General features: G+C 45.3%; 2 protein-coding genes across 3 annotated transcripts; one reads left to right on the plus strand and one right to left on the minus strand.

The window, feature by feature from the left end:
* Positions 1-2381: 2381 nt before the first annotated feature.
* LOC111140817 (sideroflexin 1) lies at positions 2382-41999 on the minus strand. 2 transcript variants are annotated; one of them, XM_022493008.1, is made up of 11 exons: positions 36731-37319; positions 30702-30876; positions 24520-24690; positions 23715-23813; positions 22297-22372; positions 21635-21720; positions 20390-20517; positions 18449-18498; positions 11377-11426; positions 10935-10982; positions 2382-7464 (listed from the first exon to the last, which is right to left on the minus strand). In XM_022493008.1, the coding sequence occupies exons 2-11, from the start codon at positions 30863-30865 to the stop codon at positions 7368-7370; spliced, it is 969 nt and encodes a 322-aa protein (XP_022348716.1). In that variant the 5' UTR covers positions 30866-30876; positions 36731-37319; the 3' UTR covers positions 2382-7367. The 2 variants fall into 2 exon arrangements, with proteins under 2 accessions (XP_022348716.1, XP_022348717.1); XM_022493009.1 differs by lacking the exon at positions 36731-37319 and adding an exon at positions 41882-41999 and having other exon boundaries at positions 7033-7464.
* Positions 42000-65242: 23243 nt separating this feature from the next.
* Positions 65243-67718, plus strand: LOC111141234 (dopamine receptor D1). The gene is made up of 2 exons (XM_022493657.1): positions 65243-65320; positions 65422-67718. Exon 2 carries the CDS (start codon positions 65926-65928, stop codon positions 67264-67266), a length of 1341 nt encoding a protein of 446 aa, XP_022349365.1. The 5' UTR covers positions 65243-65320; positions 65422-65925; the 3' UTR covers positions 67267-67718.
* Positions 67719-71444: the final 3726 nt, after the last annotated feature.

A 71444-nucleotide genomic window follows, 5' to 3' on the forward strand; every position in this document is an offset into this window, starting at 1 on the left:
TGCCCCAAACCCTCTCTCCCCTACTCTCCACTCTCGGACTTAGAGGGGCCATCCATATTTTTCTGTCCTCTGCCTCCTCTTCCTCCCACCACTTTTTGTTGTCAGGCTCTACCTAGCAGCTTGTGACACTTTTGTTTTTTTTCCTCCACTGTCCAGATTTTGCTCTCGTAAAGCCGAAAATTCCCCGGGGGGATGTGGGACCCGGTTCCAGCTTCTCTTTCTCCTTTTCGGGGCATCATCACTGGACTTTCTGATGGGATTCATTCTTCTGGTGAGGAGCCCTGGCTAGAAGAGGACGTGGTCCGCTGGGCTCCTGTGTTTCTTGCACCTGTCCAAGCCCGCATCTGCCCTGGAAAGTTCACCTGACAGCCTCTAGCTCTGCAGGGAGGGGGTGGGGGGGTGGCACCCCCATCCTGCCCCTGCATTTTGAACCGGCGTTATTATTCAGTCTGTGCCAGGAGGTGGCGGCCTTTAGCATTTCAATAGAGTGGATGGTTTTATCTCTATTTTTAGCTTTTTATTATGTTAAAAAAAAAAACAAAACTCTTCCCTGTGTTACCCTCTTTCCTGGAGATTTCAGATGATTAAAATACATTCTCATTATAAACGGGAATAAGAGGGCAGAACGGGTTCTTGATTGCAATCACACATGATGAAATGATTTCCTGCCCCTGGAAGCTAGCAGGGATGACTGCTCCGGACTACTAATGTTTGCAAAGCTGACACCGTGAGCAATCTACAAACGGCCTGCTGGCCTGGCTTTTCCATTTGGACGCTACTGCAGAAATAGCAGTCAAATAAAAAGACAATGGAAGTAAAGTCGTGACTTAGGCTCCTCCGCTTACCCCTTTTAAGCTTCACAAGACCCCAAGATGAGCATTACTGTCTCCATTTTACAGAGGAGAAAACTGAGGCTCAGAGAGAGGAACTGGCTTTTCACAGATCCTGAAAATAGTAAGTGGCAGAGCTAGGATTTGACTGCCCTTCTTCCTTGCACAAAACTCTTGCTTCTTCTCTGAGCACCGAAAGGCTCTCGCTACCTGCACCCCCCACCCTCTCCGGGAGCTGGCGACATCTTCCTGAAAGGTCCTTCCCTTGCACACTCAATACTTAGCCACACTTTCTCTGGTCTCCAGATCTCTCCATGGACTGTTTTTCTAAGCAGAAGCCCTGGCGATCTTCGGGCCCCCTCTCTCCTCCCTTTCAGTCATTCGTACGCATCTTGCTGATATGCCACTCCTAAAGCCCTCCCTGATTCCCAGCTCCCCTCTCCGAGCCGGGTTCGGGGTTCATCTCCCTGGTGTCGCTGTCCTGGATCACAGCACTCAGGAGCCTGAGGGTGCGCACTGCTTCGGCCTCCCTTGTTCCGTGTCCCGCTCCACCCCCGCCCGCCTGGATCAGGGGCTTCCCTGGCTAAATCCTTTACTGCAGGTCGCATGCCAAACTCGGCCTTCGCTTCGTCTTTCCCTAGCTTCCTCCACCCTCTGCCTGAGGGTGGCCTCGGAAATTCAGAGATCCACTCCGGTTGTGGTCGGTTGCCTCGGGACACCTGTGGTCAGCCGGGGGGTGGGGGGTGGCACGGGGCTCAGCCGCGCTACCTTGAGGGCAATGCTGCACCCTAGCGGCATCCCTCCAGAGCTGCAGCTCCCTGCCCAACGCGAGCTGGGAAACCAGGGAGCCTGCTTGGAGCTGGAGAGGATCCCAGGAGGTGTCAAGCCATGGCATTACTCTTCAGCCTGAACTTGACGTTTATCTGATGATAAGATGAATACAGATGCATTCCAGAAAATCTGAAACACAGGAAACCGTAAAGAAAATACAGATTACCTGTAAACCCAGAGACAACGGTTAACCATTTTGGTCTATACCCTTCTGTCTTTTATACATATCTGTGCATTTATTAGACAATTGGGATTGTCATACACAGAAGCTTTAAAAATACTTTTATTATGTCCTGAATTCTGAAGCAGAAGAAAGTCTGAAAAATCAGTAAAACCTAAAAGAATTCAAAAATCACTTATAATCCCATCACTCAGAAAATAGTAAGTCTTTCTTCTCGACTTAGTTTGTTTCTATTTGTGACAATCAGCTCTTACTAATCCATTTATCTATCCATCCTGGAAGAATCCAAATCAGAAACATTTTTAAAAGTTCCCAAGGGAAAATGTGTTCTTGTATTTTCGATTACCTCACAGTCGAGCATCTTTTTTTTTTTTTTTTTTTTTTGCCTAGCAATTTCTCTGGAAACACCCTCCAACCTCCCTCTTCCTCCAACTTCTGCCTGACACATTGCATCCATATGGCTCCCATGCGAGTAGCCAGGCCTTCCATGAACCCGACTGTGTTTATCTGTGGGATTAATTCTTAGCAGTGGAATTGCTTAAAAGAGGGCATGTGCCTTTGTAAGTTTTGATAGATACTGCCAAACTGTCTTGCAGAGAAATCCTAGCAACTCACACACCCACCCCGCAGTCATGAGAGTGCCTGTTTCCCAGCAAGATCACCACCAGAGTGTTGCCAAACTTTCAGCCCCAGGGATCACACATTTGAATTTTAGTTACAATGTGCTGGGTGAGTGCGCACCGTGCCAGGCACCAGCCTGGCTGCTGCCTACTTATTAATATTCCCCAAATCCTCGCAAGTACCCAGTGAGGGAAGGAGGGTTATTTCCATTCTGCAGATGGGGAAATTGAGATTGCTGCCTCAGTGCATGGAGCTGAGCGAAATTCAGCTGCAGCGAGCATCCAAGCATCCAAGCATCCACCTAGTGGCCCAACCTTGGATGGATCAGAATCACTCAGAGAGGGCTTGCTAAATGTTGGCCGGTCCCCTTCCCCCGCCACCAACTTCAGAGCTTCGGATTCAGTACTTATGGGAAGGGCCTGAGAACATGCATTTCTAATTTTCATGCTGCTGCTGGTCCAGGGACCACATTTTGAGAACCACGTCTCCCCACTCTTACTTTAATTTGGGGCTCTACCTGGAAATGATCTTGCTGACCTATAGGTTCCACACACCTTGTGTATGTGTGGGTGTGTATGTGGGAATGTGCGTCGTCTCCCGTAGTCCTTTGAATGAACCAAGTTAGGTTTGTGGCAAGTGATTCCACGTCTTCAAGTCTGTTTCCTGACTTTTGAATGGAGAGAAAACCCTTGGGGGAATTATAAGGAGTGACATATGGAAGAAGAAGAAGGAGGAAGAAGGAGGAGGAAGGAAGGAGGAAGAAAGGAGGACGAGGAGAAGAAGGCCACTTGGGATCCATGCAACGCAGTGGGAAACAGTTGAGTCTGACAGACCAGGACGGAGATGGTGGTGAGGCCGCTGTGCAGCACGAGACAAGTCAGTGCACCTCCCTGAGCCTCAAATTCCTTCTCTCACAGATGGGGATACAGCAGGTTTCTTGAGGATTAAACGTGTGTCATCCCAAGTGCCCTTTCTGCTCCAGAGGCTTTAGGGGCAGGGGCGCCCCCGGGGAGGGAGGGGCACCCCCGTAACGATGGTTGCAGCTTGCTTGCTGCCATTTCCCTTCTCACTTCCCAGGGACAGTGTTTGTTTCGGGCTCTGTTCCCAGAAAAGCTCACCTTCCCTGTTCTTTCCACATCCTGGTGATGACCTCCTCTTCGTGACACAAAATGGATTCTTTTCTGCAAGGAAACAAGAGGACGCTTTTTCAGACTCCCGGAAAGGGTCTAGTGTGAACCCCGTCTCACGCGGACCCACGGCTGGCACCAACTGCTCTAGGTGCTGGAGATAGGTCAGTGGACAAAACAGACGTCCCTGCCCTCGTAAGCTTATTGATACTGTGTCCCTAAGTGTGTCAACATTGAGCCTTGATACTTTCTTAGAATCCTGTGAGGGGCAAAATATGCAAATTCCTAGAAAATTGTTAAGTGGATCTTGAGATGAGCCCAATGACGCTCAGATCTCTGGGAACACCTGAGATGTGGCTACAGCCAGAACTTCTCACACTGTGACGGCAACAGGGCTCCTGGGGCTCCTGTGGGTTCTGATTCAGTAGAGGTCTGGGGGTGGGGCCCCAGAACTCACATTCTAACAGACTTGGCTGTTCCAGTCTATGGACCACACTTGGAGTATCTATGTTTGAAGGGACACCGTATAGTCATCACTACCAAACATAAGCTTATTCTCCAGCTTTCCGTGAAATTCTGCATACATGAAGGAAAAATTAATTTTATTCGAGTATTCTAGTCGCTTACATTTTTGGAGAGGGCCGAAGGTCTGGGGGTCAGATGTCGGCTCCAGCTGTAGTTTTCAAGCACCCGGGAGTGGTCTTGAGCTTGCACTTCACCACTGGAAGCCCCAGTTTGCTCATTTGCGAGCAGAGACTTTTCCTACCTTTGTTGCGTCTGGGCAAAACCTTAGTTGTTGGACCTTTTAACGGGATGGATTCAAGTGTCTCCATTTCACCATTTTAACCTGGTATACTTCTAGTGAGGTTGTGGGTTAACTCTGGGGAAGTTGCTGGGGTTCTGAAATCTTACCAAGAACACCGATAAGCTGGTATGCTGAATGGACAAGCAGTGTCTCTAGAACAAATAAATTCGCTCCAGGCAAGCATTCGTTGAGTTCACTATGTGCCAGGCAACATGCTAACTGCTGTAAAGGGGCGCTCTTGTTCATTCACGACTCTCTCAGGTGCATTCAGTGATTTTCTCCAAAACCAGAGCAAATGAACAAAACTGAAGGTCACGGAGAATGTCAGTCACCCAACCACATGTATTTTAAGAGTGGGTACAACCAAGATTACACCAGCTCTGACCTCTAGACCCAAGCTCTTGTATATAGCTAACTCACTAAGTGATGAGCAGAGTTACGGTAGCAAAACAGATGCAGAGACTGGAACAAGGTTAAAACGCTCAATCCTTTATTAACCTGGTCATAAAGCATGCATTCCCCAGTTGGACTCATTGAGATTTTTCTTTGTGAACTATATCCTAGGCTGTTTCCACATTAGAATCTGACAAACAACCCGAGAGCGAATTTACCTCCCCACTGGGTGCAGTGGTGTTCGTTATCCAGACCTACAGCAGAATCACACGTCCCCCCTGTGCTCATAATAACAAACATTCCTCGAATTACTCTGTGTGGGCTGGGAGGGAGCTTGTGCTCGGTGTTCTGGTGTTCCCGAAGGTGGAAGGCTGGGAGCCAAAGACAGGAAAGTATTTCCTGCTGAACGCATAATACAAAATCTCATTCGTCAGGAGTTACTGCCGGTACCCAGATGTTAAGTCTGAACGAAAGGGACCATCAGCTGCACCATAAAACTGTATTACCCTTTACATACAAATAAAAGAGAGAATTTATTTTCGTTCTGAGTTTATTTAACATTTCATCCAGTTGAACTGAAATAATACATTGATTCCAACACTGGCGAGACGCTGTGTTAATACTGAAATAAAAACTAGCAGTCAGTAAATACGCACGATCGTAATTCCTCATGACGTTGATAGAAATACGGGTATCTATTTACCTTTATAAGCTCATTGCACTTCATGTAGGATTTTTCTCCAGAAAAGGTATGTCTAAGAGATCAGCAAAATTGCCAATCTTGGTTCATTTGTTCCTTTTTATAAACCACGATTAAACAATACAGTTCATATTTCTATATAAAAGCATCAAGAGTTGGAAGCTTCGGTTAATAATGTTTAAAAAGACACGTCTCTGTGTTCATGATCCCTTCCTGGTGTGTATACAGTTTCAGTTACAGTTCATCAACCTTCGAGCTGGCTGCTGATGAATTTCTCAGGGAAGGTTAAGATACTGAGATGGAGCCAACAGTTAAGGGGGTTGGGGAGTAAGAATTCTGAGATTAACCAGGGCAGGTTGTTTGGGGGAGGGAGGGTTTCGGTTTCTCCTTAAAAAGCACCTTTTCAGCACCTCATGAAGATCTGCCTTGAATTTCAGGCTCTTCCTACTTTTTAAAGAGAAGCATCTATGGCAGCAAAACACATCCAAGGCCAGCATGGCATGGGAAAGCTAGTTTGCCTCAAATGGTTTCAGACAGAAAATCTAAATGAGAAAATTCTGGTGGCACAAAGGAAGGTTCAGAGTGGCCCCAAGCTTCAGATCCTTTAATCATTTCAGAGAAAAGAGAAACACAGACACAAGGCACACCATTTTTTCTTTATGAGGAAATTCAGTCTGGTCACATTGTCTGGAAAAATCTGTCAAAACTAGTTTCTACATTTTTCCCTCCCACTTACAAGTCTCTGAATTACAATCGAACTGAGTGGCCTCACTCCACACAGCCACCACCCAGCACAGGCCTTGAACATCTTCAGACTTGAAACATAATGTTACATTAAACATATGTGAAGCTACTACAGATGATGTAAACAGTGGTCCATGGACTCCTTGTTGTCAAACAGGGTGGAATGTAACACACAATATTCAAGTACAATTCATTTGTCACTGATTCACACACACATTATTTCCGTATCTTTCTGAGAGCCGAAGGGGTCCAAGAGAAGAAAAGATATGTAGCTAGATGGACCTGTGCTCTCACTGCTAAAAAGATCAAATAAAAGCAGATCCAACCCAGTCATACAGTATTGAACATACTTCCAAAATTAGACATTTGTGCATTTCAGTTATTTGATTTGACGTAAATAATTGAATATAAAGTCAACAAGTGCAAAGTAAGATTAACTTCACAGGTATGTAAAACAGAATAAATTTCAGAGTCAACCAAAGAAATCTACCAGCGATATGAACGCACATAGCCGCTGACAGCTGGGATGGCTCATCACATTTGTCTGTTACTGTGACTTTCGGGAAGTAGATGGAAGAGCTTTTACCCTATAAATCCAAAAGGCTCCACATCTACTTTGGGTTACGCACTGCCCAAAGTGGAAGCAAACGTCCTTAATATTTATGAGTCACTTTTTATAGCTTAGGCTCAGAGCTTTTGTGTTTTCTCCAATCACTGCTGAGTGATTTGAAACAAGAATGGGGTAAAAAATTCAGTATTTCAAACAGATTTCCTTTCCACTCACTGACAGTCAATACATATTTATTGAGCGTAATGCTGAACATCTACTCTATGCCTAGCAGTGCTTTTTAAAACTCTGGGTGAAGGCTGGTATATCGTCTTTGGAAAACAATTACTATAAAAGCTAGAGGAAGGGTATTTCTGTAAATTACATCGTGATTCAAATGTAAGGGAGCCAACAGGTTGTTGGGCGCCTGGCCCGTACCAGGTGCTGTGCTGAAAGTAGCAGCTTGACTCTAAAAGGCTAATGTGGGTCTTTAAAAGGTTTCTGTAACTGGGAGAACCCAGGTCGAACAGGCTTTTCCTCACCAGGTTTGCAGTAGGCGGTATAAGCTGTAGAGTTTCTTCCGCTACTTTACAACCCCTTATTAAAGTATACACGTCGTAATTCAGGATAGGTCTCTTGGATCTTGGCTTGCAAATCAGGCTCCAAGCTTGTCACAGACATGGAACTGGGTAAGGGAGAAATGACAGGATTATTACAGGGGCAGAGCAGGGAATGAGACTCTCGACACGGTGGAGAAGGGACCTCCCCCACCATGCTGCTCCCCGAATCACGACTGGCATTGTAAAACAGTCCTGTTTGAAAAATGCTTCCTGTGCCTTGACCATGAATGCCTGGTTCCTTCTGGAAAATTAATTGTTGCTAATAATCAAAGAAATGCAGCTTAAGAGCCCAGCAATTATTAAAAGCTTAAAAACTGTTCATGGCTGGGAGGAAGGCAAGCACGGAAGGACACTCTCAGTTCCCGCTGGCACTGGGAGGCAGTGCGTGGTGATGCCGCTTCCCCAAGGAAACAAAATAATGTTCACCATTAGTAGAAAAGTCAAATGTACTTAGTGGAATTTTTAACACTAAAAATTCACTTGCACGAATATTCTTTTCTTCGTTGTATAATAATACATGCTTATTGCAAACCTTTTAGAAAATACTAAGCTGTACAAGAAAAAAATCACTCATTGTCACACACCACTGAGCGATGACCTCTGTTAGTCTTTGCTACGCATTTAAAAGTACTGAATGCATTATATGTGTATATGTCTTAAAGCTTGTTTTTTTGGGGTTATAAATGCATACTTATTATATAAAAGTATGAAGAAAAATTGTCCAGAGTGCTTATTACCAGAAAACCTGGTAATATTTTGATATGTAATTAATCTTTTTTTTTTTGATACGTAATTTGTTTTTAAAAAGATTTGGTCTATAATATAGTTGAGATATGGAAAAATATGAAGTTAAAAAGACAGAATATAGATGTATAAACAAATGTAAAAAAATAAGAGAAATACTGTGAACACAGAGGGGAAAAGTACCATCATGGTTATGTTCTACACAGTGGACGTGGGACAGTCTTAAAATGACGCTGCTGATGATCTGTCCATTGGACCAGATATTATGCATTTTAATCCTTATAAAAACCCTGAAAGTCCGATATTATCCTAGTTTTACAGATAAGGAAACTGGAATGACACCTGAGATTCAAAGCCAGGTCTTTCTTGAACCAAAGCCGTGCTCCCAACCAGCACGCTATACGGCCTCTTGGTTGTTTTTCCATCGATCTAGAAGTACTCGTAATTACTATTACTATATTATAAAGGCAAACCCTGATTTTGGAATTAAAGTTATTCAAACCCTCCTGGGTGGTGGGGAGACTCGCGCTTTAATATCTGTAGTTTTCTTCATTCGTATCATCTGTTCATTTCGTCATGACTGACATCACAAGATGATTTTGCTACTATTTGTTACCATTTTGTTACTATTTTCAAGGAACAAACTTTTGACGTCCTGGATCCTCCTATTTCTTATCTCCTTCCTTTTTCTTTCCCTGCGGTATATTCTTTCTGTTCCTTTTTGACCTTAAGTTGGACATTTAGTGCTGGATTTTCAGCCATTCTTCCTTTCTAATAAATACATTTAAAACTATGATTTCCTCTCAAAGCAACACTTTCTCGCTGCTTCCCACAAGTGCTGGTAAGGATTATTTCTCACGTGTGCAGGAGAATGGAGGACTGCAGCATATTTAAAGATTTTATTTATTTATTTGACAGACAGAGATCACAAGTAGGCAGAGAGGCAGGCAGAGAGAGAGAGGAGGAAGCAGGCTCCCTGCTGAGCAGAGAGCCCGATGCGGGGCTTGATCCCAGGACCCTGAGGTCATGACCCGAGCCGAAGGCAGAGGCTCTAACCCACTGAGCCACCCAGGTGCCTCTGCAGCATATTTATACAATGGACTATTTCACTGCCGTAAACTGTGAATGAACTTCGCTACACGCAGGAATGTGGATGGATCTTAGCTACATGGTATTAAATAAAAAAGAACGAGCAGCAGAGGACTCTATGTAGCATGACACCCTTCCCTAAAAAGTTCCCAAAGAGGCAAAACAAAACATTAGGAAAATATATATAATAAAATTTTTTAAATGCAACAGTCTGATAAATACGAAATGCAGCATAATGGTTCACTCTGCAGGAGGGAAGAGTATGGGCTGGGAAGAACCTACAAAAACACGTAATTTCTTGGTCATATTTGTATTCATGAGTGGGCAACGGACTCGTGGATATTCATGATATCATCAAGCAAAACAGGGTCACGTTTGGACCAACGAGGATAGTGCGTAACGAACGAAGGCATAGGAGTAACCCTGTGCTATCCAACTGGGGAGTAAGAAACCAAAAGAAAAAGAAACAAACGCATAAGCAAAAACCGGGAATAAACTTCATTTAGACCAAGGCCTATGTAGGAAACTCCTTAATGGATTTTCAAATCCTTCAATCTCTAACTGTAACAGCTTTATATATCAAGGGCTTACCTTGTGTTGGGTGTTCTCAGCATTTCACATGTACTATCTCTACGTCACTGAGTACAAGGTCAACTGTCCGACGCTGGTATATATTAGAGAAATAAACTTTTCTTATGTTAAGTCCTGAGCTTTTGGGGTTTGGAAAGTCAAGAGGTGTAATTACCCCTCTTTGGATTTGCGGAAATGCATCTGTAATGGGCTCAGAGGATAAATTCTGAAGGTGTGGCCCCCTCCCGCGGGGTATGGCTCTAGGCATCAAGGTGATTTCGAGGCTCCCTCTCCTTGACATTTAACGCCCTATTTAAGACCAGTAGGAGTTGAAGACAGAAGTGAGAGAGCAGATAAAAGGCGGAGTTCTTTATCAGATGGAGCGGATCTGAGAAAGTTAGTTCCAGCACACCTCGTCGGCCTTGGAAAGCCTTGGGCATGAAAGGCTATACCAGGTCCAGGGCCCACTGGGGGTATTACCAAGGCAGGAGCCTGGGAACCCTCAGACAAAAGCAAAACAACAAACTGCTGCTCTCTGTGCCTTCATGTCAGATCGGCAAGAGGCGGAAGACCTTGATGTATCCCGTGCTGATTTAATGCCCATCCACCCAGTTCTTCCATCAAAAGCGGGATTTAAGAGTAGCTTGTGATGAAAGTACACAGTAAGGATTTTAAGGCAAGAAACTAAGCAGGAAGAAGGGCAGCAAATAAACCAACCACGGAGGCTTCGTGCATATAACCGCTGTCCCTGGGGCGGTCTTTAAGTTTGAACGTGCTTGTGTTGCTGCTGCCCTGGCCAATGGACTGGATGATGAGAAGTCATATTTAAAATTTTTTATAAATGCCAATTTGTACCAGAGTTAACCCGACTCTTGTGAAAGAATAAAGCATTCCCAAATGTAATGGTGGAGCTGGATAAAGAGAGTTTGGAGATTCAACAGGTGTGTCTTGGACTTCTGCCTCTATCTCTTCCCCTCAGAGACCTGGCTTCATTCATCTTTTTGAATCTCAACTTCCCTTCAAGTGAAATAGGGTAACAGCAACCGCATCTTCAACTGGTTTCCAGATTAAAACTCATGATAGTTCCGAGGAATAGCAAATACATGCCTTTTTTTTTTTTTTTTTAACATACCTTTTCTGAGGAAACAGAGCACAGCACAGAGGTGTAGCAAATACCAAACTTAAAAAAGAAACAAGAAAAAGACAAATGAAAGCATTTTCAAGTGGATGACTTCCAGATTCTTCCTCTCTTTTACTTTTATAACAATCCCCTTTCTTCTGAGCACCGTATTTCCTTACAAAAAATATGTCTTGTTTGTCTAATTTTATTACAAGGACTATCAAGATAATTTAAAAAAACATCAAGAGAACTAGCAGAAGTTTAAAAGAGTATCATGCAAATAGTCCCAAACATTGTAGGTTTCTCTCTACTTCCGTCTAATTTTTGGGACCGTAAGTTCCAGATGTTCTGGGATGGCCTCACTTTCAAAACTTACATCCCACTTTATGAACCTGTTCCTTCACCTTTCACATGTTGTGTGTCTACCTTTAAAAAAGAAATTAATTCCACTCACCAAAAGCCAACTAATCCAACTTGAATAGGTGCGCTCATCCACGGGAACCTCTGTATTGAGAGAGAGATTATTTTGGAGACTTTTCATACAGAGACAATTTCTTCCACTAATTAATAGGGAGGAAATGCTCCACGTTCCAAGGCCTGGGTTAGTGGAATCTGGGGGGGACACCGCAACAAGCATGTTAGTCCTGACTTCCTGCAGCCTCCTTGACCGACATGCGAAGATCAAGTGGCCTCTCAGTTTTTTCTCTTGCACGTGTCATCTGAGAGATGCTTGGCTCTGAACAGGTAGAGGAATCGTCACCTCCTACTGGGGAGGCGGTGCAGCCCGGTGCCCAGGCTGGCAGACAGACAGACCTATATGCAACCGTCTGCCCTGCTGCCTGGTTCCCGACTGCGGGGACGGGGCAGCCAGAGCCCGCCCTCTCCAAGCTTTGGTTTCCTTATCGGCAGAATGAGGATGGCAACAGTTGCCTCCCAAGTGCATGGGAGCTGCGCCAGGTTGACATTCGTCAAGTACCCGGGATGGAGCCCGGAGCGTAGCAGGAACCCAGCAGACACTTCCCTCCTCCCCCACAGCTTCCCTGTCTTGCTTTTAGTTGCTGTCAATATGGTTAAAACTACTGCTGCCACAGAAAATTTTTGCCTGTAGCTTTTTTTTTTTTTTAATGGAAATGAACGAATTGGTTGGTCTTTTGGAGAAGAGGCACTGTTAGACTTTTAGTTTTCAAAAAGGAGTGGTACCAAAACATGCAAGATAGAGAACAATGGGATAGATGGTTCTAGAAACAAGGCCCCTGAAACCGCGGCAGCTGAGTCGTGCACTGGTTGTTATGAAATCAACCAACTTAGTGCAGAGTCAACTCAAATTGTTAAAAGATCATGATCCCCAAGAGGCTTGCATGAGAGGCGTACCCTGGTCCCCGAGAAGACTCCTCTGGCACAAAAGTACGTCACGCAGGTTAACGTGAGGGGAGAGAGGCATGTACTAGAGAGGAAGGGAGAGATGTCATCAAGAGGGGACAGACCCACCCCTCAAAGGACAGCAAGAAAAGGACATATTGTATCTTGGGTAACTAGCTCTGTGTGACGATGATGGATCTTCATAAGGAGACGTACGTCCTCGCCCAGGCACTTGCCAGATGTGACGTCCATGCTGGGTGAGGGAAGGCAGACTAAGTGCTGAAGGAGATTGTGTGGAGGATGAACTTGAACCCGAGAGTGGCCTTCTGATTTCAAGTGGGCTCCTGTCTGAAGCCAACGGGGCTAACGTGTTATCCCAGGGGCCGGCTGTGAGCAGTCTCAAACAAGGTGTATACAAGTGGAAGGTGGACTATGGTTCGTGCTGAAGGTTTCGATAGAAAGGCTCTGAGCAATGACAATGGGCCTGGACAATTCTGACTTAACCCAACCTGGATGTCATCCCTGAGTCTCCCAACTCCTCTCCAGCACCCTAACCACTTGACTCACCCCTACCTCTTAAATAGCACTTAGCCTGAGACTCCATGAGTGAGCTGTGGAGGTCTGGTCTTCCCCTACATACTCACACACTTAGAATCATGCAAACAGAGGATACTGTAAACAAAAATTTACAGTGAATTAAATAGTAATCATAAGTGTAAAAGACATATATTCAATGAGTAAAAAGCTCAAAAAGTGAGTATAGCTCTAACAAAATGTTACTACTAACTACTAGTTACTATTAACTAACTAAAAAGTTACTACTAACAAAAAGTTACATACTAACAAAAAGTTAGTATGGCTCTCTGCCAGCGTCTTTTTTCTCATAGCTTTGCTGACATACAGTAAACCACATGTATTTGCTGTGTACAACCTAAGTTTTTATACATGTCCTCAGCTGTGAAGCCACCGCTATGATCAAGGTCATGAATGTATCCGTCACCCCTAATGCTTTCCCTGTTCCTTGTGCCCTTGGCAGTTCCTTTCTCTTTCCTAATCCCTGCACCCCATTCCCTGGCAACCTCTGATCTCCTTTTTGCCACTACATATGTTTATATTCTCTAGCATTTTAAGTATATCTATTCTTTTAGGAAATCATTTTGGGATTCATTCGGGTGGCTGCATGGATCACTAGTTCGTCACCCTCGCTGAGTGAGGGGTTCCATTGTATGGAAAAGGCACAATTTGATCATCTATTCTCCTGCTGACGAACATCTGGGTTGTTGCTGGTTTGGGGGCTATTGCAAATAAAGCTGTTGTGAAGCATTCATCTTTTATAGACACAGGCTTTCATTTCTCCTAGGAAAACAGCTAGGAGTGAAATGGCTTAAGCATCTATTTCACTTTTTAAGAAACTACCAAACTATTGTCCAAAGTGGCTGTATCATTCTTCATTCTCACCAGCAGGATATGGGAGTTCTAGTTCCTCCACATCCTCACCAACACATGCTGTGGTCAGTCCTTTTGATTTTAGCCATTCCTGTAGGTGTTTGGTCATAGCTCATGTAGTTTGAATGTGGATTTCCCCAGTAAATAAAGATACTGAGTGTCTTTCATGTGCTTATTTGATACAGGATATGTATTTGGTGAAACATCCATTCAGACCTGCTGCCCATTTTAAAAACTGGGTTGTTTTCTTAAACAAGTACTGAGCGACTTAAATCTTCTGGATAGAAATCCTTGACCAGATACAATCTTTGTATAGATTTTCTCCCAGCCTATTTCTCTTTTCATCTCTTAAAGTTTTCAAACAACAGAATGTTACCCTTCTGATGAAGCCCAATTTATCACTTTTTCTCTTATGAACTGCCTTTGCTGTTTTGTCTAAGAAAACTTGGCCAAACTCTCGATCTCAAAGGTGGTCTATTATATTTTTTGCTAGGAGTTTTACAGTTGTTGGTTTTTACGTCTGGAGTATATGAACCACGGGGAGTTAATTTTTATATATTATTAATTTTTATATATGGTACGGTCAACCCCCTATATAGGGCCCCAATGCCAGGGACCCCGGCATCCACAAGTCTCCCAAGAAGCCATGCTGTGTCCTCTCTGTGAGCTGCTGCAAAGCATGGAGCCTTGAGCCATCCTCTTCTAGTCTCTGCCACCGCCTGTTGTTAAGGGAGTCAACTCCTCTATTCCCTGTGCTGTAATCAGCAAGGATCAGAACCCCTGCCATGCACCTCTTTCCGTCCCTGAGCTGTACGGTCCCCACGATCAGGACTCTAGCTCTGTTTCTATGACTCAGCTCGTCGCATGTTGTGTGGCATGTAATGGGCACTCAGCAAAGCGTAACCGAGTAAATAAATCAGTGAGTGGGTAAATAAATGCTACATCCACATTTAACTAACAGAAAGTCCTGAAAATCTCCAGAGTGGACAGAGCAGCCACCTTTTATTAAAGGAGATATGGAAGGAGTAGAACTTAAGGAATGAGGAACCACAATCTGACCCAAACCACATTAACTGGACTTACTCCCAGTGAAAGCGCCTCAAGGGAAAGGGACCACAGGAGTTATTCTTTCCATTCTTCGAAGGGCCAGGGTGTCAGCAGTGAGCTTTCTGGTTTATCACAAAGATTTCTGTGAGTCTCCTGTCCACTGCGGATGCTTTTTTCCAGCGTTCCACTGGGGAAAAGGTACAGTGTAGGGGGAGGGATGAGTCACACTGACTGCTCCCCAAGCTCACTGCTAAAAACGCCAAGAATGTGCCAATTGTTTCATGTTTGCAGGTAGGTTTGGTCATGGCCGAGGTAGAAGCCCGGTTAAGCACCTCCCTGCAGAGGGGCACACGCAGCCACCGGGGCTCTGGGAACAGTCAGGGCACAGAGGGAGGCAGACAACCCCCATGTGGACGTCATGAGCCGTGGGACAAGTGGCCTCTGCACCCTCTGTAGAAGGGGCACGGTGAAGCCGGCCCCTCCCGAGGCATGGGCAAGTGCTCTGGAGGTGGAAATGTAGGGACAGTAAGACAAGCCACCCTGGCCTATGTTTTAGCAAGAGCTAGACTCTCAGTTAAGTCCTCTGGAACTCTTTACATGGGCAAAATGCAGTATTTCAGGGTAAGGCCACGCTGCACTTGGGGAGTGGTACGTGTGTATGAACAGCTCAACAACATTCCGCCATTCCCTTCCCAAAGCAACGTCCTCCTCGGAGGTCTCGGGCAGGACAGCCACAACCGGACCCCCTGTAGCCAGCGTGACGTTAGGACTGAGCGTTGGCTACTCTGACCACCGCTCCAGACCTTGCCACGGTGGTTCTGAGGCCGGTGGCCTCCCCCAGCTCCCGGTGGGGCCCTTCATCGCTCGAGAGTGGGGCAGACAGAGGGCTGCTTTGTGAAGGACAGGTGAGGTGGCACATCTCCAAATTATTATGGGCGAAATACAGTATCAAGCAAAGCTAAAAGGTGCACACTGAGGAGAGGGAGGAAAACAAAGTATACACTCATTTATTAATGTGAGAAAGCCCATAGCACAGTGGCAATGGGGAGCTAACTTCTTGTGCATTTGCTGGCTCCTTCACACAGAAAATGCCATTAGGCTGTATCTGCAGCAATTTCCATCCATCAGAGCAAGATAATGATGTGAAATGCCCAACTGGGTCTCTGTCCAATGTCTGTCACTCAGAGATCAGAGACACTCTGGCAACTTTTCCAACAATGCTGAGACCCCAGGAGCGCCAAGGCACGCCTGCACTTGGAGAAGAATGTACCAACCTCGTTTCCTGTTTTCCCCAGTGCCCTAACTTCTCAGCATTGCTGGAGCTTCAAATGCAGACTTTCTCCCAGCATTTCTGGAATCCCCAGCCATGATCCGGACACAGGTTCGTGGCAGAGTGTGCCCAACACCTGCAGGTGGGAGCCAGACTGCAGAAGAAAGCACCGCCCGCAGGGGCAGGTGGTGAGGCTCGGAGCCTCTACTCTAGAGGCAGGCTGCGCAGACCCTTCTGCTAGAGGTGGTGGGCGGCGTGTGAGAGGCAGGTCAGGCAGGTCAGGCAGATCAGGTCAGCCTCAGCAGTGCAGATGCTGCCACCGAGAGCAGAGCCTCCCACCTGCTTTCACGGCTGCCTGTAGATTCAGGACAATCTTAACCTCCTGCGCTACTGGACAACGAGCCACACTTATTACTCCTCTCTTGCAAGAGCTGTCACTTTTATGTCAAACTCACACCGGAGGACAATTTCCAAGACTTGTAACTGACCTAGACATCTGGCCTGGCTTTAAGTCAGACCTTGATCGCATTTGGTCGGGGGCGGGGGTTAGGGTTATTTCGATGCTCCATTGCTTCTCAAGTTGGCATGTCACTACCTCAGGCGCTAACAACCAGGTAAGTCTGAAAGGTTGCCTGGGTCCACACATGCCCTGGCTGAACCACTATAATCCTAATCCTAAAGCCTTTCCCGATCAAGAGCCAGGAGAGAAGAACGCAGGGCATCAAGTCGATGTCTGCACAGTTATGGGTGTCCTGGAGGGGCCATTCACTGCCAGTGTCCTGGAGGGCTGCTGCAAACTCCACTTCAATTAATTTGACAGGTTTCTTCTTTCAAAGCCCAGATCACTTCCCATAAGTAAAGCAGGGACGGATAGAGAAAGGAGCACTAATTTTTTTCAGATTATTTGAAAATCACGGAGATGTCAAAGCTGATGAATTCCAAATGTGTATGTAATTTGGTAGTTTTAGGATATAGTCGCTGTTCTAGTACATAAACTAATCCATTAGCAGCTTTTAAGGGTTCATCCTTTTCTGAACTTTGCACCAGAAAGAGATTTGGGCAAAACTTCATCATTAATTCGCAGAAGAAGAGCTCAGTGGCTACATCAGGTAGGTAAAATGCCAGATGAGTCCACAAAGACATTTTGGTCTGTACCAACAGCTTTCCTGCTTCCATGTATGTAACTGTTTTGTTCTTTGGGACAGTCCTGTTGCTACAGAGCCACGACAACACACTGCACAATTCATACCAACGTGTAACTTGCTAGAGGAGGACACTCATGGAACAGAAACTTCTTCCATGTGCCCAAAGCACGCAAACAAGAATAGGAGAAAAGGTGCTGGAGAGGGTCCCCTTTCCCTAACATGGGGTTGGGGCACTGACAGGTGACAACCTGGCTATGTGGGTCAAAGGAGGCACTCAACATTACTGCTTCCTCACAGCAGACTTTCTGGCTTACTTCTCTAAGAATGCCCCTATAATGAAAGTGTTTATGAAATGCTCACTTAGTGTTGACCGTAGCTTTCCTTCTGGGGCACATGGGAGGTATATGGGTCAGTGAACATACTCCTAATCAATGACGTCATTCAGGAAGTATTTGGCTTGTGAACTATGTCCTTGTTTAAAGCTTTATGTATCATCCCCCCAATGTTATGGTTCTGTTTCCCAGAGCCAAAACAATTCACCCCAGGAGAGCTGTGGTCTTCCCCACAACACACCTGCTCCTCCAGTGAGGAACCGGGCTCCTTTTTCTTGGCAGATCTACCGGGGCCACTTTCCAAACTGCATGAGCCAAGTGAGTCACCCTGTTCTACCGTATCCCGCTTGTGAAAGAAAGGGAAAATGAGGGTGAAGCACGAACACTACTGCTTTAAACCGGGAAGCTAGAAAAAGCAGCGGGGAACCATCAAGAGTCCTTGTTCACAGTGTCATCCTGTAATATTTTCAGACCCTGAAGGGAGATGGCTGACAGATTAATGAATTACTTAGTAGATATGATCACCAAAGGAAAATACACTGGGTACTATATTCAGGGTCCTATAAAGCTACTACTCCAAACTTTTTTCATTTCTGGTAGTATGTGTAGTGACTTACACACACGTCATCCCAAATTCACAGTGTCTCTTCATGATCACCTGGCTGGGCATCCGAAGGATGACCAAGATAAGCCGTAACTGAGCACAGCCTCTCAGGAGGAATGGGTAGCCACCTTCAGTTATGAAAGTTTTTTCAAAGATCTGAGATCAGAAGTGAAATGTTCCTGGAAACATCTTTTTATTTACACAAGTGCCCAAGTGCCAGTGGCCTTCAAATTCTTTACGCACTGGGTAGGAAATATTCTGTATTGTTTAAAGTCTGAAAAGGAATTGAAAGGAATGAGACAGAGACTAGAACTGGGGCTTACCTTTAGGAAGGCTTTCTTCTCCAAAGTATTCATGATAAATGGAGGGATGGCTGCAAGGAAAGACAGATCCATTTCAATCTTTCTTTAATATTTATTTTCAGCTCACGCCTTTTCAACTATTTCACAAAAAGGTTTATGTCACTTTTAGGCTATTTTCACACTGGCAGAGCGAAATTATTTGCAGTAATTCTTTAGAATGCTTTAGCATTTAAAAAAATTTAAAACAATGTAATAATTCTCTTTACCAGCCAGAAAATTTTATAATCTTGAAGAGAACTTTACATTTACTTTGAAACAGTACAAACCTCAGGAATTTTCCCCTTCTGTGCTAATTAAACAAATGCAACCTCCCCCAAGCATCCCTCCCACGTGGAGTCCAGTAAAAAGATTCTGCCTTAAGAAAAAGATTCCTGCCTTGAGGAAGAAAAGTCACCTAACTTCTCTGGGCCTCAGCGTTCTGTTTTCCTCATCAATAACATGGGGAGAATTCTATCAAACTGGCTGTGATCATTGGAGACAATAATGCATGTAACACCTTGGGTAGCGGTAGTACATCATTACTTATTATTGACATTTATTATTATAAATTATAGTACAATTTCTATCAGACTAAACTGTCACATCAACCACTTCCATATGGCAATTACCTCTATAGCTTCCACTGGGACAGAAAGCTTGTATTTCTTCTCTGGGGACTCATTAATGTTTAAAATAACCAAGCCACTAGAAATAGGTCTGTTGGGCTGGCTGAGCTCCAAAGGCGAACCTCGTTTTTCAAAATGAGCAAGAACAAAACGCAAACCAAAAGCAAATGCAGAACAGAGAGGTTGGAGTTGTAAGCCTGATGGTGGCAGATGTGGAAATCCGGATACTGCTGGCGTGTTGGGACAGGCGCCGCAGCCCCTCGTGGGTTAGTGACCGTGTGCTGGTCCCAGACTCTGGGGACCCTGGTCTGTTTCATGACTGCGGTTCCCACAGCACACCCCCCCCCCCCCGCAGTGAGCACTGCTGTCTCCTGAGGACGCCAAGGGATTCCTTCATTCAATCATTTAACAGTGGCTACATCAGATAACCTGAATGATCTGGGATTATAACTGATGCCACTATAATGTTCCGCAAAATTTTCCTTCAGGCCCTTTTCTTCAACTTTGGTTACCTATTCTTACTCGTGGGCTGATGAGACTCACAATGACAAAAGGCACTTAAAGACAACAAAAGATACTAGCAGGACAAGCTGACAACAAGTGATTAAGTGTGCTTCTTTTGACAGCTTGGTTAATAGCCAAGTGCTTTCTGCATCCAGCTGAGATGATGAAATTAATCCCACTAATTTCTTTTTTTCTTTTTTTTTTTTTGTAAAGAGCACTAGACTTCCCAGGCCCTCTGTTTCCTGAGTGAGTCTGAGAATCTTCTCTCGGCCTTGGTCTGAGGGTGGCTCCAGGAAGTCGTAGGAGTGAGTGAAAGGGTCTCAGAGGAGCCACAAACAATGCAGATTTTGGCTGTGGGTCATGTCAACTCCCAGCCCTATGGACAAAACTGGGCAGAAGCTTGGCATACATCTTCATAGCTGCTCTAACTGACCCAACTTGGTTTGTATTCCAAGGGTTTCTCATCGATACAAGTAAATCTTCAGTAGAAATTATTATTCTGATTCAAGAACTTTTAGAAGTTTCTTCTCAAGGTATACGAAAATCAAAATTTTTGCCTTCAAGTTCTCATCACTCGTACTGTCCCCACCCTGGTCCAAACCAGCCCCATCACTGGCCTGCTGTAGCGGGCCAGCCTTCTCGCCAGGCTCCGACCATCGCTGCTGGCCCTTTTCACGCTGCACACAGCGTGGATGTCACGCCCCTAAAGCCTCAGGATCACACCACTCCCGTGCCCACGCTGCTTCCCACCCCGCAGGCTACAGCCAGGGCCCGTGGACAAAGAGCTACTAACCCATGCCCGGGGCTGCCATTAGAATCCTGGAGATGACGACTTGCGTGATGGCTTGTTTTGCAGCGTTGGCTGACTCACCCAAGCGGTTCCCATTCTCATCTGTGACGGGAATGCCAACTTTGAGCTCCCTGCAGAGCAAAACGCAGGCAAAGAAGTTCACAGAGACCCTTGTGAGACGGCTGGAAATGGCACTGTGCTACGGAACGTCAAGTCCATACTGAATCCAAATGCCCACTCGAGTGTCATTTTTGGAACTAACAGGTCTATTTTTATTTTTTAAAGATTTTATTTCTTTGACAGCAAGAGAGAATGAGCAGTGGGGAAGGGCAGAGGGAGAGAGAGAAGCAGACTCCCTGCTGAGCAGGGCGCTGAACGCGGGACTTGATCCCAGGACCCTCTCCCTCTGCCCCTCCCCCTGCTCACTGTCATTCTCTCTGTCTCAAATAAATAAATTAGTAAATAACATCTTAAAAAAAGAAAAGTAAAATAACACTAGTAAACTCCATGGGAAAAAAGTGTCGCATTTTTAATAACAATGTAATTCAAAGGGTGAACATGCTAACTTAAAGGTAAGGCTAATTTCTATGCTCACATGCAAATCTCAGCAGCTTTCCAAATGAGAGACAATTATAAAACACGGCATTAGTGAGTAAACTCACCACACTGACATGGGAATCACTAGTCTATGGCACTGCTGGATAGTTAACTCTGGCCACTAGCACTAAAATTATAGCTCCTATTTTACCCTGTTCTTCATTATCCATTCCAAAATGCTTTTTCTTGTTCTTTCTTCCCTTTTAATTTCGACCAGTTCTATAAAATACTTCCAAAAATATAGATTAATATTACTTTAAACCCATTAAGACAGTTCTGGGGTGGGGGGGCAGCCTATTTTAGAGAACAGACGTTCTGTGCATGGGCCTTCTTTGCCTAGCTCTAAAACAACCAAATGTTAGTTGGAAATATATGTTTTAAACTTTTTACTACACAGAAGTTGAGAGAGTATTCTAACCCCCCCCACATACTCATTAGCCTACTTCAATAATTAGCAACTCATGGCTAAGCTTGTTTCATTAACGGAGCTATCCTTGTGCCCACAACAGATCACTTGGAAACAAACCTGAGGTCCCATGTAATTCCATCCATAAATATTAAAATGAATTATTAAAAGTTTCAACAAAATGAATTATTACCAGACCGTACTGTCAAGCACCAGTCCTTTCTAAGACTGCATATGAATCTTACCTTTGCCTCATTAATGGGATATTAATGCAATTAGCAGCAGCCACGGCAGCAAAGGGAACAAAACGTCCTATGAGTGGTGAGACATGCTGCGGAAAGAAAAATCCCAAACGCATTATCTTACTTTGCCCGTGTGACTGAATGCAAATACTTACTTCTCCTTGAAAGCTCGCTAAAAACACAGTCTTATTTGTGTGCCAACTCAGGCCAGAAGTACTTTCAAAACTTGTTTCCCGGGAGTACTTGTGGATTTCTAGCACGGGTGCACTGGGACAAGGCGGGCTTCCAAGACATTTACCAGATTGGCCTGGCTGATGGACTGGGGTAGGCTTTCGAGTCACGGGGTCTTGAGTTCAGGAGCTGGCGTCTCCACCTTTCCAGAGGTGTGGGTGCGGGCACAGTCCTCGGCACACAGCCTCTAGTGGGCAGTTAGGGTTGGGGAGCACTGGCCACATAAGACGCAGTGCCAGGGACGGACCAGGGGCTTGGCAGAGGTGGCTGGTGACAGCACTTCTGAGACCCCACTGAGATAGGCAGGCAAAGATAATGATGGTAACAAGAAAGTCCCAGGACCTGAGCTATTTTGAGAAATAATGGAGAGACCTGGGGGCAGTCGGGTAAGAAGAAAGGAAGAAGCCTTACTGGGGTAATAAAAATCTGAGTACCTTGGTTAACGCGTTAAGTCCTAGAGCTGTTGCCACGGCACCAGTTGTTGCGGAAACGTAAGCTGCTCCCAACTCACTGCAAAGAAAGGATAGAGCGTGAAAAACGAGTGCACATCAGGAAACTCGGGTTCAACACTTTCTGAGAAAACGAGGGGACAATGTGAAAGGGCATGATTAAGAAGGAAGAGCCCACAAAACACGCCTCATGATCACTCTACAAACGGACAAACGCACACTGGAAGCGAGCAGGCCCTGGAAGAGCGGCCGTGCATGCAGACAAGCCGACCAGCACCGTCAGCAGCAGCCACAGGGAGTAGACACTGGGGGGCACGGAGGCGCTGCGAGCGTGTAGGGAACGGCATCTTGGCCGAGGTGCGGCAGCATATCTGCCTAAATTAAAAGTACTTCTCAAAATATAAATACACATACTGGGATAAAACTTCCATGCTGCTGTTCTTAAAACTAACTCGCTGTATCAAAATCCTAAAAGTCCCATCTGCAACAGGCAGTTAAGCACAGCTGTTTTCTCTTATTTTAAATACAATTTTAGGGGCACTTGGGTGGCTCAGTCAGTTAAGCATCTGGCTCTGGGTTTCGGCTCAGGTCATGATCTCAGGGTCGTGAGATTGAGGCCCACACTGGGTTCTGTGCTGGGTGTGGAGTCTGCTGAAGGTTCTGTATCCCTCTCCCTCTCTCCCCCGCCCCCACCCCCGGTGTGCTCTCTCTCAAAAGATAAATAAATAAATAAATAAATACAAATAAATAAAATAAGTGTTAATTCAAAGGGTTGGAAGAAATGAAGGTGTGTTAAACACTGTTGGTGACAGATTTCCACAGCCTTTGTTCCATATGGTGACAAGAGAAGGATACGGACTGTCAGAAGCCATCTAAAGTGACAAAAAAGAAAACACTCTGAAGTGTTCTCCAAGTTGAGCTAAAAGTTTTGGTTCGCTAATCTCTTAAGCCTGCTTGAACACTCTTTTTTTAAATAGGAGGCAATATTTTAAACCTATTATCTTCTGTTTGGCTCTATAGATGGCTTATTTAAAGACATATCCTAAATAAAAGTCCCCTTGGTTTCTGCAGAGATCACACTCTGGACGCCGCTAATTTTGATGGTGTTAACTGGCCACAGGCTCAGGGTGGACGGGGGTACAGCCTGTCATCTGCCACAGGCTGGCCCTCGACTGCCCGCCCTGTGTCCTGCTTCAGGGTGTGCCCACCAGCATCCCTAACAGCACGAATGATCTCTGAGAAGGCAGGCTGGACAAGATGGTCATCTTGATGGGAAGGCAGGAGGAGGAGGGCTACTGGAAAATATGCCCCATGATATTCTGAACAACACCAACAGTCTACACACCACTGACCCCAACGCACAGTGGGGCAGTACGGAGAACGATTAAGTCTCAGGGTCTTACTTTACAGTGAGGGGAGCGTCTCCGCTTCTGTTGGTGTAATTGACCACGGCGTTGAAGGACTGGTTGATCCATTGCCAGAACAGCACCGCCGGTGTGGTCCTAAAACAGAGCGATCCATCACACACCGGCCATCGCCTGTGACCTAGCCGCTGGGCGGAACAAAAAATGTGAACACCAGTAACCACAGAGGAGATGGACTGTGGAAGGAGAACGCTAGGTCAGAGACCGTGCGTCCTGCGTCGAAGGCTTAGGACCTGAGTGGCGGGGCAGAAGGGCGCCCTCTGATTCTCAGCCTCCTTCTTTGGCTCTGGGTAACCCCAAGCTCAAAGGGCTACAGTAAGGATCAAGTCATCCTCCTTAAACCTGATCTTAAATCGCAGACAGCCTGGCATACAGCAGACACTCAACGCCCCTTCTCTTGGGGAGAAAAGCCAGCTGTGTGTAGGTGAAGGAGCCTTGCTCCCTCCTCACAGCACGGAAGAGCCTGAATGTCTGCGTCTATGGCTACGGCTACGGCTACGGCTACGGCTACGGCTACGGCTACGGCTACGGCTACCGCTACGGCTATCCATCTCATTTTCTTTCAGGTGTTAAGAGTTAGGGAAAAATTCAGTCTCCTTTTGACAGAGAATACTATTTATTTAGCACAGGGAAAAGTTAAGGCCACCCCCCCCAAGCTATGACATTTACACAAAATGGAAGTCAGCGTGGAATGACATTTATTTCAATAAAACTATTTACATACAAAAATGTACTTTAAGCTTCTGAGTATAAAGTGAACGGTTGTTACATTTCCATAACTTACCTATAAAATGTCATCATACAACCTGTGATGGTCATGTTCATTGGAACCTGAGCTGACATTCTTCCTATCAAAATCATCTTTTCACCTGTGTCAGGATGAAAAGCTGAATCATAGATGTACTTTGCTCTCCATAATTCATTTTCTGTAAGACCTGGAGGAATAATTCCTTGCCTAGGGAAACAAGAAGTAACAAGAAGGACAGAAAATAATAATAAAAAAACCTGTTCATTTCCAATAGCTCACCAGTGCTCTAGAGACATGTCGCTAGAAAGTTTTTAAGTTTACCCTTACCTAAAACAACTGTGCCTGCGGTGAAATTCTAGTAACACAAAAGAAAGTAAACACAATGAATATTTCAAACCCATGTATCTTAAACCGTCTGCAATTTTGAAAAACAAAAACTTATTTTGTATCTTAAAGTATTCAACTCTGAAATATCCTTGTTTTAAATGACATATTTAAAAATGTATTTTGAACTTTGCAAATTCTATAATATTTTCAACCAATTAGACAAAAGCTGTGGCAATCAAGAACATCAATTAATTTTTATACCTACAGTCTGAAACCCCAGACTAGAAGGGCTCATTGTTTTATCCTGTTATCAAAGAAACACATGTTCATTGCTAAAAACTTAGAAAATACAGACAATCATTAGTGCAATTAAAACCACTGAAGCCCTTGATTACTCATGTCCACTGATACTGTTTTGTGAAGACACAGCCACGGTCTTGCAGATCTGTCTATGCCCACTCAGGATCTCTATGAACACCATATCTGTTGCTTTAGAACGACCTTTTAAAAATGAATAGTATTTTGTAAACGCTTTTCTATATCTTTAGAGCTTCTTCTCTATCAGCTGTACTGGGTTGAATAGTGTCCCCCCAAATTCATATCCACCCAGAACCTCAGAATGTGACCTTATTTGGAACCAGGGTCTTTGTGGATGTAATAGTTAAAATGAGGTCATGCTGATAAGGGAGAGCCGTAAATCCGATGACCAGTGCCCTTGAATGCCAACCACGTGCAGACAAAGAAGGTCCTGTGATTTCAGAGGCAGAGACTGGAATAATGTGGCTCCAAATCAAGGAACATCAAGGCACCCCTCGGGCCACCAGAAGCTGGAAGAGGAGAGGAAAGATTCTCCCGCAGAGCCTTCAGAGGGCAGTGACTCTCCCGACACAGTGGTCTCCGACTTTAGCCTCCAGAACTGCAACAGAACAAATTTCTGCTGTCTGAAGCCACTCCGTTGGTGGTAATTTGTTACAGCCGCCTTAGGAAACTAACACATCATCCTTTTAAATGCTCCAGTCTTCCGCTGCAGGATTCTAATAGTGGATTATCCCAATCCCTACTGCGGGGCACTTTAATTGCTTCTAATCTTTTCCATTTGTAAAGGATGAGGAAGTCAATCTCCTTAATAAATCTCTCCCCTGCATCTAAGATTAATCAGAAACAAATGCTGAGCCCAAAGTCATGTAAAATTTTGAGGCGGTGAATATGTGTTTTGTCATTCTTCTCTACTTGATTATGTCTGTTGATCCTGGGGTGGGGGGGCAGCACCCTCACTGCCAAAGTGGCTCTCGTGTAAATTTGACCCAACTTGACCCGCTGTAGGCCAATCTTGTTAGCTGTGTTATCTGCTCCCCTGAACATTTTTATCTTGATGTAGTCAGGCAGGAATAAACGCAGTCTTTGCCTAGAAAGGGCTGACCTGCTTCAGGGTTATACAAATATTCACCTCTACGTCTTGCACTTTCGTAACAGGGTTATTTTTTGTTTTGTTTTGGTTTTTTTTTGTTTGTTTGTTTTTTTTAATTGTTGCTGAGGTTTTTAATTTATTTGGAATTTATCTTAAGATAGGAAAATGTTGAACTTGCTTAACTTGACTTTACCATTGGCTGCTCTGCCACCCTAACACCCAGATTGAAATGCTATAGTCATCATCAGTTGAGATCCTGTGAATGCTGGGCTTGGTTGGTGTTGGGACTTTCTTTTTTTTTTTTTTTTTTTTTTAAAGATTTTTTTTATTTATTTGACAGAGATCACAAGAAGGCTGAGAGGCAGGCAGAGAGAGAGGAGGAAGCAGGCTGAGCAGAGAGCCCGATGCGGGGCTCGATCCCAGGACCCTGGGATCATGACCTGAGCCGAAGGCAGAGGCTTTAACCCACTGAGCCACCCAGGCGCCCCAAGGTGTTGGGACTTTCTATAGAGTTCCCACTATCTTTACCCTGTGGGGCCCATGCCCACCCTCCCAGTGACAATCTATTCTATGCCTGGTAGAACAGCAGTCTCTCCTCTTTCAAAAGTGCCTAAGTTATGTTCATTCTTGGGACGTCTGGGTGGCTCAGTTGGTTAAGCAAGTGCCTTTGGTTCCGGTCATGATCTCAGGTCCTGGGAATGAGCCATTGTCAGGCTCCTTACTCAGCAGGGAGCCTGCTTCTCCCTCTCCCTCTGCCTGCTAGTGCTCGGTCTCTCTCTGTTATAAAACAAAAACAAACAAAAACTAACCTAAGTTATGCTCATTCTTTTTTCAGACAATGCTTAGAATTATTCTGTCAGTTTTATAGGTGAGCACATTTGTATTTGGACTGAAACTGTACTGATTTGGAGAGAATTGACACCTGTACTGTATTAAGACTTTTCAACCAGACTTACTGCATGTTTCTCCAGTTATCAAAAGCTTCTTTTAATGACCACCCCCAAGTGGGCTGGAACTGCTTCACACTTCTGGGCAAATGTAATCCCAGATATTTTATATATAGGTATATGTATATTTTTGGCCTTATGGATGCTGTTAACATAATATTGTCTAATAAATTATTGCTGATGTATAGGAAACTGATGACTTTTTGTGTAGCCTACTTGTTATATTCTCTTATTTGTTCCATTGGGTTTTTTTAGTTGGTGAGAAAATCATCGTTTGCAAAAAAAAAAAAAAGACAAAAGAAATTATCTCATGTTTTTATGATTTGTACATCTTCTTTCATCTGTCTTCGTTTTTTTAAAGTTTATTTATTTAAGCAATGTCTACACTCAATATGCGGCTCAAATTCAGGATCCCATGCACCACTGATAAATCAGTCAGGCACCCCTTTTACTTCTTTTTTAGGTCTTTCGAATTGGTTAGAGCTCCAGAACAATGTTATACAATAGTGAAGATAAAGGTATCCCTGACTTGCTCCTGACTTTAAAGAGAACGCCTCATAGAGCAAGACTTTTAGGGGAGTGTTATAAGGTGTTATGTTCAAGTCTGGGAAAACAGACTAATGGCTTTATTTATTCTAATACTTCTTGGAATTTTTTGCAGTCATTAGGGTGTGACATCCTTAAGAATGGGATATCGGGGTGCCTGGCTGGTTCAGTCAGTGAGGCACGCAACTCTTGATCTGAGTTTTAAGTTCAAGCCCCGTGTTGGCTATGGAGATTATGTAAAAATAAAATCTTTTTTTTTTTTAAAGATTTTATTTATTTATTTGACAGACAGATCACAAGTAGGCAGAGAGGCAGGCAGAGAGAGGAGGAAGCAGGTTCCCCGCTGAGCACAGAACCCGATGTGGGGTTCGATCCCAGGACCCTGGGATCATGACCTGAGCTGAAGGCAGAGGCTTTAACCCACTGAGCCACCCAGGCACCCCTAAAAATAAAATCTTAAGAAAAAAAAGAAAATGGGCTGTAAACTTTTCCAAATTTGACTATGGAAGCCACTTTCTCTCCTTTCTTTCCTTCTCCCCTCCTTTCCTCCCTCCCTCCCTTCCTTTCTATCTTTCTCTGTCTTTCTGCCTTTCTTTCTTTCTCTCTCTCCCTCTCTGGTGTTGGGGTGAAATATTCCACAGGATTGCTTTTCTGCTGAACTGTCTGGGACGTTCAGCTCTACTCTTTCATTATTTGGTGTGATGCTGGCTGCTAACGTGGGTGTGTATTCTTTACCATATTAAAGAAATACAGTACATTATTCCTAGCTGATCAATTATTTTCTGAGGAACACATGGATAATTTAACCTTCCTTCAGGCATCTATCAAGATGTGACTTTCTTGCTTCAATGTGAGAAATTCCACTGATAGATGTCCTAAAATTAAACAACTTTTTATTCCTGGAATAAATCCTACTTGTTCATACTTTCATGAAAGGCTGGATTTGATGTGCTTGTATTTTATTCTGGATTTTTACATTATTAATTTGCAAGATGGGTCACTGTACTCTTTCAGTGTACTTCTGTCATTTACAGTATCAGTGCTGCAAATTAATTGGGAAGCATCTCCTTTTTCAAAAAATTAAATCAGCTTCACCGAGGTATAATTTAATTGCAGTAAAAGTCACCCATTTTAAGTGCATGACTTGGTGAGTTCTGGAAAAGGTAGAGTGGTGCAGCCACCTCCAGAGTCATGGTATGGAATATTTTCATCTCCCCAAAAGCAGGCTCCTTTGGAGGCTTTCCCTGCTTTCTTGGAAACCCTAATCTGCTTCCACCTTCCCATCTGTTATCGGGAACTGACAAACTATATAGCCCATGGACTGTTTCTGAATGGCTTGTGTGCTAAAAATGGTTTTTACACTTTTAGGGGGTTGTAAAAACAAGCAAAAACAACAAGGATATGCACGAGACAATGTATGGCCTGCAAAGCAGAAAACAGCGCCCCCTGGCCCTCTTCGGGGAAAGCATGCCAACCTCTGCTCTCCCCCACTGGAGGAGTGTCTTGGGTTTATTCTCCGCGTCTTTGTTGCTCCTTTTTCACCGAGCGAGCCAGCACTGTAATTCGTGCCTCCCACTGCCCCTGTTTTGCTCTCACATTGTTAGCTCCTTTGCAACGCTTTTACGTCTTCTTTTCAACTCCTGTCTTTTCTTCTGCACCTCTCTGCTTTATGGCTTTTGTTCCAGATTCACAGAACACTTCCCTTCCTGAATTCCTGACGTGTGCTTCTGCTCTTCCTCTGTCTGTTCTTTGGTACTTTGGCATAAGGTTCCAAGATGTTCTGCTGCTCGGCTCTTTTCTCTTGATGCGCTGGTACGGGCTAAGATCTGGCCAGCCTCAGTGTCTGATGACGAACTTTGCAGACTGTCCTGCTTCCTTCCCTGACCACCCACGTGACCATTAAACACCTGCCTGTGGGTGCCGCTCACGGCATGTTTGGGTGGCGTAGCGCCCGCTGCTCCAGATCTCAGCTTCTGGCTGACTCCCCCTAGAGCAGGAGTCTGTAAATTACTGTCTGTGGCCTGTCTGCCTCACCTGCTAAGAGTGGCTTTTAATTTTTTAAAAGATTGTATTTTTAAAAATATAGAATTTTTAAAAACGCCCAAAACAAAAATAAAAAACCGAGAAAACTATGGGGCAGAAACCCTCAGTGGCCCACAAAGCCTAACATATTTCTCATGTGGTCTTTTATGGAGACAGTTGTGACCACTGCCTTGTTAGAGCACCGCTCTTCTCTGACGTCACGGCTGGCTCTTTGAATCCATGAACCGCAGCCCAAACCGACAAACCTGCTACAGCGTCTTTCCGTCTGAGTCCCTCCGGGCAAGGTTCGTTCACTGAGGCTTAATTTCAGAAGCAACCAACCTACTCTAATTCTGACCACCTGCTTTTTTTTTTTTTTTTTTAAAGATTTTATTCATTTATTTGACAGACAGAAATCACAAGTAGGCAGAGAGGCAGGCAGAGAGAGAGGAAGGGAAGCAGGCTCCCCGCTGAACAGAAAGCCAGATGCGGGGCTCGATCCCAGGACCCCGGGATCCTGACCTGGGCCAAAGGCAGAGAGAGGCTTAACCCACCAAGCCACCCAGGTTCCCCTGACCACCTGCTTTTTGTATGGTGCTCTCTCCATCTGGGGACAGAAAGATGCACGCGCAGGGCGTGGGCTATGGATACAGGGATGAACTAGAGAGTAGGGGGCAGAGTGCTGGGAAAGGGGACCTCACGGATCGGTACCTAGGAGTTGGAGGGATGGCTGTCTTATTTTCAGGTCACTGTGAACCCCGGATATCTGCACTAAGGCTCAGCCTCCAGGGATAAAACATGTCTTCCTATTTCCTCTTTTTTGCGGCGGGGGGGGGGGGGGGGGTAAAGATGATTCCATTGCAAAAAAAGAAAAGTTGTAAAATCACTAAGTGAAGGTTTAAAAGACAACAGGCTAACATGATGACCTATTACCGTATTAATCAAAAAAGCATAATCATGGAGGTTACCTGTAATCATGCACTATTTTTCTTGCATTCTCTAGTTGTTCGTTGGTTAACAGGATATTCCTGGGATCTGTCACAGTGAAGAAATGATTGGCTCGTCCAACAAAGGTGCTTTGATCCCATCGAGGTTCCTTGATGTTAATGTTCGGAGGAAGTTCTCCAGACATCGTCCTAGACTCTAGAGGGTCAAAAAGACAAGTCTACTGAAGACTTAACAGTGTTGCTACACATTTTAGAAACTCTATAGTCACATTAATTTCCAGATAAAGACTTATGTACATTCCTCCTTATAAAAATAACTTTGGGGCGCCTGGGTGGCTCAGTGGGTTAAGCCGCTGCCTTCGGCTCAGGTCATGATCTCAGGGTCCTGGGATCGAGTCCCGCATCGGGCTCTCTGCTCGGCAGGGAGCCTGCTTCCCTCTCTCTCTCTCTCTCTCTCTCTGCCTGCCTCTCTGTCTACTTGTGATCTCTCTCTGTCAAATAAATAAATAAAATCTTAAAAAAAAAAACAAACTTTGCTATAAGTGGCAGAAAGACAATCTAAATCCAAAACTTCCTTTGTCCATATATCCCAATGGATCATAACCAAATTTCAATAATTTCCCACATACTTCTCCTGATAGATACATAGTATTTAATAATTTTTTAACTTTTGGGAGCCTAGAAATACTCTAGAAAAAGGAGAAATAGAAAAAGTTAAAAATAACATCAGTAGTAACAGGGTTTAAAGTTTGAAATCCCTTTTCTGGGCATAACAACCAATGCCAAGCTACTACTACATTCTGGTCTACTAAATTTGTTACTTCTACTGGTAGAAGTGACTAATTATGCAAAAAAGGGTTACATGCTAAAAATTCTACAATTAGAAAAAGACTCAGATTCAGTCAGCCTGTTCAGCATATAAACCACCCATCAAAAATGCAAAGTTATGTCCCTCAATCTAACAGGGACAAGGTGGGAAAAACACATTCCGACAAGCCCATGAATACGAGTAACACTGTAGCCTATCATCTCCCTCATATAATACCTATTTTACAGCTAAGAACCATCACTATTTTCCCAAAAGTAACTAATTTCTTTCTCTGAGTGATACACACTTATTTTTAGAACTGCACTGTATTATTGTAACGCATGCTTATGGTAATGCTCTGAATAATATAAGTTTATTGTAGAAAATATAGAATAAAGAAACAGAATCTTTGATAAGTTAGCCACACTGAGATAACCGTCCTTTATGTTTTGGTGATTCCTTGCAGACATTTTTTTATACATAGCATCTAAATAAAAAAATAAAGTTGATATCATACTTTGTATTTTAATTTCCTGATTTTTCTTTTTTTTTTTTTCCTTTGGTGCTTACTTCATGTTCATGATCATTTCCCATGGCACTAAATATTCATTTTAGGTATATAACAACACCTTTAATGTCTAAATTATTTTCAATTTTTCACCATGATAAATAATGTATCCTTGTCTATGATCTTTTCCCTCAAAGCTGGTGATCTCCTTAGACCAGATCTCTCGGTGTGACATTAAGGAGACTGAAGGACCGACTCCCTCTGAAGGCTTCAAACCACTGCTTTGCTTTTGTTATTCCTGCTTCCCTTCCCTACGTTTCTAATATCAGTTCAAACAGCAGCTTTCTTTTCCTGGTCATTTTCCACTAAGTTATTTTTTAGCGCTTCTCAAGTTCTTAGGTACCTTACGATGCCAAGTGCAGATCCTAAGCACTTTGGTCATTTATACTTCATCAAAATCTCAACTAACACATATCCTAGCCCACTGGGTCAAAATCGAGCATGTTAGGACAACGGGTGGGAGGAAGGCAGTGCCCGTGAGACAGCTGGTCAGTGAGATGGAGAAAGTAAAAATCGGCCCTGCTACTTGCAAAGCCGGCTGGAACAATAAGCACAAAGTCAGGTGCAAGGTTAACGGGAAGCCGTACTTCTCCCAAGGTCACAGCGATGAAGTGTCCTAACACTGACCTTCTTTGAGTGACTAAGGCTTTCTGATCTCACTGAGACATCGTTTCTTCTATAATCCCACACTGTGAGGAACTTTGCTACTTGAAATGGAAACAGAAAGAATGAAACATCCCACTCTGGACAACGAAAAGGAGTTTGGATTTCCTGAGTAGGTGTGGAGTCTCAGATGAGGGAGTTTCTGGACGCGGCATTCCACGTTTCTCTTAACTTTGTACTTTCCAAGGAAATAGAGCGGTGGGGCCACGTCAGCCTAGACCTTAACACCCAGCCCTGGTCTGAGCCAATCAGAATAGGACTTCACTAAGCATCGCTGAAAGTCCACCGCTCTCCAAGATACTCCAAAAGCTCTAGCTCCTCCCTTGTTGGTGAGACACACTCTGTTCCTCTGGTGTGTGGTCTCCCTCGAAGCTGGAAGCCAGTGAGCGTGACTCTGCTTACAGGTTTGTCCCTGCTGAGCTCTGGCTGACTGAGCTGTGGTGACAGAAACATCTAAATTTCAAATTAGGACCATCCCCATCATGGGCAGGAAGCCCAGGGATGCAAGAAATATAATGGACCAGAGAGAGCTGTGCCATCGTATGAGAAATGTCTAAACTTTGTATTAGACTATATCACATGTGTTACTTATAAAACATGCAATAAAGCAAAACAAAAACTCCAATTCACATCCAGGAGAGCAGCGGAAGTTTTTAGAAGTGTCTGCAGAGACCCGGCGCCTTGCTGAGATGCCTCAGTGCCCCCCAGGCATGGAGGGGATTCAGCGGGTGGGGTTACAGCAAAGGAGGCTGACGACGAGTGACCAGCAGGAGAAAAAGCAAGGAGAGCACGGTGTCCTGCAAGACAGTCTCCTCTAGTCCAACTGGCCCAAAGGAAGAACACCTCGGTAGGGGCGACACCCCCCGGTGGGATGGTGAGGAGAGGAGCATACAACCCCGAGGGGCCAGTCTGCGGGAGGGGGACACTGCAGAGATGGTCGTCTTTGCAAGTTCTAAGAATTCTGAGCCATGAGCGCAGCAGGCAGAGAGAGACTGCACACACACACCAAACGTCCTCCCTGGGGAACTGTTCATCCCTGCAAAGACAATTACTATCTCCCGCCTCGAGATGCGGATTCCACAGGCCCAGCGTGAGGCTGGGCGTGGGACTGTGCCGGCGCTCTGGCCGGGCCCTCCAGCAGTCTGGGCACCAGGCTGTGGCCGTACCTGCAGCTGGGGCGGCTTCCTTCCCGGCCGCCTTCCTTTCTCTGGGCTGCCTAGGCCGTCCCTCAGGCCCGAACCATCGCTGCGTTCCCTGGTGGGTATCTGATACAGACGGCTCTCATAAAACCGAGGGCTCAGTACTCTTTCTCCCCTGCAAGTACAACCCTCCCCATCACTATTTGTCCTTTATGCCTAACATACATCATCTAACAAACCATAACAGACCATCTCCAATTTCTGAAATAGAAAGCAACATTTAGGTCAAGTTGCCACAAATATGACCTGGGTTTAAAACCTGGTTACTTTATAAAATCAAACATCCTAATTGCACAAGAGCTGGATAGGATCTTTAAAAAGACCCACGGTTTTTATCTGTACCATACAGATGAGAAAACAGAGGCCCGGGAGGAGGGGTGCAGGGAGAGGGAGATAACCTGCCCAGGTCGCGTGAGTGGTGCCAGTGGTATTAGAAGAGCCGCAGGTCCAGAGAGGGGCTGCACTCCTGGGCACGCGTGTGCCAGCTCCCTCCCCCTCCTCTACCACTCTCTGTTAGCTATGTTCCCCTCCAAGTGTACCAATCAATACCTGCACAGAACCGGTCTCTTTAAGGCCCTCCTTATTCCTCTAAAGGCAAACGTTCCTACTGACACTGTGCTGACGCTGTGAAGTTCTGCACGACCGGGAGCCTGGGGCGACTCGGGAGCACGTGAGCAAGAGGGCTGTGAAGGTCTCACGAAGTCTTTAACAGGCAAAGGAAAAAGGGAGAAGTGGGGAATGTTTGGAGTTTGTGTTACAGGCGAGGAACTGGGCTACATGCTTGTCTGAGAGTGCAAGCCTTTACTACGTGCCTGTGGCAGAACATTCCATCCCAGCTCTCAACGACAGTGGGCCCTATGAACACTATCCACATTTCATGGCAGAGGTAGGTCAGAATCTGAGATTTTGCTCCCAAGGAACCCTTACCTACCCAGCAAGAGAGGAAGGAGGCTGAACTTTGGACTCCAGGCCACGCCCACCCAAACCCCGACACTGAAAGTTTATGGCGATGGGCCTTGTATGCCCCTTCCCCAAGATCTGCGCATCCTAGCCCCACACACTGTGAATATGTTATCTTCTGTGGTAAAGGGACTTTGCTGGTGTGATTAAGCTACAGATCTTGAGACTGGGAAACTAGCCTGGCTTATTCAGGTGGGCCTGATGTGATCACAAGAGCCCTGCCAGAGAAAGAGGAGGGCAGGAGAGGCAGAGTCGGAGGAACAGCAGTGAGACAAGCAGAAATTGGGGTGATGTGGGGTGGTAAGACAAGGAATGTGGGCAGACTCTCGAAGCTGGAAAAGGCAAAGAGCCTTCAGAAGTCACACAGACTCATTTTCGACTTCCGGCCTCCAGAACTGTAAGATGATATGCTATTTTACAACCACTAACTTTGTGGGTATTTGTTATAGCAGCAATAGGAAACTAATACAGCACTATTTTCCCTACTTAGAAAGGATTTCAAATAGCACTATATACTGGCATAAGAATACTAGCTAGCCTCAATAACCTGTCTCTGCCCCTACGAATTGCAAAAAACATAAAAAAGCCTAATCAGGGGATTCCATATTAACATTCTTATAAGGACAGCTGATCTCAATCCAGGTAAAATTTTAATTATTAACTGCAACTCCCATGTTTCAATTAGACAAACCTTTTCATGCATGAACCTCCAAGCACAATTCACTTTCTCAACTCTAAATAAATCAACCAGTTTCTGTAATCAAGAGTCCTACTTTCATTTTTTTTTTCCTTTTAAAAAATCTATGTTCTATTCCACATTAAACTGTGGGGCCAGGAGTGGTCCCCCCATGGCCCTGGGGCAGTCGTCTACCCCCTGGCCCCCCCGCCCCAGGCCTGGGCGCTCTGAGGGCCAAGCAATAGCTCTTGGTGCATTGAGTCAGGGTGCTGGGGGAGGGGGCACTGAGGACCCCCTCATCAGCACCCCAGAAGTGCTGCATTTTGTACCTGGGCCTCTGACGCTACAACCACCTCCAGGGGGAATGTGTCTGCATTGGGACTTTGCCACCACGTGGCAAGGGGTCCCATGGACATGCCCCCTTTCCATCCGCTGGCTGGGCCAAGGGCGTCACTGCTTGGTCAAACCACCGTGTCCTGGGCACCCACTGGCTGGTGGGCAGCACTGGTCCCCGCATACTGGGGGCAGCTGTTTGGGTCAGAGGGTTGGGGATGCTAAAGCCACCGTGGGCACCTCTGTGGGGAGGAAGCCAAGTCCCCAGGGGTGGGACAGAAAGGAACCAGTTTGGTTTCCTTGCAGTCTGGTTCAGCCGGGCACCGCCATCTGGAGGTTCACGGTTCCTGGGCTTTGCTCCTTCACCCGCCACACCCAGGGTGAACCTGGTCAAAGATCAGACACCTTTGTGGGGAGCTGTTCTCAAACTCAGCTGAGCATATGGTTCTGGCGCTTTATAACAGGTACTCAGCAACTAGGAATTTCTGCAGAGAACACTGATGAAGTCATTATGTTGTACAACTTTATGATGATATCGGGGACAGCAGGAATGAGCAAGAACTAGTATGGCTCAAAAGAAGGTTTCAGAGAGGGGTGCCTGGGTGGCTCAGTCGGTTAATTTTGGCTCAGGTCATGATCTCAGGGTGGTGAGATGGAGCCCCTGTGTTGGGCTCCGTGCTGGGCGTGGAGTCTGCTTAAGATTCTCTCTCTCCCCCTCCCTCTGCCCCTCCCGTCGCTCATGGTCTCTTTCCCACCCCCCCTTCAAACAAACAAAAAGTCTCAGAGAAGAACATAGATCCCTTTGGATTGCAGCAGTAGCACGGGTAAGGGAAAATGTCATACCTTAAGGGGACAGACTGCACAGGACACCAAGGAATGTGCTCAAGAATGTGTGAGTTGACTGGCTTTATCACACCAGAAGCAAGTGAAAGATGCCACGTTGAGAATCAGAAGACACCAGTGGGGAGGCTGCTCCCTTTGTGTGTCTACCTGAGGCTTCGACAGTTGTGTGCAACTGCGGAACGGTCTTCAGGAATTCGGAGAGGCCACGGAGAGAGACAGGAGGGGCAGAACGTCACAGCCACGGGGGTGGGGGCACTCAGTGAAGAACTTGCCCAGCAGGAACTTACGAGCCAGTTACCAGCGGGTTTGATAACTGCAGACGGTCAACAGCCAAATGTGATGGTTTACACCGCATCATCTTGGCACGTGTCTGACGTTCAACAGATTCAGCTTTCACGACCTGAACGGGTGGAATAAGGGAGCTGAGGGAGACAGAGGCTGTTAAAAGAGTCCAGAACAGAGACCTGACAGGGAGACGGCTGTTGAAGGGGACCTCCTTGTATACTTATATAGCTGTAAGGAGCCTCCTGAAGTTTCACCAGTTGAGCTGTAAATCCGGACTTAAGAATCTTTTCCATGAGTAATTTTAAAGAAAAAATTGTATTTTAAAGGTATTAAAATATTCTTTGTAGGAGAAAAAAAAAAAACAGTGAGCTTTTAAAAAGTTTTCTGTGGTTGACTGACATCACTTAGTTATCAGAAGCCGGAGATCATGACCTGAGTTGAAACCACGGTTGGCCTCTCAACCAACTGCACCACCATGTACTCCAAGTTAATAAACTTTTTTTTTTTAAAGGATTTTATTTATTTATTTGACAGACAGATCACAAGTAGGCAGAGAGGCAGGCAGAGAGAGAGGAGGAAGCAGGCTCCCCGCCGAGCAGAGAGCCCGATGTGGGGCTCGATCCCAGGACCCTGGGACCGTGACCTGAGCTGAAGGCAGAGGCTTTAACCCACTGAGCCACCCAGGCGCCCCAAGTTAATAAACTTTTAAAGCCCAAATGAGTGCCATGACAAATACCTTCCACTTATAAGGCATGACCTATTATAGGCCAGCTGGCAATGTTAATGAACTCCATCTTTCCCCAAGGCATTATTTAAACTACATCACCATCTTCATGAACAGTTCTGGGAGGGCATTTCTGCCTCCCTGGTCGGTTAGATGTCACACCGTCAGCACACAGCACACAGCTCTGCAAGGGTGAGGACCACCCGCTCGCTCCTAGGCCCAGGCCCCACTCCCACCGCACATAAGCCTCATGGCTGGTGAAGTCTGCACCAGCAAGGCAATGGTGATCAGTTTTGTTTCCAGATAAGTTCACTGAACGAGCTCGTGAGCTGAGCTTGCGTTCCTGGCTCCAAGCTGGACTGTAACTGGGGATCTCTGGGCGGAGGGAAGGCGGGAAGCAGTGTGTACTGGTCAGGCGACTGCGTCTGTGGAGATAGCAGGCCTGAGCTCACATCCCAGCTCCAGCGATGAAGCCGTAGCCTCACACGCATGAGCCCACTGCTCCAAGTTCCTGGATCTTTACCAACAAAATCAGGATACTACTTCATAATAACCACTAATTTAATAACCATACTAGAGCTTTCCTTGTATTATCATCTCATCCAACCCTCACAACAGTTCAGTTTCCAGGGGTGGGTAGCGAACTTGCTCAAGTGAGGAAGGGTGCCAGTGTGTGAACCCAAGTTGTCTGGCTCCAGAACCCGGCTCGCTGGGGAAGCAGTTGTGGCCAGGGAAGTATTTCCCTGGAGAGTCTGATTCAGTAGAGCTGTGGTGAGGCTCAGGAGTCAGATTTTTAAGAAGTACACCGGCGGTATCCTCTGATTAAGTAAATTTGGGGAAATTATGCTGGAAAGAACATAAAAATAATACACAAAAAATGACCCAATGCCCTACCGGTTGAGGGAAGACCCTGAGCCTCTTGCAGGACTAGTGAGGACATTTAGATGACTTCCCGGCTGGTGGCTTGGCCTGTTCTTTCTGGCAGGTTCCTGCTGAGGCTAGCTCCCTGCCCTGTGGCCTGGTCCTCTGAGCACCTTACCCGGACAACCTTTGGAATCAGAACTGGACTGGACCAAGCGCAGTGTGGACTGGAGTCCTGATCTGTCACTTCCTTTTGAGCCATGTCACCGGCTGAGTCATTTCCTATCTCTGAGCCTCAGTATTTTTATCTACAAGATGGAGGAAAGAGTCGGCTCACAGAGTTGGTAGGATTAGTAAGCTGAGGTGTACCAGACGGCGTTTAAACCTTTATTAACTGTCAAATGCTAAACAAAGGCAGGGCACATGTCTAACAAACCAGTCTCCCAGGAGTGGGAGCTCTGTCTTTACTGGCTGAAGTCCTGCCCATACATGCATTCGCTGCTGGTGGGGGTGGTGGTGATGGGGTTGTGGGAGCAAAGGACTGGAGCTTGGGTGCCTGAAGAAGATATCAGAAATGTCCAACAAAAATCACTTTTCTCTAAGATAAACTTTATTTTCCGACCTTCAGCTACATGCCAAGAAAATACTTAAATTGGCAAAAAAATTTTCTTCCAAATTTCTGCAGTTAACAAGTTAGCAGAGAATGTGTTTTTCATCAGGAACTTACTAACAAAGACCTTTAAACCTGGCTAAAAATTAACAATGGAAATTACATTATTAAACTGGAAACTTGCTGGTGACTAACACAACTCTAAAAAAGGCTTGAAAGAGGTAAGAAAGCTGGGTCACCCTGGTCTGCTTACTTGGGGCTGGGCAGGTGCAAAACAGCCACCAAAGTCACTGTCTGGGGGACAGGACTGAGCACCCGTTATGTGCCAGACACTAGGCTTTTAAGGCATTATGAGATGTGAAATCCTTATTTCAGTCCTCTAAGAAAATGCCGCTTATTTGTCGAGCTGCTCAGAAAAATCAAGCATCACCCCCAAGATAGCAGAGCCCAGAAGTGCTGCTTGTCTGTCTTTCTGTCACGCTTCTGACCCCTGGGAGGCCAGGGGTGATGTGGCTGCCAAGGGTAATCACCCTAACCAGAGGAGCCTAAAAAGCCCATTTACTAATTTGTTTGGCTTTGGGCTGGTTGTCCACACACACCATTCCTTTCTCATGGGTGTGGCCACACAGGAGATCAAATTATAGACCAGAAGGCTGAATCCTGGGTAAAGAACAAGACTCCTTCAAAGTGAATTTCCACTCATCAGTGGCTTTCTGTTGCACACTCTCCTCTACTCCCGAGGGCTTTTCTAGAATCAAGAAAACATGGAGAATTATTGCCTTCTACCTGTCTCCCTGCCGGCTTCCTCCTCACCCTGTCTCCCACCCCACAATGCAGATCCACTCTTGGATTAACTTGAGAACATCCCAGGGACAGTGCAATCATCAGCCGTATTCCAGGCCTTAAGATCCACTTTGGGCGTGGGTTTCTTAATCACTTAGTTAGGATGGGTGAAGTTCTCAACCATTTTAAAAAAAATTCTATTGGTTTTTACTTGAGATGGTGGCATCAGCCTCTAAAAATGTTAAAATACTACCAAACTGTAATATTTTGGATGCATTCAGTTGAGTATTTATTTTACTACCCACTTGAAAGAGTCAAATCAGGTTACATATAATGTCTCTGAAAACATGGGACAAAGTAATAGCTAACTAAAACTTGGCAACTTTGAACTTTGTATATTTACGCATAGGTCTGATACTTATTCTAACTTAACAACTTTTCACATGGTAGCTAAGTCAGCCTTTTTCTGACTTATTGATACTGATTTCTTACCTTTAACCTCATATAAAAGGTGGGTTCCACCCATGACTATACTCCAATTAAATACATCTGACCATTGCTTGCACAGTAGGACAGGTGTAGATGCCATATTTTATTCTAAGGTACTGGACAGCAAAAAGTTTGGATGATGGACAGGCTCTTAGGGTCACTGCTGCTCTGGATAGCCTCTAAGCTTTCTCCCCAGGAAGTAAAGAAGGAGTGGGGGATGGATGCTTCCTCCCAGGTGGCACCCCGCTCTACCCATCCACATGAGAATTCATAAAACTTCTACAGAGTATTAAGAGCATTCTACATCTGACTGACCCTGAAGTTCAGCCAGCCTTTGCTATACGGGTTCCTCTCTGACAACTACAACCACAGATATGGCCTCTTGTCCTGAAGGCCCATGGGCTTAAAACACCGAAAACGCATACCTGGAGCGACGATACATAGGCCTAGACTAGAGAGGAACAGATAGATCTTTCCTTCCAAATTGTTGTTTTGCAAGCTAGATACCTACAGTCCTAAAGGGAGAAAGGACTTACTTAGGTCCCAGAACTTCTTGGTAGAGCCTCCACTCATCCTCCCCTTCTCTTCTTATACATCTTACATGTCAAGTCTGGGTCCAGCACCATAAGAGCCGCAAAGCCTCCTTATTTACTTACATACCCGGTTCCCACCTATTACAACGCCTGGAAACTGGGGATGGACAATAGAAGAGAAAATCAAGAGGTGCCCAAGTCAAACTCTAGAGGGCAAGGCAAAAGAAGGGATTATGAGTTTGAGAAAAGTACGAACAAAATGCAGCGGGTGTTCAGAAGGCAGTTGTCCATGAAGTGGTTAAGTGCCTGAGCTCTGAAGTCACTCAGAAGTAGGCATTTTCATTCAGGTACTCAACAAATATTCATTGAGGGTCTACTGGATACAGGGAGGGATAGGTGAGCAAGACAAAAATAGGCCCTGGTCACAAGATGAGAAAAAAAAACAGCAAGGAAACACAGTTAATTTCAACTGATGACAGTTGCTATTTAAGAAAAGAACACAGGGGTAGCCTAACAGAAAACGCCTGCCTGAGGGCTCAGTTTTAGACAACACAGTCAAGGAAAAGCATCTTTGAGCAAATAACATTTAAGCTGAGACTTGGCCTTGCGTTACAGGCAGCCAACTGTGTGACCTTGTGCATGTTACTCAACCTCTCTGAGTACCACCAGCTTTTGTATTGAGATTATAAAAGCAAAACCCACAACCTCACAGGATTGGAAGAATGTAAAAGTCAATGGACCCAAGTCACCTACATACACTTAGTGGATGCCATAGTTGTCATTCTGGGAAGGTTAGAAACCTGTGACACGTGGGAAAGATCAAGAGAGCATGGAGAGATGCAAGGTCGGTCCAGGACCACTCTCACCTCTTTCCTGAAAGATTGCGGGTTCCAGGGCAGAGGCCAGGTGGTCTCCTCTCTGACCCCGGAGCCCAGCTGTGCGCCAGGAGGAGAGGCCAAGGGCTAGGAATGTGGGGGCACGGGGGTCGGTAACACCCGGTCACCAGGCAACCCCTCGAGCCCGTAGCGCGGTGGCCTGTCCCCGCGGCAGCCATTTTGGGTGGCCTCACCGCGGGGAGTTTCGTCACGCGTCCGCCGGGCACAGAGTGGCAGGGCGAGTGCCGCGTGGATGGGTGAGCCCCTTCCCGTCCGGGGCGAGACGCACTCCATCACGTCGCTCAGGGGGACCTCAGGGGTAGGTCATGCTGCTGCAGGCGGGGAAGGTACCAGGCAGCGGGAGGGCAGGGGTCCCTAAGGTGCAGGAACCACCCCCACCCCCCAGCCCCGGAATCGCCTGCACGGCGCAGGGGCTCCCGACCTCCCGCCCGGGGAAGTAGGGGGGGCTCTCCGCGCTGCAGGCCCGCGATCGCGCGCCCCCTCCCCGGCCCTCGCCTCTCCGCGGGGCTCCCCGCGCACTCGCCACCCAGCCCTGCCTGAGCCGCCGCCAGGTACTCACCGCTCTCCGCCGCCCGCGCTGCTTGCAGCACCCGAAAAGCCCCGCCTGCGCCGCCACCGGAAGCGCTTCTCCAGCCAGAGCGGCCCTGCGCGCCGCCGCCGCCTGGTGCGCGCCCTCGGAGCGCGTCCCCGTGCGCAGGGAGCGCGGCCGCGTGGAGCCCCGCGCTCTTCCCTGTGCCCGCGCTTTCGCTGCTGGCTCCTCCCCGCTCTCGGTCTCCGCGGTCAGCTCCCAACTTCTCCTCGCAGCCTTGTGAGGCTCTTTCTGCTCAGGCCGGCGCCATTGCTTTCCGTTTGGGTTTCCCCGAGGGCACTGCGCCCTACTCGATCATTTCTTTATTGCCAGGATCTTGCAGAAAGTCCGCAGCCACCCATTTGCTCATTTAAACCCGTGTTTCCCAAATTGTGGAGTGTGGCACCCCTGGTGCCACAAGGCAATTTTAGGCGCGAAAAGGGCCACGAACTGACTTACGTCTTTGAAAGAATGGCTCTGGGTGTCTCCTTCAGCTCCGGTCATGATCGCGGGATTATGGTTCTGGGATCAAGCCCCGCATTGGGCTCCCTGCTTAGTGGGAACTCCCCCTGCTTGTGTTCCCTCTCTCACTCTCTTTCCGTCAAATAAATAAAATCACAAAATAAATAAGAAAGAAAGAAAGAGAGGAAGGAAGAAAGAAAGAAAAAAGGAAAGGAAAGGAAAGGAAAGAATGGCTCTGGGTACAGTATGGAAAGGTCATGAGGCAGAAAGAGGCCAGGAGGGAGGCTACCCAGTTGGCTTGGAGCCGGCTGATACAGCTGAGGTGGTGAGAATTATTGGGTTCTTGGGTATATCTTGGGGGCAGATGAAATCTAAAATATGGTGAATCACATCATGTTCATGGAGAAGATTCTATTTTTTGAAGTCGTAAATTCTTCCTCAAATAACCTAGAAATACAATGCAATTCCAAACAAAATTCTGACAAATCCAGTGTGTAAGAGTGTGTCCCTACAACTTGATAACTATAAAACGTATATGGAAAAATAGCGAGAAATAACCAAAACAATTTTGAACAAAAAGTAAGGTGGAGGGGTGCCTGGGTGGCTCAGTGAGTTAAGCCTCTGCCTTCGGCTAGGTCATGGTCTCAGGGTCCTGGGATCGCCCTGCATCGTCCAGGGAGCCTGCTCCCCCACCACCCCCGCCTGCCTCTCTGCCTACCTGTGATCTCTCTCTCTCTCTGTCAAATAAATAAATAAAAATCTTAAAAAAAAAAAAAAAAGTAAGGTGGAGTGACTCATCCTAAAAATATGAGGAGGTAGTGTGTTTGTGAGGGATCAACAAATAGCTTAGGACAGCCAGAGAGAGGTACCTGACACAGACCCTGCTCGTGCAGAAATGTGCTCTGAGCTGGCATCCCAAGTGAGGGGGCAAGGATAAATGCTCACTCAATAATACTGGGGCAATTGAATCTCTACCTTATACCATACACGAAACTCAGCTCCAGATGCATTAAAGACTAGAGTATGAGAAACAAAACTCCCAAGTTTTTAGCAGACAATATAGGATGGTATGTTTATGACCCTGGGATAAGGAGACATTCTTTTTTTTTTTTTTTTAAGACTTTATTTATTTATTTGACAGACAGAGATCACAAGTAGGCAGAGGGGCAGGCGGGGTGGGGGGGGGGGGGAAGCAGCCTCCCTGCTGAGCAAAGAGCCTGATGCCTGGCTCCATCCCAGAACACTGGGATCATGACCTGAGCCTAAGGCAGAGGCTTTAACCCACTGAGCCACTGAGGTGCCCCAAGGAGACATTCCTAAATAAGCACAAAAAGTACAAAATATAAAAAAAAGATTGAAAAGTTAAACCTCAAGAAAACTCAGAAATTGAGTTTGATAGCTCACCAATGAAAGCACAAGAGAAGTGAAAAGTTCATGGACCGGGAGGAAATATTTTCAATGTGCGGATATGGTAAAGAATACCTACCCAGAAAATATTACCAAAAATCGTTTGCAAACTAGTAAGAAGAAATAACCCAATGGAAAGACAAAATCATGAATTTACAGTTTACAGAGAAGGAAAAACAAATGGCCCCCACACATAAGTAAAGATACTCCAACAGACTAGTGATTGGGCACTCAGCAGAGGTTTCACAAATAGATTTTTGGTGGCATTCCTTATCCTCAGAATTCCTATGAACGTTGAACCGGTTTCTGTTCTTTATCATAACCTGTGCCAAATGTTTGGTTCAAAAAGATTAAAAAAAAAAAAAAAGTCCTTCCTTCACAGAGTTTGTTGGCAAAGAGATAGACATGGAAACAAATAGTTACAAGAAATGATTATAATTCAGTATAAAAATTGCAACAGTATAATGTGGGCTGTTTGACTAAGGGCTGTGAGGGCTCGGAAGGGGGACTGCCTAGCCCTCCTGCAGAATGCTGTGCAAGAGACAGAGAACAGAGACAGAGTGTATCAGTTATCTGTTGCTACAGTAATGTTATAGCAGAACCACAAAACCTCAGGAGTACACACAACAAGGAACATTTATTTTTGTTCCTGGGGCTATGTTGACTGGCAGTTGTATTGATGGGAGCTGGGCTCAGCAAGGCTTACTCATGTGTCCGGTCAGCTGTGGGCTGTCGGTGGCTTTGTGGGTCTTAGCAGGGCTCTCTCACGTGTCTGGACCCTCAGCTGGGACAAGTGGGCCGACAACAACAGTGCAGAGGAGGGGGAGAAGGAGGGAGAGAGAGATAGAGGAAGGAAACTCAAGGCTTCTTAGGGCCAAGCCTTGGGACTGAAACACCTTCATTTTCACTTCATCCCACACTGGTCAAACCAAATTACAAGCCCAGCCCCAATCCAGGGGAAAATAGATTTTATCTCTGGATGGGAGGAGCTGTAAAGTGACATCGCAAATGTGTGTAGATATACAGGCAGAGGGAGAATGGAGGATATCCTGTAATGCAAATTCTGTCATCATGTGCGTTTCTTTGCCTTCCCAGCACCCCCACTTATTTTGGTGGAGCTCCCTCATCTCACTTCAGTTGATCCTGGTCAGATTGTCAATTATTTATCTTCTCATGCCCACCATGGTCCTGAGTACAAGACCCAAGCTGGACCAAACAGAACCCTGTCCTGAATTTATAGGTGGTCTCGTGCCCCTCCCCTGCCCCTATGGGGGTTACTGAGCTGGAGAATGTAGATCAGGGGCTGTCTGTCGGGGCAGACCTTCTGCTACTCTGCAGAAGAGAAACTAAGTTGAAAGATGAAAGAGGCAAAGTTCAGATGACATCATTTCAGGCCCTGGCTCAGCCAACCTGGGTTCCTGGGCCTCCAGTTATGGGAACCAACAAAGCCACCCGCATACACTCTTTTTTTTTTTTAAATCACAAAGCTCTTTCCAGTTAGATTTCTATTCCTGATTGACTTGGGGTGGGGTTCATAGAATGGGTGACATCTGAGCCGTGTGCTACTAAATTTGAAAAAGTTGGAAAAGGAGACAGAGGGAAGAAGTGGAAAAGAATTGAGGTTGTGAGAATGAAAAGTAAGTGTACACATTTGTTCCTACCATTGTTTCAAATAAACAGCCTTTGGAAACTCAGATAGTATGGAAGCTAAGATGGTGTTTTCCAGCTTTGTTGATGAGGGGACAGAGTGCTGGGGAATTCATGCTAGGCTTGCAAAGGCAAAGGTTGCAAAATGCTTGTGTTTTAATGTGGACTTTGAACCGTTTGGGGCACGGTGAAAAGAAAACAAGCTTAAGTCAGCAAAGAAGGGGATGCATTTCTGAGCATACTAAAAGTTCAGTGAGCTGAAGAAAGATCTTGCTGAGTATATTGCCAGATGAATTTTTCCTCACAATAGAACGGGGAATTTAGCGAGAATCATTTTTTTTTTTTTAATATTAGGCTTCTAGTGAAAACTTTAAGTTCCAGATTATGTTAGGCATTTATGATGATAGAATAAATACACAGTCACATGAATTTGAAAAGGTTGGAAAAGTTCATGCACACACTCCATGCTCTATTTTTAAGCTAAGTTTTCTTCTAGCATTTTCTTTTCTTTTCTGACCCATCAAACTTCTGTTCATCCTGTGCTTGAGTTCCCACTTCCTATCCGTATGATGGAAGCATACAGCCCTGGGCTAAGAACACAGGATCTGGAAGCAGACCAGCTTGGCTTCGGAGTTCATCTCTGCCCTGATTGGCTTTGAGACCCTAAACTGATGAGCTCCTTAACTCCTCTGTGCCTTAGCTTCTCTGTCTCTGAAGTTTCTATGGTGCTGTTGTGAAGATGACCAGAGAAGACGTATATGCAGACCTTATCAGGGTGCCTGGCCACAGAAGCTCAATGTTAGAGGCTCAATGTTTGAGAGCTGTTGTCTCCCGAGTCCCAGCTTCATGGCCCCGTGAGCACTTCATAAATTTCGTGTGGGCACTTACCTCATACTCTTCCACTATGGTCTTAGAGACCTGTCTTCTCTCTAGACCAAAAACCGTTTTAAAATTGAAACAAAACAAAAAACAGCAAAACAAAAAACAACAGCAATGATCTCACTCCAAGTTCCATCTCAAGTGTCTAGCACAGTCCGGGGCACGTGGTGGATTTAGTACGTGTTGGCTGAACATGTTGTTAGATCGTGATGTGCCTATTTTATGATCTACGGTCTTCATTTAAAGTCAGAGTTCAGGACAATCCGGTCCTCTCCCTTTTTGGGAGCCTTGTACCATTGCTCCATAAACTTTGCTTTACTATAAAGCATTCAATTCATTCAATAAAAATAAAATAAAATAAAGTTAGAGTTCATAAATATTTTTCTCAGATTGCATTATAATCTTTGTTGTTCGTTCATTCCTGCTTTTATTCAATCGATGCTTATTGAACACCAATTATTTATTAGTAATTGTTCCAGGGGCTCAGGAGTCTACATCGAAAAGAATAAATTTAACCCCCTGCCCTCAGGCCATTGGCATTCTAGAAGGAGGAGACAGACAATAAACACAGTGAATGGGTACCAGTATAGAGTGGTAGGACGTGCTAGGGCTACATGAAGCAGGGGGAGGTGGCAGGGAGTGTCCTCAAGACAGACCTCTGAGGAAAGGGTCCTTAGTTATTGGAATGACTGTGGAACATTCCACGGAGCGGATGTGTATTGGCATCCACTCAAGCCAGTGAGGGGACTCTCTTATACACTATCCACTCAGGTGCATTTGCTTTTGTGGGGTTTCAGCAGTAACAGCATTCGTGTGCCCACTTTGAGCGGAGTGCAGAGAAGTCTTTTTCACAATCCTCTTCTCTGGTCGGCATCGGAACCCTGAGGGGTGAACTGCTTGTATCAGTCAGTTCCTGAGAGAATTAGAACCAATAGGATATATCTCTAGTTCTTCCTATCCATTTATGGAGGAATTTTTTTTTTTTAAGATTTTATTTATTTGACAGAGGTACAGCGAGAGAAGGAACACCAGCAGGGGCAGAGGGAGAGGGAGAAGCAGGCTTGCCGCTGAGAAGGGAGCCCGATGTAGGGCTCGATCCCAGAACCCCGGGATCATGACCTGAGCCAAAGGCAAACACTTAACAACTGAGCCACCCAGACGCCCTGTATGGAGAAATTTCTGATAAGAAATTAGCTCACGTGATGTGGGTGGGGTGGGGCTGGCAAGTGTGACATTTGTGGGACAGGACAGCAGGCTGGAAGCCCAGACAGGAATTGATGCTACGGTCTTGAGAGGTTGAACTTCTCTGGGAAAATAAGGTTTTGCTCTCAAGCCCTTCCGGTTGACTGGATGCGGCAGACCCTCACTTAAGAAGGCTAGTTTTCTCTCTGTAAAGTCAGCGGATCGTAGGTGTGAGCCACATCTACAAAGTATCCTCGCCACGGTACCCAGGCTGGTGTTTTATCGAGCAGCTGGGTCTGTAGGCTAGCCTGGTTGACACAGAAAACTGAACATCCCAGTCCTCTTTGCCCCATTTTCCATCTCCACTTCCACTCTTGCCTCTAATAATCCATTTCCTGGTCTTTTGAAAAAGTGAATCAGATCGTGTTGTCTCTTATTTTTAAATCCTCACTATCTCCCGATTTTGCTGACAAGAAAATCTGTTTTGTGTGTTTTACTGACAATAAAACTCGTCCCCATGGCCTATGGCCCCTCCTTCTCTGTTTTGTCCTATTTCCCTAAACCTAACCTTAACCCTACACTCCCACTCCAAATGTAACACTATCCTGATATTATTACCCACTCTCTTCTGATTTCTATCACTTGTTTCTAATTAGGGTTGTCTGTTCTGAAACTTCATCTAAATGGAACTGTATAGAATATGCTTGTGTGTGTGTGTGTCTGGCTTCTTTTACTCACTATTTTTTTTTTTTTTAAAGATTTGATTTATTTATTTGACAGAGAGGGAGAGAGCACAAGCAGGGGGAGCGGCAGGCAGAGGGAGAAGCTGGGATTTTTTTTTTTCCCCTCATGCGGGACTCGATCCCAGGACGTCAGGATCATGACCTGAGCTGAAGGCAGATGCTTAAGGGACTGAGCCACCCAGGCGTCCCTCACTGGGTGTGTTTTAGAGATTTATCTGTGTTGTTGGATTTAGTTGTAGTTTGTTTTTTCTCACTGTGTAGAACTCTGTTTTTAGAATTTACAAGGTTTCTAGTTTAGGGTTATGAATAAAGCTGCCAAGAACATTCATATACAAACTTTTTAGAGATACGAAGGCAGATTTTTATTTTTTTTTTTTCCGCATTTCGTTCTCAATGTTTGGTGGATGTGCTTTGACCCATGAACTCTGCCTCCAGAGTGATTTTTCCAAGATATGAAGCTCTTGTTACTCTGCAACTGGAAGCCTGTTTTTGCCCTCCAGATAAAGGCCAACCTCCTTGGTATGGCATTCAAGGCTTTTTGATACTGACCTCAAACTTGAATAAGTTTCACTTCCTGCCTTACACCTGCAGCAGATACATCTACCGGTTCACTGTTTCCAGAATGTGCCAGGCTGTTTTCTTCCTCCTGTTTCCACACACACTTTGCCTGGAATGCCTTTCTCCCAGAGAGTCTGGATTCTTGGATAAACCGATACCCATCCTTCAAAGGCCAGCTCGAAAGACATCTCCTCCAGGAAGCTGCCCTTCAGTTTGCCAGGTGTTTTATTGTACTTTCCATTGGTGTGAATGGAAATAAATCATGCTTTGGTGTTAATATTGTTAAAGTGCTTATTTCATCGCGTATCTTTTTGTGATCATCGTCTGTCTCCTCTTCTCATCGGTGAGCTGCCGGAAGGCAGAGAAGGGGCTCAGAGCTGTGAACTCATCTACCTATGCTGCACGGCTTCTGTGACTCTAGGTTAGGTGCTGTTAATTTCACGGCGCATGGTGGAAGGCACGCTGATAACCATACACCAGGCTGATGGAGACCAGGGACTCAAGCTCCAAGGCCCTCCAGGGTTAGCTGGGTCATGGTCAGAAGAGCAGCCCCGTGCACAGAGCTGAGCCAAGCAAGCAGGGCACACCCACCAGGTGGGGCGGAGTCCGCCCCGCCCAGCAGATTGTTGCCCCGGGAATAGGGGCTCTGTGGAGCCTCCTTTTCTGAGGCGCCCACAATCTGTAAAATCTGAAGAATTTCCTAATTTTTGAATGTTGACAACTAAGTTATGATTTTAAACACCAGGTAAGATCATCAAAAGACATCTGTGGGCTGCAACAAGCCCCTAATTTTTGAATGTTGACAACTAAGTTACGATTTTAAACACCAGGTAAGATCATCAAAAGACATCTGTGGGCTGCAACAAGCCCCTGTTCACTAATTTGCTCCTTGCACACGAAGCTGGTTTGCATTAGGTCTGCATCTTGATAATTCTAACCTTTAGAAGGTTAAAAATTAAACTGATAGATTACTGCTTGCGGTTCCAACACAGACTCACCTGTAAGCCAAGCCAGACCTCCCCATGCTCCCCGATGCCCCTTTTACTTAGTGGCTCACTCCCAGGCTCTCCAATGCTACTGTGTTGGGTTAGGGCTCAGGAGGGCACTCTGGGCACCGAGGTGAGTCAGACACGGTTTTGCCGATGAGGCAAGGCTCAGGGTCCATTGAGGCAGCAAGCATGACCCAGGCTGGGGCCGGGTGGTCCAAGCAGCAGACACGGAGTCCAGGGGGAGAAACAACCAGTCCGTTCTACGTGCGTGTCAGGAAATGGCTCCTGGCAAAGGTGATAGATGAACCAGGGCTCAAAGGACAAGTAAGAGAAAGGGAGCTGAAGAGGGTTGAAAGGACATTCTTTGCAGAAGACATAGTATGTGTCATAGGATAAAGGCCTAACCAGTTGGGTGTGGATGGGAGAGCTGTGGCTCATGTGGGGAATGTGGTGTGTGGGATCCGCCTGCTGGTAGATCGCAAAGGGCAGGGGTGAGTGAAGAATGGGCAGGGGTAACCCTCTCCCACCCACATGGCGGCTGTGTAGCTGGGTGACATGCAGGAATTCTGCCTGGGACCTGGGGCTGATGTCAAAGCTGGAGGGAGCATCCTCATGAGATCCTTCACCAAAGAGGTTAGGGAGAGAATGGGGTCAGGATCAGAGGTCAGGGACCAGGAAGGGCCGGCAAAGCAGAGAGGCCCAAGTAGCAGAGTGAATGAAAGGGAAAACAAGGGTACTTATCCAGGCAGAGGACAGGCGGCAGCGAGATTTCAAGTCCTATGAAGGATCTTTTAAAACAATGACTCAACACTAGTATCGGCTTAGGAGCACCTGGGAGCTTTTGAAAATTCCCATTTTTTCCCCCCTCGATTCCCCAGACAAGTTAGATCAGAATCCTCAAAGGTGGGACATGAAATCTGGGTTTTTAAAGCTTCAATGTGCGGCCAGGGATGGAAACTGCCACTGTAACAGGGTGGACCAAACACCAAAGAAGCTACAAAATCATCTTCCAGTTGATTCCAAGGAGCCCGTCCGTGCTTGAGACACAAGGGGGTTTGCCTCGGGATCGAAGCCCTAACTGCAGAGTTGACCAGCTGTCCGCCTGGTGGTGGGGCTGGACTGCGGTCAGCAGGTGGACAGGCCTTAGACTTCTGTTCCTCAAATATGCAGACATAATCCTAAAAGCATTCCTGTTTGGGAGTGAAAGCCCAGCATGTCTCACACACAATGCATCTGAAAAACACATCATGAATTGGCTCTTTGTTTAAAAATAAAACAACACTAAATATCACTTGGAAGCCAATTATGTCTTTAAATAGGTCCTGGAGGCTAAACACAATGTGGATTATTCTGAGAGAGCTGACTCACTCCATTATGAGTTTTAAGGAACTAGTTCATTAGTCAAATTAATCTTAACATAATAGGGCAGAAATGAGGGAGAAATTAATACTTCACATTTCTTTTTGCTCTGGTTAAGTACTCGCTGTTCCGTCTTCTGAGAAGAATTCCATCTCCTGCTTGCTCTTTAGATCCAATCCTTTCATTCACCCCCCCCCCAACACACACACATTTACTGAGCACCTACTCTGTGCCCGCAGTAGACAGGCACCAACAAGGTTGAGTCCCTCCCTTTGTGGAGCTTACGTTCCCATGGGGGAGATGACATTGAACCAAAACATATGGGGTTTCAGGGAGTGAAAAGTGGAGTGAAGAAAGCTGGTTAAGAGGACAGAGCACAGATGGAGCAAGGAGAGGATGGGGGTGATAACTCAGAGCGGGTGTTCAGGGAAGGTCTGTCTTTGGTGGTGATGTTGGAGCAGAGACACCCAAATGAAGGGAGGGAAGGAGCCATGCAGAGATCAGGGGAAGAGCATGCCAGGCAGAGCGAAAGGATGAGTGGAATAGCCTCAGGACTAAACCGAAAGCAGAGGCTGCAAACAAACCTTTGAGTCATCTGGGACTTTCTGAGAAGAATATTGATGAGACAGGGTTGGGACTCCAGCCGGCACACACATACGGTGTCTTTCTGGTCACCCTCTCTGGCAAGTGAGTTACAAAAAGCCACTCCTACCTGTGACTAAAGCCACCCCAGGTCATCTGGCTCCTAAGCAGACCCTGTGCTGGAGTCTAGCTCGTTCCCTTGACTGGGGGAGTACTTGTGGTAACATCAATGTAATCAAACCCAACGACTTGTTGCCTGATGTTTTCAGCTTTTGAGGTCTTGATCTACAAAGTCTCCCCAGATACTAAGTCATAAAGATATTCCTCACACTTAGTTCTTTAGTGTATAGTTTTATGCTTTACCTTCAGGTCCTGAATCCATCCAGAATCTACTTTTGTATATATTGTGAGGTAGGGATTCAACTTTATTTTTCTCCAAAGAGTGAGCCAGTTTTTACTATACTATGTACTAAACTGTGGGTCAGAATATTTATGCAGTGTAGAGATTTACTTCTCCCCAAGACTAAGAATGATTTCCTCAGGATGAAAGTGGAGGAAAGAAGAGGGAAAGCATTGAAAAATCCAGATATTAATATGTTCCAGGGAGAGGGAACCCTGTCTTCTGTTTCCCTAGTTGACTCTATAATGAATATAGCGAGACAGAATCTTAGCTTTGTAGAGGTTGTCAGGTTCTTAAGGCTGAGTGGTAGGAAGAGCTCTTGCAGACCTGAAGAGTCCTGGAAGATAGGAATGAGGGATATGTAAATGTTGACATTTGCTCTGGGGCATATAAATGTGTAAATAATGACCTCTTTGAAATAATGAAGGCTCAACAGGTGCTTCCCCTCAATGGGCCCTGGAACTTAGAGGCAACCCCAAGAAAATGGGAAGGTAGGTAAAACGTTCAACCACCTCACTGAAATGGGAACTTGAAATAGAGATTAATTCAATTATGGAAGTTGCTCACGTTCTTGGCTGAGTGAAGTTTAAACATATATCTTAATTATTTCTCTTTTATTTTATCATATCAACTTCTATTTCAGAACTAAACTTGTTCGATTATAATCATAATTTGGGTAAGAATACAAGAGTTTGGCAAAAGTCAGTGAAGCAATGAATCATGAAAAATCAATGAAATCAATGTAAAATTCAGTTGCCTCTACGAAACTTATAAAAATATTATGTAATTTATTATCATTTATAAATTTTGTTCTATACATCCTTTGTATCAGTATATTTACAATAAACCTATCCATATAGGGATGGCTGGGTGGCTCCATTGGTTAAGCTGCTGCCTTCAGCTCAGGTCACGATCCCAGGGTCCTGGGAACGAGTTCCGCATGGCGCTCCTTGCTCGGCAGGGAGCTTATCTCTCTGCTTATCTCTCTGCTTCTGCCTGCTGTTCTGCCTACTTATGCACACACACTCTCTCTCTCTCTGACAAATAAATAAATAAAATCTTTAAAAATAAAAAACCTATCCATATATATTATATTCCATTTATATTTATATATAAATCTATCTCTATATAAATATTTATTATATATAAATCCATATATAAATATTTATTATACATATTTATTATATAAAAATATATATAAATCTCTCTATATAAATATTTACTATATATATAAATATATATAAATCTATGAATGCTTGAATCTGATCATTTCATCCCCCCGCTTGGAATCCTTCAGTGGCTTCCTATCCTACATAGAATGAAATCCAGCCTTCAATTTAGCTCTCGAGTTCCCTATGCTCAAGCCCAGACAGCTCTCCAGCTTCATCTCTCACTACTCTTGTCCGCTCCAGACATCCAGATCTTGTTTCCTCAAATGTGCCAAGTTCTTTCTCATCTTAAGGTGTGTGCACTGGCTGCTTCGTCCTTTCTGGGAACTTCTCTCCTGCTCTTTACCTAGCAGGACCCTTCATTCAGGTCTCAGCTCCTATGTTACTTCCACAAATAACTCTTCACTGACCAGCCCTCAGTTAAGAAGATGCGTAAGTCAGGATAGGTTGTGTTATGCCGCGCTAACAAATGATCACCAGATCTCGGTGGCTTACAGCAACAGCTTGTCCATCAAAGTTCAGCCTGATCCAAAATTGCTTCACTCTAGGACAGGCTGATGGGCAGCCTCTACCTGGGACATTGTGGACTTAGGGCAGAGAGAAGGGAGATGGTAAACTGTGAGCTGGTTTTAAGCTATCTGTGTGACAAAAATGCATATCACTTCCAGCTACATTCTGTTGGCCAAAATAAGTCACGCGGACACTCCTGCAACAGAGTGTGGCTTCTTAATGCATCCATTGGAGGACACCATGAGTCCTATGGCCAAACCTGAAGTCAATGAGCTGGGGAAGTATAATATTTTCCCAAGGAAGGACAGCAAATATTTTGAATGATAATATAATCTACCAAAAATATCATCCCTATACTACATTATTTCCTCTTTTCTCTTTCTTTCATGACAAGTTATAGTTGTAAATTTAAAAAAAGATTTTATTGGGACGCCTGGGTGGCTCAGTTGGTTAAGCAGCTGCCTTCGGCTCAGGTCATGATCCCAGCGTCCTGGGATCGAGTCCCACATCGGGCTCCTTGCTCAGCAGGGAGCCTGCTTCTCCCTCTGCCTGTGCTTGCTCTCTCTCCCTCTCTCTCTCTCTCTGCCAAATAAATAAATAAAATCTTTAAAAAAAAAGATTTTATTTATTTGTTTGGCAGAGAGAGAGAGAGAGAACAAGCACAAGCAGAGAGAGCGGCAGGCAAAGGGAGAGGGAGAAGCAGGCTCCCCACTGAGCAAGGGGAGCTTGATGTGGGACTCGATCCCAGGACCCTGGGATCATGACCTGAAACAAAGGCAGATGCTTAACCAACTGAGCCAACCATACGCCAGATAGTTGTAAATTATAAATAAATCCACACTTATTTAAAAACTCTGTGTGTGTGTGTGTGTGTGTGTGTGTGTGCACGTATGTGATGGAGGCCTGACCCAGGGTAGGTTTTTGATAAATCATTACAGAATGAATGAACACATAAATGTGAAGAAACTGCAAAGAGCCCAGTCTTTTCAATCAGATAGAATTAGGCATGAAGCTCAGACCTCTCTCTTATTAGTATGAGATGTCAGACAAATTGACAAATATTACTGAGCTTGTTTCTTCCTACTTAAAATAAGGACAGGGGCGCCTGGGTGGCTCAGTGGGTTAAGCCTCTGCCTTTGGCTCAGGTCAAGATATCAGGGTCCTGGGATTGAGCCCCATTATCGGGCTCTCTGCTCAGTGGGGAGCGTGCTCCCCCCACTCTCTGCCTGCCTGTCTACTTGTGATCTCTCTCTCTCTCTCTGTCAAAATAAATAAATAAAATCTTTAAAATAAATAAAATAAAATAAAATAAAATAAAATAAAGACAATAAAACTTCGACCAGAGCTGGCCCATAGATGGCGCTAAAGACATCAGTTTCTTTCCTACTTTGTTGCTTTAGTAGCTGTCATTCTTCTGATGTGTTTCATTTTAGCACCAGGAGCATCAACATAACCCATACTGTACTGCAGCAAATACAAGATAACGTGTTTCTACTGCTTTGATTCAGAAACCTCACTGATTTGTCATTGGCTGTGCTTTGCAAAAATTTGACCCAAATGGATCTTAGAGATTTAAGCTCTACCCCTGGGTCTCCTATTCTCTAGCTAACCTGCTAACTACGCTTTAAAAAAAATGAAAATGGCAAAGAAAAATGCAGCTTATAAACCTTCCAAGAATGATAGATGCCAATTTGAATAGTGTTCCCTTTGATGGCCAATCATTACAAAAGGCCTCGTGGAACTAAAGACACATTACACCGGGAAGACCCAGAGCCCAGGCATCTCCAAAGAGATCTTACAGATACTTGGGGTCCCTTGAATGGTTATTAAACAGCAAGCTGAGTTAGAATCTTGTAAATATTTCCCTCCTCTACCTATATTTAAAACTTGTTTCCCAAAAGGCTGTCTTGTTTATTTTTTTCCCCCCCTGAGTACAGCTGTGCCAGACTTTTAGTTGTCGTTGTTCCTTTACCTTTAATTAGGAGGGATTCCTTTGCAAGGCTGCAGATAAAATTTCTTTTCTTAGAATTAAATCCAACAGGGCGACGCCTAAAGAAATAGAAGGCCTAATAAAAGAATTTGTAAGGAAGTAACAGATTTTTTTTTCACAAAGGGACAAGTGGTGAATAGTATTTGCTACGGTATCTGGTAGCCTCAGGTAGCAGCGTGGGGGAATTAGTGAATGGTTTTGCTCATCTCTGCTAATCCCACTACACAGGTGTCTCCGATAATTAAGGCTACAGAACCCATGACTTAACATCTGTTGGGATGATGACTGAGAGGCTGGCTGGCATAACAGAGTAAGAGACGTTGAGACCAGATTAGAAGAGTAGTTGTAGAAGTAGAGGTAGGCTGGGAGAAGGGCCTCAGCTCATGAATTTGTTGTGAAGGATTCTCTGAGGCTCTCTACTCACATATGGTCTCATGGGCCAATGGACAAATCAGCAGCTTTTATTTTTGTACAGAGCATTAGCTTAAAGCTTCAAGAGCCTGCTGAGGCATTTTCTTTGCAAAGTATCTCCCCTGGGCTTTGGGTTTTCTGTAAATGGCCTAAAGAAGACTCTTTTTAAGGTGACTTAAATAGACTTTATATTTACTCAGTATAAACAATTTTCTTGAATTAGCCTGTCTTTCATCTTGGCTTAGTTTATGATTTTGCTAGTAGGAGCATTAATTTTTTTCTCAACAAAATTGAAACCCATAGCAAATTGATATTGTGTTGTGTGAAGTAGATCTATCATTTACCATAGAAATAACAAAGTCTGTGGGGCCAGGGATGTTTGTTTTGTTTGCTGCTGTCTTCCCAGCATCTAGAAAAGTACTTGGCCAGTAGTAGGCACTCAATAAATATTTATGGGATGCGTGATGGTGTTTGTAAGTGCTCTAACTTTTCTCAGAGTTGACTCTGTCCACAGCCCCAGAAGGCCATGCTGGGCCAGACTGATTTCATATACCTCTCAAGACTGAGGGATTCAGGAGAAAGGAAGGGAAAATTCTGGAGCCATACTAACAAGTGGGCCAGGGCTAGATTTAGTGCTTATGGCAGCCCAGAACCATGGGTCAGTAACAGTTTTGGGGTGCAAAAAACAAACAAAGAGAAAAGCAGAAGAAAATCAGTGTTGTTTAACAAATCTCCTCCTCCAATCCCAATTTCCCTTGTCTGCTTACATTCCTTTGTTTTTTTTAGGTTTGAAATCTAAACTGTCAATATGTCTATTTCCACACGAGAGGGAGTAACAGGGCATAAATGGATCCTCCCACCTGGAACAACTAGTAACAGGGAGAGAATACACAGAACAACGGTTTTCAAGATACTAGACATAAGGCAACCAAGGACAATGATCCTGGAGAGATGGGACACAAATGAGGCGAGCCTTACGACCACCTTAGCTTGCTGACTCAAGAGGCTTTCCAGGCCATGGTGCAGGGAAGGGGAACACAGGTGGAATCCAGTGGACTCCTTGAGTTGAAGAGACAGAACTGTAAGTGTAGGGACACCAACGGTTGCCTAACAGACTACTGGAGAGGAGAGACCTACGGAGAGAGAGAGGGAGGGAACTCCAGATACCTTCAGAGTCCTTCTTCAGCTGAGAGCCAACTGGTGCATGATCTGAGACAATGGGAGTGTGCACATTATAGGGAACAGTCTCCAGAACTCATGTGGGCCAGGAACAGTGCCTGTTGCCACCAGACTGACTGGAAAATCTCAAAATTCACAAGATGTTTGGTAGAGGACGCAGAGGAATCTTGCCTCAGTCATGGGAAATAATTAGCCATGGGCTAAACTCTGCTTTGGTTCTACCTAACAAGCCTCGAAAGCAATACCTAAAAAGACCAAACTGAGTATAAATGTGTTTCAGAGCAAAGCTCAAGCATCTTGGTAGGGATATTTAAAGATCTAACTAGCACCTAAGAAGATAAAATTCACAGTATGTGGTATCCAATCAAGAATTACCAAGCATGGGGCACCAAGGGTGGCTCAGTCCTTAAGTATCTGCCCTCTCCCAATGTGCCTGGGTGACTCAATCATTAAGAGTCTGCTTTCAGCTCAGGTCATGATCCCAGGGTCCTGGGATCGAGCCCCACATAGGGCTCTCTGTTTGGCGGGAAGCCTGCTTCTCCCTTTCCCACTACCCCTGCTTGTGCTCTCTCTCTATATCTCTCTCTCTGTCAAATAAATAAATGAAATCTAAAAAAAAAAAAAAAAAAAAAAAAGAATTACCAAGCCTGAAAAGAATTAGAAAAATATGACCTATAATGAGGAAAAATAGCAATCAGTTGAACGGACATAGAAGTTAGAATTAGCAAAGAAGGATATGAAACAGGTGTAAGTATATTTCATAGAGTCTGATAGTGAAGTAGGGGAATAAGAGATGCAAAAAAAAGATGCAAAAGGAACTAATAGAAATGAAAACCACAAAATGTGAGATGAAAAATACACTGGATGAGATTAATAACAGACCAGACACTGAAGAAAAAAAATAGTGAACTTAAAGATACAGCAATAGAAACTACCTGAGATGAAAAAATGAGGGAAAAGAGTAAATAAAACAGAAAAGCATCAGTGAGGGGTAAGTGGTCTAATATATATGTAATTGGAGAACCTGAAAAAGAGAACAGGGAGACAGAAAAAAAAATACTTGAAGGGATAATAGCACCCAAATTTCCAAATTACACAAAAACTATAAACCCACAGAACTGAGAAACTCAACAAAATCTCCAGCACACCGAGAGTTTGAAGAAAACTACACGAAGGTACATCTTGATTAAATTGACCAAAACCAGCGCTAGAGGAAAAAAAAAAAAGTCTTGAAAGCACCCAAGGGTAAAAAGATGAGTTAGGTAGAGAGGGACACAGGTAAAGGTAACAGCAGATTTCTCACTGGAAACAATACAAGCGAGAAGAGAGTGAGCCAGCCTCTTAGAGCACTAAGATCTAGAATTCTAACCTGAACAAAAATATCTGTCAAAAACAAAGCGAAAATAAACACAGAGATACAAAGCTGAAAGAACCGATCACCAGCAGACCTGCACAGGACAAGTCAGAGGTTTCCTGCAAGCAGAAAGATGGTACTGGATGAAAGTAGGAATCTACACAAAAGAATGGAGAGCATCAGAAATGGTACAGGGATGGGACGCCTGGGTGGCTCACTTGATTAAGCATCTGTGTTCGGCCCAGGTCAGGATCCCAGGGTCCTGGGTCCAGGGTCCTGAGATTGAGCCCCGCATTGGGCTCCTTGCTCAGCGGGGACCCTCCTTCTCCCTCTCCCTCCGCTATTCCCCTGCTTGTGCTTGTTCTCCCTCTCTCTGTCAAATAAATAAATAGTCTTAAGAAAAAAGGAAAGAAATGGTACAGGGGTAAGTAATATATTTTTTTTTCTTATTTAAATCTACGAGATAATTAGCTGTTTAAAGAAAAATCACAACAGTGTATATGGTGTTTATATCACATATAGAAATAAAATGTATAACAATAACAGCATAAAGACTGGCAGGGGAGAGATGGAAGAATATTATTGTAAGATTTTCAACTATACATGAAATGATATACTATCACTTGAAGATAGGCTTTGGAAAAGATATATGACATAAGATATGGATATTTATCCTGTACTGATACATAATACAGATCATAAATACTCATATGTAAGGCATACATCTTATACAGATCTATAATTTATATCATATACATTATATCCTAAAAATCTTATAGAGGATGTAAACTTTAAAGCAACCATGAAAATAACAAAGAATTCTAGAACAGAAGGCAATACCAGGAGATAAAATAAAAACTCTTCAGTTAAGTTTAAGGAACGTAGAAAAAGAGGGAGAGGAAAAGGGAATGACAAACATGCAACACTAGAACACGGTATGTGCTGAATAACATCTCAACCGCTACACAAAGTAACATTTGTTGATTTCAAATTTTTTAATCATGTTGGTTTTTGAATTGTATAGTAACTATAGGGAAAGAAAATATGACATGGGATCAGGTATTTCAGAGATGCTGTATTTATGGTCTAAAACAAGCATTGTAGTTAAAAAGTCAAGGTCAGCCAAGCTTTATTCTTTTTTTTCACTGACATTATAAGCCATCATCTTTGGTATAAAATCAGCTTTAATAATCCCAAAGCCACCCAAATGTATCTTTGTTATACCTGACAGTTCAGTTGTTTTATTTATCCTTTTATGAGATTAAGATAGCCCTGTGGTAACACGCCTTTTGTATTGGTTTACTTTTACAAACTCTAAATAAAAATTTGTTGAAAAGCATCGTTTTAACATCCTCCTTCCTGCAGTGCATAAATCACAGCGGGACTTAAAAGACATGCCAATTTGGGAAATAAAGGTGCTTTTGTGTTTGGGTTTACATTCCCAGCATGATCTCGTGCTAATACCTGCTTGCATTTATATGTGTGTTCTTGATGTTTGTGGGGGAGATTTTTACAGAACAAAACGGAAGCCTTTGTTTCACCTTGGCTTCAAGAGAAGAAAAAAAAAAAAGGAAAAAAGCTGAAATCTCTAGCCAAATTGTAAGTTCCTCTGAAATTCACACTCTGCAAAGTGGAAAAATAAAAAACAAAAAACAACAAACAAACAAACCCCCCTCCCCAAAACCCCCACGGGATTTAAGCTACGTTTGACTCTTTCCTGTTCCCTCGGCAATCATGTTCAAAAAATCAGTGATCTAAGTCTGCTAGAACGAGATCTCAGGTGTTTGTCTTGGAATCATGAGAAACTGTTCAACTCTCCTGGTTTCCTGGTGACAGGAAACAAAATCACCCTCTTGGGTATTCCCACGTTCCTCCCTCCTTCTCTAGCTGAGTTCTCGAGCCTTTTTAGTGTATTACAGGTAAGAAGGAAATTTGTATGTTCTGACATTGCAAATGGCAGACATTTACTTGTGGATGAAAAGTACTTCTCAACCCCCACGGAAGTGAGGTCTGTTGATCTGATCACCTAGACCTGTCAGGGGAATGAGTTGAGTGAAAACAACAAAGGTCAGTGTGGACTAGTTTGGAGAGAATTTAGGAGATTTAACAAGCAAAGAAAGAGATTTCTGCCCCCACCCCGCCCCGGATGGAGCAGCTGCCTGGCTTGAGAAAAACGAGGATGGGAAAGAGTATGCTATGAAAGTCATTTCCAACAAGATTTGGGTAACAGTTAAATTACATATCAAGTATTTCTTGGCCAGTGGACTGGTATCTCATAATACGATGCCACCTGGAACCTGATCAGTCACCACTGGGCTTTATACAGAGGAGACTCCGGGAGCCTGGGTATTCTGGTTGTAGTTGTCATCCTTGTTTTTTTTTTTTTCTTTTCCAAAGATTTTATTTATTTGACAGCGATCACAAGTAGGCAGAGAGGCGAGGGGTGGGGGTGGGGGGAAGCAGGCTCCCCGCTGAGCAGGAGCCTGACATGGGGCTCAATCCCAGGACCCTGAGACTATGACCTGAACCCAAGACAGAGGCTCAACCCACTGAGCCACCCAGGTGCCCCACTGAGCCACCCACGAGCCCCACATCCTTGTTTTAATTTAAAGAACAGTGGGCATTGCTGGGATTATTGGCTCTGGGAGGGAGGACTTTGGCATTGGGGGCACTTCCCAATTGACCTTATCCTGACCTCCACCCTCTCTTACCTCCATGTTGGTAGTGTGCTCTTTTGGGGTTTTCTTCCCATAGGGAAAATGCCAAGGAAGTCCTCCCTCCTCTAGTCCAATCCCATTTGCCCTTTATCCTGGAAAAGGGACCTCACTTTTTCCTGTTTTCCAGGATTAATGCTGAAATTTATCCTACATGTGTATTTCCAGGTGGAATGCCCTGGAAACATTTCAGGATGGGGTGGGTAGAATGTGGGGAGTTAAATGTTCATGTTCACCTGACCATCTTGAATCAGAAGGATACCTTTAATTTGTACTGATTCGTAAAAGGGAAAGAAAGATGAAGTCAAGAAGTTTGGGGGAATGCCTGTTTTAAGGAAAATGATCTGGAATTATTATGTTAAGCACGGCTTTCGGCTCTACAAGAATGTGGTTCTTTCTGCACGTATATGGCAAAATTGTGTCTCTGATTTTGACTCACGACTCATGGTCTTGCTGTGTGTGATAACGAGGCTCAAGGTGGGAGCACAGAGCTGGGGGCAGAGGCCTGGGATGGTCTGTGTCAGGAATACAGTCCTTTCCTTGAAAAAACCAAGGTGCAGATTGTACTGGTTAATCGAATGGAATTATTACTCAGGTTCTGGGTTTTTACAGAGAAAATTGTAGTTTCCAATGTGGTGCCAGGTTCTCATGGAGCTAAGGCTATTGGTTTTCGGGTGAACCCCCAGGGATTTCTGCCCATGAGGGGGCTGCTGAGTACCCAGGCTCAGTGCCACGCCCTCTGTAAACATCATCTCATTTACTACTTACAACAATCCTGCCATGCCATCACCATTTACAGAGGAAGAAACCAAGCTGGGGTAGGGGGGAGCCCCCACAGCCAGCAGCAGCAGGGTAAGGGTGGGAAGTCAGGCAGCTGACAAGGATGCCCTGTGTATTGAGGATTTGTTTGGATTTCAAATTACAGTTATGTACTGGGCGTTACAGACGTGTAACAGCATAGTAAATGGTAAGACTAGTGCAGAACATTTATTTCTGAAAATTAAAGGCCATTATTGCTACCAAATCAATGTGACTGTTGTGTATGCATTTTGCCTTTGTTAATTTTAAATTTTTTTTTAAAGATTTTTTATTTATTTGTCAGACAGAGAGGGAGAGAGAGCAAGCACAGGCAGACAGAATGGCAGGCAGAGGCAGAGGGAGAAGCAGGCTCCCCGCCAAGCAAGGAGCCCGATGTGGGACTCGATCCCAGGACACCGGGATCATGACCTGAGCCGAAGGCAGCTGCTTAACCAACTGAGCCACCCAGGCGTCCCTGCCTTTGTTAATTTTAAACATGATTTCAGTATCACTAGTGATCAGCTAGCAATCTTTTTCATTTTTTCAAGTGGAATGTTTTCTTAATTTTGTATATAACCTGTTGTCTAAATTTTATGTACAGTCTTTTATAATAAACCATTCTCCTATATGCACAGGAAGGTATGGCGAAGGGCCACTTAACATACAAATTCTTTTGAAGTCTGACCTGTGAGGCATTGTCCAGGGCAGCTGGGAAGAAGCTGGGGAGATCGTTCTCCACCCTCTTGCCTCAATTTTGCCCGGCTCTTATTTAGTTTGTTGGCTATGACACTAGAGCCGGAGCTCCCAGTGGGCAGTGACGCCTAAATGAAAAGAACACGCAGACGGGAGTCAGGCAGCCAGCCAGCGCCTTCCTTAGCTCTGTTAATTCCGAACACCTTTTGGAACCTCGTTTTCCACTCGGGCAAGGTGGAGATGACCAGGCCTATGAGAATGGATTGTTTTAAGGGGCGAACAATGCAAGGTGTGAGCCTGGGACACGGAGGCTGCTCAGTAAATGCCTGTTCTGTCTGGTCTTTTTGAGAGTAAATCTTGCATCTTGCTCAGCCTATCGCCCTTGCTCTTGGCACATCATGAGTGCTCAGGAAAATATACCGATTCAATGAATGCAGAGGCAGCAAAAGGAATTTTTCATTCTTGTCAATTTTTAGCAGAATGAGCCCTAAAATGAGGAATACTGAGCATCCAATTTTCCAGGTTCTGGCAGTCACGGTCCGGGAAGTGCCGGTCACAGCGGGGGTCCAGCGTAAATCCCGGAGCCTGGGCGGATGAGGTTTGTACCTGCCAACGCGCAGCGAGGCCCTGGGAAGCCGCCGCCGCCGGCAGAGGGCGCCCCGGGCCTGCCGAGCTCGTGGTGCTGGGGTTGGGGCGCTCTCCGGATGCGGGGCACAGGCTGCAGTCCGGCGTTGACCCAGGCCCGCCAAGCGCCCGCTGCCGGGGCGGAGCTGGAAGTGAGCGCCCTCAGCGCGCAGCGCAGCGCAGCGCATCTGCCAAGCGTGCCGCCGCGCCGAGCCGTCTCCGACAGCGGTGAGTACCTGCGCCGGCCCCGCGCGCCTCACCCTAGTTGGGGGACACTTGGAGACAGCGCAGGTCGGAGCAGGTTGGACGCAGGCGGTTCCAGGGCTTGGTGTGTGGGAGAGTGGGCAGCGTCCTGCTTGCTTCGGTCTTTGGGAAGGGCTAGGGGTCGACCCCACTGAATGTCGGTCGGCCGAGCTTCGCTTTCAGGCGACTCGGGCTTCCTTGAGGTTCTAACGTCTGGCGGGCCCTGTCGCGTGCTGTCCGGGGGTCCGAGGGTCCGGGGGTTAGCCGGTAACCCAGGGCGTGAGACCGCTCACCTGGGCGCCCCTCCCTCCCCCCACCCCCCTGTTTCGCCCGCGGCACCATCCAGGGAACCTCGTGCGGCTGTCGCCCGAAACTCTGCCTGTCAAGAGAAGCCCGCCCCCAGGGCAGGGGAGGGGACGCGGGGGCGGGATGGGCTGTGCCCCACGGGAACCCGGCTGGCCCGTGCGCCCTCCGGTGCCAGCTCGGCTCTCTCTGCCTGGCGTTCCCACGGGCTCCCGGAAGGTAGCGGACAGCGCGGTGGAGAGGCGCAGAGCCTGGCCCCAAGGGGCCAGAGGCCACCCGAGGGGGCCCCGGCTGCTCGGTTCTGGCAAAAAGGCAGCGAAGGGAAGGAGCTCTCCAAGTGACTAGCCCCGGAGGTGCCCTCTCTCAGGGAGGTCCCGGAGCCCCTTTCCCAGGTGTCTCCTTCGGCTTTGAACGGTCTTTAGCCTTTGGAGGGAGTAGGGCAGCGCGGGTCCTGTGGGACCTGGCCTGGGATCATTTCCCCAACCTGCCCTGCGATTTTTGCGCATCAGGAGCCAGACCCCGGGTGCGCGCCCCGGGCAGGACTCCTGCGCGCCTCCTGGGCGTTGTGGAGCCTCGGAGCCTGGCGAAGCCCGCTTTCCGAGCTCGGGGTTGGGGGGGCTTTGCGAAAGACAACCTCAAGGCAAGGTAGGTGGCTTGGATGGAGTTGAAGTGGGTATGATACGCATAAAGCTGTGATCTGCTCAAGTTCTGGCGAGCAACCTTTGCTTTCTTTTTGCCTTTTTAAGGGCGTTTGGAGAGCTGCGGTGGAGCCAGGGACTTGGAGGAGCGAGGCGTGTATTTTCAGCTGCACCTTCAAAAGGGGAGAATTCCGTCACCACCAGAGAGGCAACAGCCCCCAAATATGACTACAATTGCCTAGATCCGCAGAGGCCTGGGAGTCTCTGGATGGATAGCTTAGAATATGCTGAAAAGCCAATGCCTTCCATGGAGGACTGAAGGGCCAGCTGGTCAACAGGACAGTGGCCGGGAGCAAGGGAGTCAGCAGACACTCACAGCCAGCAAGAGGGACCTTCCAAGGGGCTGACGTGCACTGCCAAGGGCAGGCTCCTGCCACGCAATTGTTACAGCCCTCTGATGGAATGCTGGTGAGGTCCTCCACCCAGGGGAGCCTGCGGGGCTGTGCCAGGGACTGCCTGGTGAGTGAGAACTCGTGCAGGTCCGACCGACCCCTTATCCCTGCTTAGGAACTGGAGGGGTTCAGAGCCCCCTGTGTGCTCTCCCTTGGCAAGATGAGGACTCTGAACACCTCTACCATGGATGGGGCTGGGCTGGTGGTAGAGAGAGACTTCTCCTTCCGCATCCTTACAGCCTGTTTCCTGTCTCTGCTCATCCTGTCCACACTCCTGGGGAACACGCTGGTCTGTGCCGCTGTCATCAGGTTCCGACACCTGCGGTCCAAGGTGACCAACTTCTTTGTCATCTCCTTGGCAGTGTCGGATCTCTTGGTGGCTGTCTTGGTCATGCCCTGGAAAGCGGTGGCAGAGATCGCTGGCTTCTGGCCCTTTGGGTCCTTCTGTAATATCTGGGTGGCCTTTGACATCATGTGCTCCACGGCGTCCATCCTCAACCTCTGTGTGATCAGCGTGGACAGGTACTGGGCCATCTCCAGCCCCTTCCGGTACGAGAGAAAGATGACTCCCAAGGCAGCCTTCATTCTGATCAGCGTGGCGTGGACCTTGTCTGTCCTCATCTCCTTCATCCCTGTGCAGCTCAGCTGGCACAAGGCAAAGCCCACGATCTCCTCCGACGGGAACGCCACTTCCCTGGATGACACCCTGGACAACTGTGATTCCAGCTTAAGCAGGACCTATGCCATTTCATCCTCCCTAATAAGCTTTTATATCCCTGTGGCCATCATGATTGTCACCTACACCAGGATCTATAGGATCGCCCAGAAACAGATACGACGCATCTCAGCCTTGGAGAGGGCAGCAGTCCATGCCAAGAATTGCCAGACCACTACAGGTAATGGAAACCCTGTGGAGTGCTCTCAACCAGAAAGCTCCTTTAAGATGTCCTTCAAAAGAGAGACTAAAGTTCTCAAGACTCTGTCTGTGATCATGGGGGTCTTTGTGTGCTGCTGGCTTCCTTTCTTCGTCTTGAACTGCATGGTGCCCTTCTGTGGGTCTGGGGAGACCAAGCCCTTCTGCATTGATTCCATCACCTTTGATGTGTTTGTGTGGTTTGGGTGGGCTAATTCTTCCTTGAACCCCATCATTTATGCCTTTAATGCTGATTTTCGGAAGGCATTTTCAACTCTTTTAGGATGCTACAGGCTTTGCCCTACCACGAATAATGCCATAGAGACAGTTAGCATCAATAACAATGGGGCTGTGGTGTTTTCCAGCCATCACGAGCCTCGAGGCTCCATTTCCAAGGACTGCAATCTGGTTTATCTGATCCCACATGCAGTGGGCTCCTCCGAGGATCTGAAGAAGGAGGAAGCAGGTGGAATGGCCAAACCCTTGGAGAAGCTGTCCCCGGCCCTATCTGTCATTTTGGACTATGACACCGATGTCTCTCTAGAGAAGATCCAGCCCATCACACAAAACGGACAGCATCCAACCTGAAGCCTGAGATGAATCTGGCCAGACAGGCTCAGCCCAAAAGCTGGAGGAGATTTTCAGTGGCTTGCGAGGTGTGGTGAGACTCAGATGTCAGGCGAGCCCTCCTCTGCTGCTTTTCCTCCAACACACAGCTAACTATATTTTAAAATACATTCCAGTGTGTTTTCTTTGTTGTTCATAGTGAATCCAAGAGGGACATATGTGAAGTGAACGTTCACAGGGATGTGTCTTTGGCTCCAAAATTATTTTTAGAAACTGATTCTTATCTTAGGACTTGAAAAATAGGGCGCAGAATCAACAATGAACAGCATCGCTTAAAAAGTAGATCCTCTCCCGGAAGGAGATGAGAAGGGTTGAGTTTGTTGTGTACAAACAGGTGCTAACACTGGTCCAAGGAGAGTTTTCAGATTGTAAAGGTAGGTGCATGCCTTCATAAATTATTTCTAAAAAATAATTGAGCCTTACAGTAGGAGTGGGATTTTTTTTTCGGACTTGAGAGATGCTTTGTTGATATTGGTTTTATTTATTTATTGTATTATACGGATATTTTTAATTTATTAAATAAATCTATATTTATCAGATGTCATAGGATAAACTAATAAGTTACTGAGAACTTACAGTCACATTTCGTCTGTGTAACTAGCACTTTATTGGCCAATGAAACAAACAGAGAAACTCTGAGATTCTAAATACTCATATATAACTTCCAGAGACACAGCCAAGGTTGATAGGAAATGAAGTTGTGATAATTCCTTAAAATTCTTTGGCATAAATAAATACGAGGTGGGAACTGACAAATGCTGTGAATTTTTTTCTTCTAGAAAGATTTTGAAAAACAAAAAGGCATAGCTACTATTATGTTCACATTTTTTTGAATGACAGTACTTCCCCAGGACAAAGATTTGCCGTTCTGTAAATATCTTAAGTAAAAGCCAGCTTAAGAAAGATCTGACTTGAAATTTATGATCTTAGGGGGTAATAAAAAGTATGTGCCACTTTGTATTTATGTAAAATACTTGGCCCTCTGCGTCTTTTCTCATTTCAGTGTCAGATAGCTTTTCTGAACCAAACACATGGCTGTCCTGGTTGGATACGTGTATGAAGACAGTAGGTATCTTTAATTCTTGCATTGCAACAGTGTCACCAATGGACAGAGGTCAAATCCTGCATCTGTATCTTACCAGGCCAAATCACACCACTCAGTGGGGCGACTTTTTGTAGTGCTTTAATCTGAATTTAGAATCGATTTTTTTTTTTTTAAGTCTAAATGTTAATAGTATACTGACTAATGAATAGTGCCTCATTATCATCCTCGAGTTAGACATTTCTCTTGGTGGAAAAAACAGGAGACCCTTTCTCTTTGGGTGTGTTAAGTGCCCCAAAGCCACCAGTATCTCATTTGACAAATGCTAGCTCCTTCTCTGTGCTTCGGAATCAAGTTCCTATCTCATCAGCTCAACTGTATAAAGTATCCTGAATCTCTCCTGCCAGATACTCATCATGTGGGGGCATTTCAAGAGAATTTCTTTGAAATGTTTACAGGGTATCCTTGTTGATAAACAATTTACACAGCAGTTAGGTGACATGGGTACCAAGAAGGAAATCTACTGAAAAGTGTTTCCTGCATCAGGTCCGTGTTATTTATGCATTGTGAATGTTTCTTCATTTTATTGCCTGTATGCTTTCTTACATATAATAAAATTATTTTGTGAACTCAAATCAATCCTGAATGAGCTGTGTCCTGTTTGTTAAGTGTGTTTTAAAATCAGGGCTATTTCAGACTTATGAGTAAGAGAACATGGGTGTTTTTGAGGATAACTGACTTTTGCTTTTCTTTTTAATGCAAATTTCTCCTGTTATGGATGCCACAGGTTGCCTTGGACTATTTAAACAGGAAGTGTTTTTGATTTGGACTACACAATCCTGTGGGGGGTTTTTTTTGGTTTAAAAAAAAAAACCACATTTTTAAAAAAGAAACTCTCTTCACTTGAGGGATTACTCTACTTTTCATTTCACAGATTTGAAAGCTTTCCAAAAATCTCTGCTTTTTCTTTCAAAGAGCCCCGAGATATTAAGTAATAGAAAAATCACAGAAAGGACTGTGGCTTGCCTGCTGTGGGGGGTGTGGACCATCAGCTACGGCAAACACTGTATTTATGGGTAGTGTTTGTTTTAAGAAGAAAATAAAACAAGAATTTCTTTCTGGAGAAAATATATAGGTTGTAATGTTGGGCTTTTCCAAATATCTTACGGGGCATATCCATCAATTCTGCTAAACCTGCCTAGTTAATGTGCTAATCTCTTTCTTTCTTTCTTTCTTTTCTTTTTTCTTTTTTTTTTCCATCCTGAATAAGGAGAACGACCGAACAGCAGGGGATATAGAAATTAGGGTTAAGTTTATAATTTGGAACATCACACAACAGATGGTGTCTTTTTAAATTCCATATTTGCCTTCCCAAGGCTTTGGCATATAATGAACATATCTAGAATGAACACCCATAAAGCATGAAGCCTGTTCTTTCTGCTTCCTGACTTTCTGGATATCTTTATTCTTTGCAGTTTAATTTTGTCCCTTAATTAGTAGTCCAGGAGCACCAGCTATGACACTCAGGGTTGTCATTGTCCAACCAAGGAAAAGCGGCACAAAAGCCTTTGCTATTTATTTCACTGGCAGAGTGAAAAATAAATGATATGTCTAGAAACTCTATTAAAAGAATTATAAAATTCGGTACACCCCGGGTGAGACTGTACTTTGGGTTCCCGGCACACAGGTAAAAGTACCTTATGAAGTGTTGATTTTACTGATAGAATCTTTCTGAGAATTTGATTTATAACCATAAATGCAAAATTACAGTATGATTTTTATTTCATTTTTAGCTATCATGATAAGGCTTCATAATGCCAAATAAAATTGTGAAACACTTTAGCAAGGTAGAGAGAATTTAAAAGAGGTATTCTTTTTCTCTTTCTATCTAAGAAGATGGCTTTCCTGGTGAAATAGACTCAGAGCTCCTACAGGTGATTGAACAACAGGAAGTCCTCTGGAAGGGGGACTGAGCATGAGGCTTCAGCCGGGAGGTTTCGGGTGTGCATGGAAAAGTCACTGCTTTCTCTTGGGAGCAAAGCAGTGACAGTCTCTGAGTCTTACTTGTCCGGACTGATTAAATGGGAGGAACAAAACCTCTGCATCCACATTTTTGGTGGAGGGATCTCTCCAAAAAGCCAATCAACATGTGGTCTAACTTCAGGGACTTTATGGTTTCTCCACTCTCTGGGGCTCCGTCCCGGCCTGATTCCCTCCCTGGCCTGCACCAGCAGCATTTCACCTGGATCCTTCTACCCCTAGGAGTCAGATCCCATGTGGGGGCCTGGTTGGCAGAAAACACAGGCTTTGTTTCAGACAGACCTGGGTTCACCTTGCAGCTACCTCCTTTAGGCTGTGTGAGGGTGAACAGGTGTCTGTTCCTCTCTGAGCCTACTCACCCATTTGTGACATGGAAATAAACACACAGGTTCTCGTGAGGGCTTAAATGAAGCCAATGTCTATAAGGGTAAGGAGAAGCGAAATGTGGGGCTCACAGGTTCTCTATAGGATCTTTGCTTTAAAGGGGTCGATGACAATATTTATTGCATTGGTAAAATTGAGGCTGCTTGTTATGTGTCATCTTGTATGTTGGTTTGAAGCAAAAGGAAAGGACTTTTAGGACTCGTGGTTCAGGATTTTCCCAGACACTGTTCTCTTTTGCTGTGGGTATCTGGTATTCCAGAAGCAAGTGGCTGTTAATATCTGCGTGCTTAAGATGATTGCCTTAATTTATCACTAGATACTGACTAAATTAACCTAGCCATGATGTTTGAGTCTATAAGATCTACTTATACCTTGCAAAATTTGTTTCAGAAATAATGAGCTGATGACTGGTTGCCCCTGGGCTGTGAAAACTAGGACCTGGTGATCTGCACGATCTGGTTACTGTTGTTGTTTGAAGGAACTAATGCAGTAGATCATGAGTTTGTAGTATTACATGGATCAGATGCACCTCTGTGGATTTCTTTGTGATTTCCTGGGTATAAACATTCCATAATCAACCTGTTTATTTTTATAGAGGATTGAGGGGATGGTGAGTATTACAGCACAGAGAACCCCTCTAAGGTTTTGTTACCAGGGCAATTGAGCCGTGTTG

Source organism: Enhydra lutris, unplaced genomic scaffold, assembly GCF_002288905.1.
Source record: "Enhydra lutris kenyoni isolate GAN:26980312 unplaced genomic scaffold, ASM228890v2 scaffoldscaffold5, whole genome shotgun sequence".
Lineage (NCBI taxonomy): Eukaryota > Metazoa > Chordata > Mammalia > Carnivora > Mustelidae > Enhydra > Enhydra lutris.

Bases quoted from the DNA above. Each gene is read 5' to 3' on its own strand.
- LOC111140817 (XM_022493008.1), bottom strand. From the start codon at position 30,865: ATGTCTGGAGAACTTCCTCCGAACATTAACATCAAGGAACCTCGATGG. The intron at 20,518-21,634 runs GTAAGATTCATA...TTTGCTCTGCAG, and splicing joins ATCCCATTAATGAGGCAAAG to GGAGCTCAAAGTTGGCATTC. The intron at 18,499-20,389 runs GTTAGTAGCTCT...CTTTCCTTGCAG, and splicing joins AATGGCAGCCCCGGGCATGG to CCATCCCTCCATTTATCATG.
- LOC111141234 (XM_022493657.1), top strand. From the start codon at position 65,926: ATGAGGACTCTGAACACCTCTACCATGGATGGGGCTGGGCTGGTGGTA.